The sequence below is a fragment of the Oncorhynchus keta genome, chromosome 8, assembly GCF_023373465.1.
Source record: "Oncorhynchus keta strain PuntledgeMale-10-30-2019 chromosome 8, Oket_V2, whole genome shotgun sequence".
NCBI lineage: Eukaryota > Metazoa > Chordata > Actinopteri > Salmoniformes > Salmonidae > Oncorhynchus > Oncorhynchus keta.
The window spans coordinates 34,988,899-35,060,411 of record NC_068428.1 but is presented as its reverse complement, the minus strand read 5'-3'; the positions used below and the strand labels follow the sequence as shown (position 1 = coordinate 35,060,411).

At 46.5% G+C, this 71,513-nt stretch overlaps 1 pseudogene; it reads left to right on the top strand.

The window, feature by feature from the left end:
* Positions 1-40,259: 40,259 nt before the first annotated feature.
* On the top strand, positions 40,260-63,640 carry LOC127931427 (potassium channel subfamily K member 10-like; annotated as a pseudogene).
* Positions 63,641-71,513: the final 7,873 nt, after the last annotated feature.

Genomic DNA, 71,513 nt, shown 5'->3' with positions numbered 1-71,513 from the left:
CTGTGTGTGGAGCTGTGATACTGTGTGTGGAGCTGTGTGTGGAGCTGTGTGTGGAGCTGTGTGTGGAGCTTTGGAGCCGTGGAGCTGTGTGTGGAACTGTGGAGCTGTGTGTGGAGCTGTGGGGAACTGTGGAGCTGTGTGTGGAACTGAGGAGCTGGGTGTGGAGCTGTGGAACTGTGTGTGGAGCTGTGGAGCTGTGTGGAGCTGTGGAGCTATGTGTGGAGCTGTGGAGCTGTGTGTGGAGCTGTGTGTGGAACTGTGGAGCTGTGTGTTGAGCTGTCTGTGAAGCTTTGGAGCTGTGTGTGGAGCTGTGTGTAACTGTGGAGCTGTGTGTGGAACTGTGGAGCTGTGTGGAGCTGTGGAGCCGTGGAGCTGTGTGTGGAACTGTGGAGCTGTGTGTGGAGCTGTGTGGGAACTGTGGAGCTGTGTGGAACTGAGGAGCTGGGTGTGGAGCTGTGTGTGGAGCTGTGGAGCTGTGTGTGGAGCTGAGTGGAGCTATGTGTGGAGCTGTGTGTGGAGCTGTGTGTGGAGCTGTGTGGGGAACTGTGGAGCTGTGTGTGGAACTGTGGAGCTGTGTGTGGAGCTGTGTGTGGAACTGTGTAGCTGTGTGTGGAGCTGTGTGTGAAGCTGTGGAACTGTTTGTGGAGCTGTGTGGAACTGTGGAGCTGTGTGTTGAGCTGTGTGTGAAACTGTGGAGCTGTGTTTGGAGCTGTGTGTGAATCTGTGCAACTGTGTGTGGAGCTGTGGAGCTGTGTTTGCAGCTGTGTGGAACTGTGGAGCTGTGTGTGGAACTGTTTGTGGAGCTGTGTGTGGTGCTGTGGAACTGTTTGTGGAGCTGTGTGTGAAGCTGTGGAACTGTGCGTGAAGCTGTGGAGCTTGTGTGGAGCTGTGGAACTGTGTGTGGAGCTGTGTGTGGAACTGTGGAGCTGTGGAACTGTGGAGCTGTGTGTGGAGCTTTGTGTGGAGCTGTGGAGCTGTGTGGAGCTGTGGAGTTGTGTGGAGCTGTGTGTGATCTGTGTGTGTAGCTGTGGAGTTGTGTGTGGAGCTGTGTGTGGAGCTGTGTGCAGCTGTGTGTGGAACTGTGGAGCTGTGTGTGGAACTGTGGAACTGTGTGGAGCTGTGTGTGGAACTGTGGAGCTTTGTTTGGAGCTGTGTTTGGAGCTGTGGAGCTGTGCGGAGCTGTGTGTGGAACTGTGGATCTGTGTGTGGAGCTGTGTGTGGAGCTGTGTGTGGAGTTGCTGTGGAGCTGTGTTTGGAGCTGTGTGTGAAGCTGTGGAACTGTGTGTGGAGCTGTGGAGCTGTGTGTGGAGCTGTGTGGAGCTGTGGAGCTGTGTGGGGAACTGTGGAGCTGTGTGGAACTGAGGAGCTGGGTGTGGAACTGTGGAGCTGTGTGTGGAGCTGTGGAGCTGTGTGGAACTGTGGAGCTGTGTGTGGAGCTGTGTGGAACTGTGGAGACGTGTGTGGGCAGTCTGTGCTGTGGAGCTGTGTGTGGAGCTGTGTGGAACTGTGGAGCTGTGTGTTGACCTGTGGAGCTGTGTGTTGAGCTGTGTGAGCTGTGGAGCTGTTTGTGGAGCTGTGTGTGGAGCTGTGTGTGGAGCTGTGAAACTGTTTGTGGAGCTGTGTGTGGAGCTGTGGAGCTGTATTTGGAGATGTGTGGAAGCTGGAGTGTGGAGCTGTGTGTGGAACTGGAGCTGGGTGTGGAGCTGTGTGTGGAGCTGTGTGTGGAGCTGTGTGGAGCTGTGTGGAGCTGTGTGTGGAGCTGTGGAGCTGTGTGTGGAGCTGTGTGGAGCTGTGTGTGGAGCTGTGGAAGCTGTGGAGCTGTGTGGAGCTGTGTGGAGCTGGAACTGTGGAGCTGTGTGTGGAGCTGTGTGTGTGGAGCTGTGTGTGGAGCTGTAACTGTGGAGCTGTGTGTGGAACTGTGGAGCTGTGTGTGGAGCTGTGGAGCCGTGGAGCTGTGTGTGGAACTGTGGAGCTGTGTGTGGAGCTGTGTGTGGGAACTGTGGAGCTGTGTGAACTGAGGAGCTGTGTGTGGAGCTGTGGAACTGTGTGTGGAGTGTGGAGCTATGTGTGGAGCTGTGGAAGCTGTGTGTGGAGCTGTGAACTGTGTGTGAGCTATGTGTGGAGCTGTGGAGCTGTGTGTGGAGCTGTTGTGGAGCTGTGTGAACTGGAGCTGGGTGTGGAGCTGTGTGTGGCGCTGTGGAGCTGTGTGTGGAGCTGTGAGTGGAGCTGTGGAGTGTGGAGCTGTGTGTGGAGCTATGTGTGGAGCTGTGTGTGGAGCTATGTGTGGAGCTGTGTGGAGCTGTGTGTGGAGCTATATGTGGAGCTATGTGTGGAGCTATGCGTGGAGCTGTTTGTGGAGCTGTGTGTGGAGCTGTGTGTGGAGCTGTTTGTGGAGCTGTGGAACTGTGTGGAGCTGTTTGTGGAGCTGTGTGGAGCTGTGTGTGGAGCTATGTGTGGAGCTGTGTGTGGAGCTGTGTGTGGAGCTGTGGAGCTGTGGGGAACTGTGGAGCTGTGTGTGGAGCTGTGGAGCTGTGTGGGGAACTGTGGAGCTGTGTGTGGAACTGTGGAGCTGTGTGTGGAACTGTGGATCTGTGTGTGGAGCTGTCTGTGAAGCTGTGGAGCTGTGTGGAGCTGTGTGGAACTGTGGAGCTGTGTGGAACTGTGGAGCTGTGGAGCTGTGTGTGGAGCTGTGTGTGGAGCTGTGTGTGGAGCTGTGTGTGGAGCTGTAGAGCTGTGTGTGGAACTGTGGAGCTGTTAGTGGAGCTGTGGAACTGTGTGTGTAGCTGTGAAACTGTTTGTGGAGCTGTGAAACTGTGTGTGGAGCTGTGTGTGGAGCTGTGTGTGGAGCCATGTAGCTGTGTGTGGAACTGTGGAGCTGTGTGTGGAGCTGTGGAGCTGTGTGGGGAACTGTGGAGCTGTGTGTGGAACTGAGGAGCTGGGTGTGGAGCTGTGTGTGGAGCTGTGTGTGGAACTGTGGAGCTGTGTGTGGAGCTGTGGAGCTGTGTGTGGAACTGTGGAGCTGTGTGTGGAGCTGTGGAGCTGTGTGGGGAACTGTGGAGCTGTGTGTGGAACTGTGGAGCTGTGTGTGGAACTGTGGAGCTGTGTGTGGAGCTGTCTGTGAAGCTGTGGAGCTGTGTGTGTAGCTGTGTGGAACTGTGGAGCTGTGTGTGGAACTGTGGAGCTGTGTGTTGAGCTGTGTGTGAAGCTGTGGAGCTGTGTGTGGAGCTGTGTGTGGAGCTGTGTGTGGAGCTGTAGAGCTGTGTGTGGAACTGTGGAGCTGTTAGTGGAGCTGTGTGTGGAACTGTGTGTGGAGCTGTGTGTGGAGCTGTGGAGCTGTATTTGGAAATGTGGAACTGTGTGTGGAGCTGTGGAACTGTGTGTGGAGCTGTTTGTGGAGCTGTGGAGCTGTGGAACTGTGTGTGGAGCTGTGTGTGGAACTGTGGAGCTGTGTGGAGCTGTGTGTGGAACTGTGGAGCTGTGTGTGGAACTGAGGAGCTGGGTGTGGAGCTGTGGAACTGTGTGTGGAGCTGTGGAGCTATGTGTGGAGCTTTGGAACTGTGTGTGGAGCTGTGGAGCTGTGTGTGGAGCTGTGGAACTGCTATGTGTGGAGCTGTGTGTGGAGCTGTGTGTGGAACTTTGGAGCTGTGTGTTGAGCTGTCTGTGAAGCTTTGGAGCTGTGTGTGGAGCTGTGTGTAACTGTGGAGCTGTGTGTGGAACTGTGGAGCTGTGTGTGGAGCTGTGGAGCCGTGGAGCTGTGTGTGGAACTGTGGAGCTGTGTGTGGAGCTGTGTGGGGAACTGTGGAGCTGTGTGTGGAACTGAGGAGCTGGGTGTGGAGCTGTGTGTGGAGCTGTGGAGCTGTGTGTGGAGCTATGTGTGGAACTGTGGAGCTGTGTGTTGAGCTGTCTGTGAAGATTTGGAGCTGTGTGTGGAGCTGTGTGTGGAGCTGTGGAGCTGTGTGTGGAGCTATGTGTGGAACTGTGGAGCTGTGTGTTGAGCTGTCTGGAAGCTTTGGAGCTGTGTGGAGCTGTGTGTAACTGTGGAGCTGCGTGTGGAGCTGTGTGTGGAGCTGTGTGGAGCTGTGTTTGGAGCTGTGTGTGAACTGTGGAGCTGTGTGTGAAGCTGTGGAGCTGTGTGTGGAGCTGTGTGTGGAGTTTTGGACTGTGTTTGGAGCTGGAGCTGTGTGGAACTGTGGAGCTGTGTGTGGAGCTGTGGAGCTGTGTGGGGAACTGTGGAGCTGTGTGTGGAACTGAGGAGCTGGGTGTGGAACTGTGGAGCTGTGTGTGGAGCTGTGGAGCTGTGTGTGGAACTGTGGAGCTGTGTGTGGAGCTGTGTGTGGAACTGTGGAGCTGTGTGTGGAGCTGTCTGTGAAGCTGTGGAGCTGTGTGTGTGTAGCTGTGTGGAACTGTGGAGCTGTGTGTTGAACTGTGGAGCTGTGTGTTGAGCTGTGTGGAAGCTGTGGAGCTGTTTGTGGAGCTGTGTGGAAGCTGTGTGTGGAGCTGTGGAGCTGTGTGTGGAGCTGTGGAGCTGTATTTGGAGATGTGGAACTGTGTGTGGAGCTGTGGAGCTGTGGAGCTGTGGAGCTGTGGAGCTGTGTGGAGCTGTGTGTTAGAGCTGTGTGTGGAGCTGTGTGTGGAGCTGTGGAGCTGTGTGTGGAGCTGTGGAGCTGTGTGTGGAGCTGTGGAGCTGTGTGTGGAGCTGTGTGTGGAGCTGTGTGTGGAGCTGTGTGGAACTGTGGAGCTTGGAGCTGTGTGTGGAGCCGTGGAGCTGTGTGTGCAACTGTGGAGCTGTGTGTGGAGCTGTGGAGCTGTGTGGGGAACTGTGGAGCTGTGTGTGGAACTGAGGAGCTGGGTGGAGCTGTGTGTGGAGCTGTGGAGCTGTGTGTGGAGCTGTGAGTGGAGCTGTGTGTGGAACTGTGGAGCTGTGTGGAGCTGTCTGTGGAGCTGTGTGTGGAGCTATGTGTGGAGCTGTGTGGAACTGTGGAGCTGTGTGTGGAGCTGGGTGGAAGCTGTGTGTGGAGCTATGTGTGGAACTGTGGAGCTGTGTTGAGCTGTGTGTGGAGCTGTGGATCTGTGTGTGGAACTGTGGAGCTGTGTGTGGAGCTGTGTGGAGCTGTGTGTGGAGCTGTGGAACTGTGGAGCTGTGTTTGGAGCTGTGTGTGGAGCTGTGTGTGGAGCTGTAGAGCTGTGTGGAACTGTGGAGCTGTTAGTGAAGCTGTGGGTGGAACTGTGTGTGGAGTTGTGAAACTGTTTGTGGAGCTGTGAAACTGTGTGTGGAGCTGTGTGTGGAGCTGTGTGTGGAGCTGTGTGGAGCCGTGGAGCTGTGTGGAACTGTGGAGCTGTGTGTGGAGCTGTGGAGCTGTGTGGGGAACTGTGGAGCTGTGTGTGGAACTGAGGAGCTGGGTGTGGAGCTGTGTGTGGAGCTGTGTGTGGAGCTGTGTGTGGAGCCGTGGAGCTGTGTGTGGAACTGTGGAGCTGTGTGTGGAGCTGTGGAGCTGTGTGTGGAACTGTGGAGCTGTGTGTGGAACTGTGGAGCTGTGTGTGGAGCTGTCTGTGAAGCTGTGGAGCTGTGTGTGTAGCTGTGTGGAACTGTGGAGCTGTGGAACTGTGGAGCTGTGTGTTGAGCTGTCTGTGAAGCTTTGGAGCTGTGTGTGGAGCTGTGTGTAACTGTGGAGCTGTGTGTGGAACTGTGGAGCTGTGTGGAGCTGTGGAGCCGTGGAGCTGTGTGTGGAACTGTGGAGCTGTGTGTGGAGCTGTGTGGGAACTGTGGAGCTGTGTGGAACTGAGGAGCTGGGTGTGGAGCTGTGGAACTGTGTGTGGAGCTGTGGAGCTGTGTGTGGAGCTGTGGAGCTATGTGTGGAGCTGTGGAGCTGTGTGTGGAGCTGTGTGGAACTGTGGAGCTGTGTGTTGAGCTGTCTGAAGCTTTGGAGCTGTGTGTGGAGCTGTGTGTGTGTGGAGCTGTGTGTGGAACTGTGGAGCTGTGTGGAGCTGGAGCCGTGGAGCTGTGTGTGGAACTGTGGAGCTGTGTGTGGAGCTGTGTGGGGAACTGTGGAGCTGTGTGTGGAACTGAGGAGCTGGGTGTGGAGCTGTGTGTGGAGCTGTGGAGCTGTGTGTGGAGCTGTGAGTGGAGCTATGTGTGGAGCTGTGGAGCTGTGTGTGGAGCTGTGTGGGGAACTGTGGAGCTGTGTGTGGAACTGTGGAGCTGTGTGTGGAGCTGTGTGTGGAACTGTGGAGCTGTGTGGAGCTGTGTGTGAAGCTGTGGAACTGTGTGTGGAGCTGTGTGGAACTGTGGAGCTGTGTGTTGAGCTGTGTGTGAAACTGTGGAGCTGTGTTTGGAGCTGTGTGTGAATCTGTGCAACTGTGTGTGGAGCTGTGGAGCTGTGTGTGCAGCTGTGTGTGGAACTGTGGAGCTGTGTGTGGGAACTGTTTGTGGAGCTGTGTGTGGTGCTGTGGAGCTGTTTGTGGAGCTGTGTGTGAAGCTGTGGAACTGTGTGTGAAGCTGTGGAGCTTTGTGTGGAGCTGTGGAACTGTGTGTGGAGCTGTGTGTGGAACTGTGGAGCTGTGTGTGGAACTGTGGAGCTGTGTGTGGAGCTGTGTGGAGCTGTGGAGCTGTGTGTGGAGCTGTGGAGCTGTGTGTGGAGCTGTGGATCTGTGTGTGGAGCTGTGGAGCTGTGTGTGGAGCTGTGTGGAGCTGTGTGTGGAGCTGTGGAGCTGTGTGTGGAGCTGTGGAGCTGTGGAGCTGTGTGTGGAACTGTGGAGCTGTGTGTGGAGCTGTGTGGGGGGAACTGTGGAGCTGTGTGTGGAACTGAGGAGCTGTGGAGCTGTGTGTGGAGCTGTGGAGCTGTGTGTGGAGCTGTGTGGAACTGTGGAGCTGTGTGTGGAGCTGTCTGTGAGATTTGGGGAACTGTGGAGCTGTGTGTGGAACTGTGGAGCTGTGTGTGGAACTGTGGAGCTGTGTGTGGAGCTGTGTGTGTGGAGCTGTGTGGAACTGTGGAGCTGTGTGTTGAGCTGTGTGTGAACTGTGGAGCTGTGGTTTGAGGAGCTGGGTGTGGAGCTGTGTGTGGAGCTGTGGAGCTGTGTGTGGAGCTATGTGTGGAACTGTGGAGCTGTGTGTTGGAGCTGTGTGTGGTGCTGTGGAACTGTTTGTGGAGCTGTGTGTGAAGCTGTGGAACTGTGCTGTGGAGCTGCGTGTGGAGCTGTGTGTGGAGCTGTGTGTGGAACTGTGGAGCTGTGTGTGGAACTGTGGAGCTGTGTGTGTGTGGAGCTGTCTGTGGAGCTGTGTGTGGAGCTGTGTGTGGAGCTGTGTGTGGAGCTGTGGAGCTGTGTGTGGAGCTGTGTGTGGGAGCTGTGTGGTGTGTGGAGCTGTGTGTGGAGCTGTGGAGCTGTGTGTGGAGCTGTGGAGCTGTGTGTGGAGCTGTGGAGCTGTGTGTGGAGCTGTGGAGCTGTGTGTGGAGCTGTGGAGCTGTGTGTGGAACTGTGGAGCTGTGTGTGGAGCTGTGGAGCTGTGTGTGGAACTGTGGAGCTGTGTGTGGAGCCGTGGAGCTGTGTGGAACTGTGGAGCTGTGTGTGGAGCTGTGGGGAACTGTGGAGCTGTGTGGAACTGGAGCTGTGTGTGGAGCTGTGTGTGGAGCTGTGGAGCTGTGTGTGGAGCTATGTGTGGAACTGTGGAGCTGTGTTGAGCTGTCTGTGAAGCTTTGGAGCTGTGTGTGGAGCTGTGTGTAACTGTGGAGCTGTGTGTGGAGCTGTGTGTGGAACTGTGGAGCTGTGTGTGGAACTGTGGAGCTGTGTGTGGAGCTGTGTGTGGAACTGTGGAGCTGTGTGGAGCTGTGTGTGGAGCTGTGGAGCTGTGTGTGGAACTGTGGAGCTGTGGAGCTGTGGAGCTGTCTGTGGAACTGTGGAGCTGTGTTTGGAGCTGTGAATCTGTGGAGCTGTGTGTGGAGCTGTGGAGCTGTGGAGCTGTGTGTGGAGCTGTGTGTACTGTGGAACTGTGGAGCTGTGTGTGGAACTGTCTGTGAGCTGTGGTTTGGAGTGTGGAGCTGTGGGAGCTGTGGAGCTGTGGATCTGTGGAGCTGCGTGTGGAGCTGTGTGTGGAGTTGTGTGTGGAGCTGTGTTTGGAGCTGTGTGTGAATCTGTGGAACTGTGTGGAGCTGTGGAGCTGTGTGTGGAGCTGTGTGTGGAGCTTTGGAGCTGTGTGTGGAGCCGTGGAGCTGTGTGTGGAACTGTGGAGCTGTGTGTGGAGCTGTGGAGCTGTGTGGGGAACTGTGGAGCTGTGTGGAACTGAGGAGCTGGGTGTGGAACTGTGGAGCTGTGTGTGGAGCTGTGGAGCTGTGTGTGGAACTGTGGAGCTGTGTGTGGAGCTGTGTGTGGAACTGTGGAGCTGTGTGGAGCTGTCTGTGAAGCTGTGGAGCTGTGTGGAGCTGTGTGGAACTGTGGAGCTGTGTGTTGACCTGTGGAGCTGTGTGTTGAGCTGTGTGTGAAGCTGTGGAGCTGTTTGTGGAGCTGTGTGTGGAACTGTGGAGCTGTGTTTGTGGAGCTGTGTGTGGAGCTGTGGAGCTGTATTTGGAGATGTGGAACTGTGTGTGGAGCTGTGTGTGGAGCTGTGGAGCTGTGGAGCTGTGTGTGGAGCTGTGAGCTGTGGAGCTGTGTGTGGAGCTGTGTGTGGAGCTGTGGAGCTGTGTGTGGAGCTGTGGAGCTGTGTGTGGAGCTGTGGAGCTGTGGAACTGTGTGTGGAGCTGTGGATACTGTGTGTGGAGCTGTGTGTGGAGCTGTGTGTGGAGCTGTGTGTGGAGCTGTGGAGCTGGAGCCGTGGAGCTGTGTGTGGAACTGTGGAGCTGTGTGTGGAGCTGTGTGGGGAACTGTGGAGCTGTGTGTGGAACTGTGGAGCTGTGTGTGGAGCTGTGGAACTGTGTGTGGAGCTGTGGAGCTGTGTGTGCTGTGGAGCTGTGTGGAGCTGTGGAGCTGTGTGTGGAGCTGTGTGTGGAACTGTGGAGCTGTGTGTGAGCTGTCTGTGAAGCTTTGGAGCTGTGTGTGGAGCTGTGTGAGCTGTGTGGAACTGTGGAGCTGTGTGTGGAGCTGTGTGTGGAGCTGTGTGTGGAACTGGAGCTGTGTGTGGAACTGTGGAGCTGGGTGTGGAGCTGTGTGTGGAGCTGTGGAGCTGTGTGTGGAGCTGTGGAGCTGTGTGTGTGGAGCTGTGTGTGGAGCTGTGTGGGGAACTGTGGAGCTGTGTGTGGAACTGTGGAGCTGTGTGTGGAGCTGTGTGAACTGTGGAGCTGTGTGTGGAGCTGTGTGTGAAGCTGTGGAACTGTGTGTGGAGCTGTGTGGAGCTGTGGAGCTGTGTGGAGCTGTGTGTGGAACTGTGGAGCTGTGTTTGGAGCTGTGTGTGGAACTGTGCAACTGTGTGTGGAGCTGTGGAGCTGTGTGGAGCTGTGTGTGGAACTGTGGAGCTGTGTGTGGAACTGTTTGTGGAGCTGTGTGTGGAGTGGAACTGTTTGTGGAGCTGTGTGGAAGCTGTGGAGCTGTGTGTGGAAGCTGTGGAGCTGTGGAGCTGTGTGGAACTGTGGTGTGGAGTGTGGAGCTGTGGAGCTGTGTGTGGAGCTGTGGAGCTGTGTGCTGGAACTGTGTGTGGAGCTGTGTGTGGAGCTGTGTGTGGAGCTGTGTGTGGAACTGTGGAGCTGTGTGTGGAAGCTGTGGAGCTGTGTGGGGAACTGTGGAGCTGTGTGTGGAGCTGTGTGTGGAGCTGTGGAACTGTGTGTGGAGCTGTGGAGCTGTGTGTGGAGCTGTGTGTGGAGCTGTGGAGCTGTTTGTGGAGCTGTGTGTGGAACTGTGGAGCTGTGTGTTGAGCTGTCTGTGAAGCTTTGGAGCTGTGTGTGGAGCTGTGTGTAACTGTGGAGCTGTGTGTGGAACTGTGGAGCTGTGTGTGGAGCTGTGGAGCTGTGGAGCTGTGTGTGGAACTGTGGAGCTGTGTGTGGAGCTGTGGAGCTGTGTGTGGAACTGAGGAGCTGGGTGTGGAGCTGTGTGTGGAGCTGTGGAGCTGTGTGTGGAGCTGTTTGTGGAGCTGTGTGGAGCTGTGTGTGGAGCTGTGTTTGGAGCTGTGTGGGGAACTGTGGAGCTGTGTGTGGAACTGTGGAGCTGTGTGTGGAGCTGTGTGGAACTGTGGAGCTGTGTGTGGAGCTGTGTGGAACTGTGGAGCTGTGTGTGGAGCTGTGAACTGTGGAGCTGTGTGTTGAGCTGTGTGGAACTGTGGAGCTGTGTTTGGAGTGTGTGAATCTGTGGAACTGTGTGTGGAGCTGTGTGTTGAGCTGTGTGTGGAACTGTGGAGCTGTGTGTGGAACTGTGGAGCTGTGTGTGGTGCTGTGGAACTGTTTGTGGAGCTGTGTGTGAAGCTGTGGAAAGCTGTGGAGCTTTGTGTGGAGCTGGAACTGTGTGGAGCTGTGTGTGGAGCTGTGGAGCTGTGTGTGGAACTGTGGAGCTGTGTGTGGAATGTTTGTGGAGCTGTGGAGCTGTGTGTGGAGCTGTGGAGCTGTGTGTGGAGCTGTGTGTGGAGCTGTGTGTGAGCTGTGGAGCTGTGTGTGGAGCTGTGTGTGGAGCTGTGGAGCTGTGCGTGGAGCTGTGTGTGGAACTGTGGAGCTGTGTGTGGAGCTGTGTGTGGAGCTGTGTGTGGAGCTGTGTGTGGAGCTGTGTGTGTAACTGTGTGTGGAGCTGTGGAGCTGTGTGTGGAGCTGTATGTGGAGCTGTGTGTGGTGCTGTGTGTGGAACTGTTTGTGGAGCTGTGTGTGAATCTGTGGAACTGTGTGTGGAGTGGAGCTGTGTGTGGAGCTGTTTGTGGAGCTGTCTGTGACGCTGTGGAGCTGTGTGTGGAGCTGTGGAGCTGTGTGTGGAACTGTGGAGCTGTGTGTGGAGCTGTGTGTGGAGCTGTGTGTGGAGCTGTGTGTGGAACTGTGGAGCTGTGTGTGGAGCTGTCTGTGAAGCTGTGGAGCTGTGTGTGTAGCTGTGTGGAACTGTGGAGCTGTGTGTTGACCTGTGGAGCTGTGTGTTGAGCTGTGTGTGAAGCTGTGGAGCTGTTTGTGGAGCTGTGTGTGGAACTGTGTGTGGAGCTGTGAAACTGTTTGTGGAGCTGTGTGTGGAGCTGTGGAGCTGTGGATGTGGAACTGTGGAGCTGTGTGTGGAGCTGTGTTGTGGAGCTGTGGAGCTGTGTGTGGAGCTGTGATACTGTGGAGCTGTGTGTGGAGCTGTGTGTGGAGCTGTGGAGCTGTGTGTGGAGCTGTGGTGCTGTGCTGTGGAGCTGTGTGTGGAGCTGTGGAGCTGTGTGTGGAGCTGTGTGTGTGTGTGGAGCTGTGTGTGGAGCTGTGGAGCTGTGTGTGGAGTGAGCTGTGTGTGGAGCTGTGTGTGGAGCTGTGTGTGGAACTGTGGAGCTGTGTGTGGAGCTGTGTAGTGTGTGTGGAACTGTGTGTGGAGCTGTGTGTGGAACTGTGGAGCTGTGTTTGGAGCTGTGTGTGGAGCTGTGTGTGGAACTGTGGAGCTGTGTGTTGAGCTGTCTGTGAAGCTTTGGAGCTGTGGAGCTGTGTGTGGAGCTGTGTGTGGAACTGTGGAGCTGTGTGTGGAGCTGTGGAGCTGTGTGGAACTGTGGAGCTGTGTGTGGAACTGTGGAGCTGTGTGTGGAGCTGTGGAGCTGTGGAGCTGTGTGGAGCTGTGAGTGGAGCTGTGTGTGGAGCTGTGTGTGGAGCTGTGTGTGGAGCTGTGTGGGGAACTGTGGAGCTGTGTGTGGAACTGTGGAGCTGTGTGGAGCTGTGTGTGGAACTGTGGAGCTGTGTGTGGAGCTGTGTGTGAAGCTGTGTTTGTGGAGCTGTGTGTGGAACTGTGGAGCTGTGTGTTGAGCTGTGTGTGAACTGTGGAGCTGTGTTTGGAGCTGTGTGTGTGCAACTGTGGAGCTGTGGAGCTGTGGTGCAGCTGTGTGTGGAACTGTGGAGCTGTGTGTGGAACTGTTTGTGGAGCTGTGTGTGGTGCTGTGGAACTGTGGAGCTGTGTGTGAAGCTGTGGAACTGTGTGTGAAGCTGTGGAGCTGTGTGTGGAGCTGTGGAACTGTGTGTGGAGCTGTGGAGCTGTGGAGCTGTGTGTGGAGCTGTGGAGCTGTGGAGCTGTGGAACTGTGTGTGGAGCTGTGTGTGGAGCTGTGTGGAGCTGTGTGTGGAGCTGTGTGTGGAACTGTGGAGCTGTGTGTGGAGCTGTGGAGCTGTGTGTGAACTGAGGAGCTGTGTGGAGCTGTGGAGCTGTGTGCTGTGGAGCTGTGTGTGGAGCTGTGGAGCTATGTGTGGAGCTGTGGAGCTGTGTGTGGAGCTGTGGAACTGTGGAGCTGTGTGTGGAGCTGTGTGTGGAGCTTTGGAGCTGTGGAGTGTGGAACTGTGGAGCTGTGTGTGGAACTGTGGAGCTGTGTGTGGAGCTGTGGAGCTGTGTGGAACTGTGGAGCTGTGTGTGGAGCTGTGTGTGGAACTGTGGAGCTGTGTGTGGGAGGAGCTGTGTGGAGCTGTGTGTGGAGCTGTGGAGCTGTGTGTGGAGCTGTGAGTGGAGCTATGTGTGGAGCTGTGTGTGGAGCTGTGGAGCTGTGGGGAACTGTGGAGCTGTGTGGAACTGTTTGTGGAGCTGTGTGTGGAACTGTGGAGCTGTGTGTGGAGCTGTGTGTGAAGCTGTGGAACTGTTTGTGAGCTGTGTGGAACTGTGGAGCTGTGTGTTGAGCTGTGTGTGAAACTGTGGAGCTGTGTTTGGAGCTGTGTGAAGCTGTGCAACTGTGTGTGGAGCTGTGGAGCTGTGTTTGCAGCTGTGTGTGGAACTGTGGAGCTGTGTGTGGAACTGTTTGTGGAGCTGTGTGGTGCTGTGGAACTGTGGAGCTGTGTGTGGAAGCTGTGGAACTGTGTGAAGCTGTGGAGCTGTGTGTGGAGCTGTGGAGCTGTGTGTGGAGCTGTGGAACTGTGGAGCTGTGTGTGGAACTGTGGAGCTGTGTGTGGAGCTTGTGTGGAGCTGTGGAGCTGTGTGTGGAGCTGTGGTGTGTGTGGAGCTGTGTGGATCTGTGTGGAGCTGTGGAGCTGTGTGTGGAGCTGTGTGTGGAGCTGTGGAGCTGTGTGGAACTGTGGAGCTGTGTGTGGAACTGTGGACTGTGTGGAGCTGTGTGTGGAACTGGAGTTTGTGGAGCTGTGTTTGGAGCTGTGGAGCTTTGGAGCTGTGTGGAACTGTGGCCTGTGTGGAGCTGTGTGTGGAGCTGTGTGGAGCTGTGTGTGGAGCTGTGTGGAGCTGTGTGTGAATCTGTGGAGCTGTGTGGAGCTGTGGAGCTGTGTGTGGAGCTGTGTGTGGAGCTGTGTGGAGCTGTGGAGCTGTGTGTGGAACTGTGGAGCTGTGTGTGGAACTGTGGAGCTGTGTGGGAACTGTGGAGCTGTGTGTGAAGCTGTGGAGCTGTGTGTGGAGCTGTGTGTGGAACTGTGGAGCTGTGTGTGGAGCTGTGTGAAACTGTGGAGCTGTGTGTGAGCTGTGTGGAACTGTGGAGCTGTGTGTGACCTGTGGAGCTGTGTGGAGCTGTGTGTGCAGCTGTGTGTGTGGAGCTGTGTGGAACTGTGGAGCTGTGAAACTGTTTGTGGAGCTGTGTGTGGAGCTGTGGAGCTGTGTGTGGAACTGTGGAACTGTGTGTGGAGCTGTGTGTGGAGCTGTGGAGCTGTGTGTGGAGCTGGAGCTTGTGTGGAGCTGTGGAAGCTGTGTGTGGAGCTGTGTGTGGAACTGTGGAGCTGTGTGTGGAACTGTGGAGCTGTGTGTGGAGCTGTGTTGTGGAGCTGTGGAGCTGTGGAGCTGTGGAGCTGTGTGTGGAGCTGTGTGTGGAGCTGTGGCTGGAGCTGTGTGTGGAGCTGTGGAGCTGTGTGTGGAGCTGTGTGTGGAGCTGTGGAGCTGTGTGTTGAGGAGCTGTGTGTGGAGCTGTGGAGCTGTGTGTGGAGCTGTGTGTGGAACTGTGGAGCTGTGTGTGGAACTGTGGAGCTGTGTGTGGAGCTGTTTGTGGAGCTGTGTGTGAGCTGCTGTGGAACTGTGGAGCTGTTTGTGGAGCTGTGTGGACGCTGTGGAGCTGTGTGTGGAGCTGTGGACTGGTGGAACTGTGGAGCTGTGTGTGGAGCTGTGGAGCTGTGTGTGGAACTGTGGAGCTGTGTGTGGAGCTGTTGTGTGGAGCTGTGTGTGGAACTGTGTGTGAGCTGTTGTGGAGCTGTGTGGAACTGTGGAGCTGTGTGAAACTGTGGAGCTGTGTGGAGCTGTGTGTGGAACTGTGGAGCTGTGTGTGGAGCTGTGTGTGAAGCTGTGGAACTGTGTGTGGAGCTGTGTGTGGAACTGTGGAGCTGTGTGTTGAGCTGTGTGTGAAACTGTGGAGCTGTGTTTGGAGCTGTGTGTGAATCTGTGCAACTGTGTGTGGAGCTGTGGAGCTGTGTGTGCAGCTGTGTGTGGAGCTGTGGAGCTGTGTGTGGAACTGTTTGTGGAGCTGTGTGTGGTGCTGTGGAACTGTGTGTGGAGCTGTGTGTGAAGCTGTGGAAATGTGTGTGGAGCTGTGGAGCTTTGTGTGGAGCTGTGGAACTGTGTGTGGAGCTGTGTGTGGAACTGTGGAGCTGTGTGTGGAACTGTGGAGCTGTGTGTGGAGCTTTGTGTGGAGCTGTGGAGCTGTGTGTGGAGCTGTGGAGTTGTGTGTGGAGCTGTGTGTGGAACTGTGTGCTGTGGCTGTGTGTGGAGCTGTGTGTGGAGCTGTGTGTGGAGCTGTGTGTGGAACTGTGGAGCTGTGGTGTGGAGCTGTGTGGAACTGTGGAGCTGTGTGTGAACTGTGGAGCTGTGTGGAACTGAGGAGCCGTGGAGCTGTGTGTGGAGCTGTGCTGTGAGGAGTGTGTGGAGCTGTGTGTGGAGCTGTGTGTGGGCTGTGGAGCTGTGTGTGGAACTGTGGAGCTGTGTGGAGCTGTGTGTGGAACTGTGGAGCTGTGTGTTGGAGCTGTGTGTGAAGCTGTGGAACTGTGTGTGGAGCTGTGTGGAACTGTGGAGCTGTGTGTTGAGAGTGTGTGAAACTGTGGAGCTGTGTTTGGAGCTGTGTGTGAATCTGTGGAACTGTGTGTGGAGCTGTGGAGCTGTGTGTGCAGCTGTGTGGAACTGTGGAGCTGTGTGTGGAACTGTGGAGCTGTGTGTGGTGCTGTGGAACTGTGGAGCTGTGTGTGAAGCTGTGGAACTGTGTGTGAAGCTGTGGAGCTGTGGAGCTGTGGAACTGTGGCTGTGTGGAACTGTGGAGCTGTGTGTGGAACTGTGGAGCTGTGTGGAGCTGTGGAGCTGTGTGTGGAGCTGTGGAGTTGTGTGTGGAGCTGTGTGTGGATCTTTGTGGAGCTGTGGAGCTGTGTGTGGAGCTGTGTGTGGAGCTGTGTGTGGAGCTGTGTGTGGAGCTGTGGAGCTGTGTGTTGAGATGTCTGTGGAGCTGTGTGTGGAACTGTGGAGCTGTGTGTGGAGCTGTGGAGCTGTGTGTGGAGCTGTGGAGCTGTGTGTGGAGCCGTGGAGCTGTGTGTGTGGAGCCTGTGGAGCTGTGTGTGGAACTGTGGAGCTGTGTGTGGAGCTGTGGAGCTGTGTGTGGAGCCGTGGAGCTGTGTGGAACTGTGGAGCTGTGTGTGGGCTGTGGGGAACTGTGGAGCTGTGTGTGGAACTGAGGAGCTGTGTGGAGCTGTGTGTGGAGCTGTGGAGCTGTGTGTGGAGCTATGTGTGGAACTGTGGAGCTGTGTGTTGAGCTGTCTGTGAAGCTTTGGAGCTGTGTGTGGAGCTGTGTGTAACTGTGGAGCTGTGTGTGGAGCTGTGTGTGGAACTGTGGAGCTGTGTGTGGAGCTGGGTGTGAAGCTGTGTGTGGAGCTGTGTGTGGAACTGTGGAGCTGTGTGTTGAGCTGTGTGTGGAGCTGTGGAGCTGTGTGTGGAACTGTGGAGCTGTGTGTGGAACTGCGTGTGGAGCTGTGGAGCTGTGTGTGGAACTGTGGGCTGTGTTTGGAGCTGTGTGTGAATCTGTGGAACTGTGTGTGGAGCTGTGGAGCTGTGTGTGCAGTGTGTGGAGCTGTGGAGCTGTGTGGAACTGTGGAACTGTGTGTGGAGCTGTGTGTGGAACTGTGGAGCTTTGTTTGGAGCTGTGTTTGGAGCTGTGGAGCTGTGCGTGGAGCTGTGTGTGGAACTGTGGATCTGTGTGGAGCTGTGTGTGGAGCTGTGTGTGGAGTTGTGTGTGGAGCTGTGTTTGGAGCTGTGTGTGAATCTGTGGAACTGTGTGTGGAGCTGTGGAGCTGTGTGTGGAGCTGTGTGTGGAGCTTTGGAGCTGTGTGTGGAGCCGTGGAGCTGTGTGTGGAACTGTGGAGCTGTGTGTGGAGCTGTGGAGCTGTGTGGGGAACTGTGGAGCTGTGTGTGGAACTGAGGAGCTGGGTGTGGAACTGTGGAGCTGTGGAGCTGTGGAGCTGTGTGTGGAACTGTGGAGCTGTGTGTGGAGCTGTGTGTGGAACTGTGGAGATGTGTGTGGAGCAGTCTGTGAAGCTGTGGAGCTGTGTGTGTAGCTGTGTGGAACTGTGGAGCTGTGTGTTGACCTGTGGAGCTGTGTGTTGAGCTGTGTGTGAAGCTGTGGAGCTGTTTGTGGAGCTGTGTGTGGAACTGTGGAACTGTGTGGAGCTGAAACTGTGTGGAGCTGTGTGGAGCTGTGTGGAGCTGTGGAGCTGTGTGTGGAGCTGTGGAGCTGGAGTGTGGAGCTGTGTGTGGAGCTGTGTGTGGAGCTGTGTGTGGAGCTGTGGAGCTGTGTGTGGAGCTGTGTGTGGAGCTGTGGAGCTGTGTGTGGAGCTGTGGAGCTGTGGAGCTGTGTGTGGAGCTGTGGAGCTGTGTGTGGAGCTGTACTGTGTGTGGAGCTGTGTGTGGAGCTGTGTGTGGAGCTGTGTGTGGAGCTGTGGAGCTGTGTGTGGAGCTGTGGAGCTGTGTGTGTGGAGCTGTGGAGCTGTGGAGCTGTGTTTGGTGTGGAGCTGTGTGTGGAGCTGTGTGGGGAACTGTGGAGCTGTGTGTGGAACTGAGGAGCTGTGTGGAGCTGTGGAGCTGTGTGTGGAGCTGTGGAGCTGTGTGTGGAGCTGTGTGTGTGGGAGCTGTGTGTGGAGCTGTGTGTGGAACTGTGGAGCTGTGTGTTGAGCTGTCTGTGCTTTGGAGCTGTGTGTGGAGCTGTGTGGAACTGTGGAGCTGTGTGTGGAACTGTGGAGCTGTGTGTGGAGCTGTGGTGTGGAGCTGTGTGGAACTGTGGAGCTGTGTGGAGCTGTGTGGAACTGTGGAGCTGTGTGTGGTGGAGCTGTGTGTGGAGCTGTGTGTGGAGCTGTGGAGCTGTGTGGAGCTGTGTGGGAACTGTGGAGCTGTGTGGAGCTGTGTGTGGAGCTGTGGAGCTGTGTGTGGAACTGTGGAGCTGTGTGTGGAGCTGTGTGTGGAACTGTGGAGCTGTGTGTGGAGCTGTGTGTGAAGCTGTGGAACTGTGTGTGGAGCTGTGTGTGGAACTGTGGAGCTGTGTGTGAGCTGTGTGTGAAACTGTGGAGCTGTGTTTGGAGCTGTGTGTGAATCTGTGCAGCTGTGTGTGGAGCTGTGGAGCTGTGTGTGCAGCTGTGTGTGGAACTGTGGAGCTGTGTGTGGAACTGTTTGTGGAGCTGTGTGTGGTGCTGTGGAGCTGTGGAGCTGTGTGGAAGCTGTGTGTGAAGCTGTGGCGCTGTGTTGTGGAGCTGTCTGTGGAGCTGTGTGTGGAGCTGTGGAGCTGTGTGGAACTGTGGAGCTGTGTGGAGCTGTGTGTGGAGCTGTGTGTGGAACTGTGTGTGGAGCTGTGTGTGGAGCTGTGTGGAGCTGTGTTGTGTGTGGAGCTGTGTGTGGAGCTGTGTGTGGAGCTGTGTGTGGGCTGTGGAGCTGTGTGTGGAGCTGTGGAGCGTGGAGCTGTGTGGAACTGTGGAGCTGTGTGTGGAGCTGTGTGGGGAACTGTGGAGCTGTGTGGAACTGAGGAGTGTGGAGCTGTGTGTGGAGCTGTGGAGCTGTGTGTGGAGCTGTTTGTGGAGCTGTGTGTGGAGCTGTGGTGCTGCTGTTTGGAGCTGTGTGGGGAACTGTGCAGCTGTGTGTGGAACTGTGGAGCTGTGTGTGGAGCTGTGTGTGGAACTGTGGAGCTGTGTGTGGAGCTGTGTGTGAAGCTGGAACTGTGTGTGGAGCTGTGTGTGGAACTGTGGAGCTGTGTGTTGAGCTGTGTGTGAAACTGTGGAGCTGTGTTTGGAGCTGTGTGTGAATCTGTGCAACTGTGTGTGGAGCTGTGGAGCTGTGTGTGCTGTGTGGAACTGTGGAGCTGTGTGTGGAACTGTTTGTGGAGCTGTGTGTGGTGCTGTGGAACTGTTTGTGGAGCTGTGTGTGGAACTGTGGAACTGTGTGTGAAGCTGTGGAGCTTTTGTGGAGCTGTGGAGCTGTGTGTGGAGCTGTGTGTGGAACTGTGGAGCTGTGTGTGGAACTGTGGAGCTGTGTGTGGAGCTTTGTGTGGAGCTGTGGGCTGTGTGTGGAGCTGTGTGTGGAGCTGTGTGTGGATCTGTGTGTGAGCTGTGTGTGGAGCTGTGTGTGGAGCTGTGTGTGGAGCTGTGTGTGGAGCTGTGGAGCTGTGTGTGGAGCTGTCTGTGGATGTGGAGCTGTGTGTGGAACTGTGGAGCTGTGTGTGGAGCTGTGGAGCTGTGTGTGGAGCTGTGGAGCTGTGTGGAGCCTGTGGAGCTGTGTGTGGAGTGTGTGGAGCTGTGTGTGGAAAGCTGTTTGTGGAGCTGTGTGGAGCTGTGGAGCTGTGTGTGGAGCTGTGGAGCTGTGTGTGGAACTGTGGAGCTGTGTGGAGCTGTGTGTGGAACTGTGGAGCTGTGTGTGGAACTGAGGAGCTGTGTGTGGAGCTGTGTGTGGAGCTGTGGAACTGTGTGTGGAGCTGTGTGTGGAACTGTGGAGCTGTGTGTTGAGCTGTGGAAGCTTTGGAGCTGTGTGTGGAGCTGTGTGGAACTGTGGAGCTGTGTGTGGAGCTGTGGAACTGTGGAGCTGTGTGTGGAGCTGTGTGTGAAGCTGTGTGTGGAGCTGTGTGTGGAACTGTGGAGCTGTGTGTTGAGCTGTGTGTGGAGCTGTGGAGCTGTGTGTGGAACTGTGGAGCTGTGTGTGGAACTGTGGAGCTGTGTGTGGAACTGTGGAGCTGTGTTTGGAGCTGTGTGTGAATCTGTGGAACTGTGTGTGGAGCTGTGGAGCTGTGTGTGGAGCTGTGTGTGGAACTGTGGAGCTGTGTGTGGAACTGTGGTGTGTGTGGAGCTGTGTGTGGACTGTGGAGCTGTTTGGAGCTGTGTGGAGCTGTGGAGCTGTGTGGAGCTGTGTGTGGAACTGTGGATCTGTGTGTGGAGCTGTGTGTGGAGCTGTGTGTGGAGTTTGTGTGGAGCTGTGTGTGGAGCTGTGTGTGAAGCTGTGGAACTGTGTGTGGAGCTGTGCTGTGTTGGAGCTGTGTGTGGAGCTTTGGAGCTGTGTGTGGAGCCGTGGAGCTGTGTGTGGAACTGTGGAGCTGTGTGTGGAAGCTGTGCTGTGTGGGGACTGTGGAGCTGTGTGTGGAACTGAGGGAGCTGGGTGTGGAACTGTGGAGCTGTGTGTGGAGCTGTGTGGAGCTGTGTGGAACTGTGGGATGTGTGGAGCTGTGTGTGAACTGTGGAGCTGTGTGGAGCAGTCTGGAAGCTGTGGAGCTGTGTGTGGAGCTGTGTGCTGTGGAGCTGTTTGTGGAGCTGTGTGTGGAACTGTGTGTGGAGCTGTGTGTGGAGCTGTGAAACTGTGTGTGGAGCTGTGTGTGGAGCTGTGGAGCTGTGTGGAACTGTGGAACTGTGTGGAGCTGTGTGTGGAGCTGTGGAGCTGTGTGTGGAGCTGTGGAGCTGTGTGTGGAGCTGTGACTGTGTGGAGCTGTGTGTGGAGCTGTGTGTGGAGCTGTGGAGCTGTGTGTGGAGCTGTGTGGGAGCTGTGTGTGGAGCTGTGGAGCTGTGTGTGGGCTGTGGAGCTGTGTGTGGAACTGAGGAGCTGGGTGTGGAACTGTGGAGCTGTGTGTGGAGCTGTGGAGCTGTGTGTGGTGTGGAGATGTGTGGAGCTGTGTGTGGACTGTGGAGTGTGTGTGGAGCTGTGTGTGGAGCTGTGTGTGTAGCTGTGTGTGGAGCTGTGGAGCTGTTTGTGGAGCTGTGAGAACTGTGTGGCTGTGTGTGGAGCTGTGGACTGTTTGTGGAGCTGTGTGTGGAGCTGTGCTGTATTTGGAGGAACTGTGTGTGGAGCTGTGTGTGGAGCTGTGGAGCTGTGTGTGGAGCTGTGGAGCTGTGTGTGGAGCTGTGTGTGGAGCTGTGTGTGGAGCTGTGTGTGGATGGAGCTGTGTGTGTGTGGAGCTGTGTGTGGAGCTGTGTGTGGACTGTGTGTGGAGCTGTGTGTTGGCTGTGGGCTGTGTGTGCTGTGAGCTGTGTGCTGTGTGTGGAGGTGTGTGTGGAGCTGTGTTGAGCTGTGGAGCTGTGTGTGTGGAGCTGTGTGTATGGAGGTGTGTGTGGAGCTGTGTGTGGAGATGTGGGCTGTGTGTGGAGTGTGTGTGGAGGTGTGTGGAACTGTGGAGCTGTGTGTTGAGCTGTGTGATGTGTGTGGAGTGTGTGTGGAGAGTGTGGAACTGTGGAGCTGTGTGTGGAGCTGTGTGTGGAATGGAGGTGTGTGTGTGGAAGTGTGTGTGGAGGTGTGTGGAGCTGTGGAGCTGTGTGGAGCTGTGTGTGGAACTGTGGGCTGTGTGTGGAACTGTTTGTGGAGTGTGTGTGGAAGTGTGGATGTGTGTGGAGTGTGTGTGGAAACTGTGTATGGAGCTGTCTGTGGAGCTGTGGAGCTGTGTGTGGAGCTGTGTGTGGAACTGTGGAGCTGTGTGTGGAGGATGTGAGAGTGTGTGTGGAGGTGTGTGTGGAACTGTGTGTGGAGCTGTGGAGGTGTGTGGAGATGTAGGGTGTGTGTGGAGCTGTGTGTGTGGAGCTGTGTGTGGAACTGTGTGTGGAGCTGTGTGTGAGATGGAGCTGTGTGTGGAGCTGTTTGGGAGTGTGTGTGGAAGGTGTGGAACTGTTGTGGAACTGTTTGTGGTGTGTGTGGAGAGTGTGTATGGAGCTGTGTGTGTGGAACTGTGGAGTGTGTGTGGAGCTGTGTGTGGAACTGTGGAGCTGTGTGTGGAGCTGTGTGTGATGGTGGAACTGTGTGGAGGTGTGTATGGAGGTGTGTGGAGGTGTGAAACTGTGGAGCTGTGTTTGGAGCTGTGTGTGAATCTGTGCAACTGTGTGTGGAGCTGTGGAGCTGTGTGTGGAGCTGTGTGTGAACTGTGGAGCTGTGTGTGGAGCTGTGGGAGCTGTGTGTGGTGCTGTGGAGGTGTGTGTGGAGCTGTGTGTGTGTGGAGCTGTGTGTGTGTGGAGAGTGTGTGTGGAGCTGTGTGTGAACTGTGTGTGGAGCTGTGTGTGTGGAGGTGTGTGGAGCTGTGTGTGGAGGTGTGTATGAAGGTGTGTGTGGAGCTGTGTGGAGCTGGGAACTGTGTGGGCTGTGTGTGGAGAGTGTGTATGGAGGTGTGTGGAGTGTGTGTGGAGGTGTGTATGGAGTGTGTGTGGAGGTGTGTGGAGAGTGGAGTGTGTGGAGCTGTGTGAAGCTGTGTGTGGATCTGTGTGTGGAACTGTGGAGCTGTGTGTGGAGTTGTGTGTGGAGCTGTGTGTGAAGCTGTGGAGCTGTTTGTGGAACTGTTTGTGGAGCTGTGTGTGAATCTGTGGACCTGTGTGTGGAGCTGTGGAGCTGTGTGTGGAGCTGTGTGTGGAACTGTGGGGCTGTGTGTGGAACTGTTTGTGGAGCTGTGTGTGAAGCTGTGGAACTGTGTGTGGAGCTGTGGAGCTTTGTGTGGAGCTGTGGAACTGTGTGTGGAGCTGTGTGTTGAGATGTAGGGCTGTGTGTGGAGGTGTGTATGGAGTGTGTATGGAGGGTGTGATGTGGAGGTGTGTGTGGAGGTGTGTATGGAGGTGTGTGTGGAGTGTGTATGGAGCTGTGTATGGAGGTAATGTGTGGAGGTGTGTGTGTGTGGATGGGTGTGTATGGAGGTGTGTATGGAGTGTGTGTGGAGGTGTGTATGGAGGTGTGTGTGGAGGGTGTGTATGGAGGTGTGTATGGAAGTGTGTATGGAGTGTGTGTGGAGATGTAGGAGCTGTGTGTGGAGGAGGGTGTGTGGAGGTGTGTATGGAGGTGTGTATGGAGGTGTGTGTGGAGGTGTGTGTGTGGGAGGTGTGTGTGGAGGTGTGTATGGAGGTGTGTGTGTGGAGAGTGTGTATGAAGGTGTGTATGGAGGTGTGTGGAGAGTGTGTATGGAGGTGTGTGTGATGGAAGGTGTGTATGGAGGTGTGTGTGGGAGGTGTGGTGGAGGTGTGTATGGAGGTGTGTGTGGAGTGTGTGTGGAGGTGTGTATGGAGGTGTGTGTGGAGGTGTGTATGGAGGTGTGTGTGGAGGTGTGTGTGGAGGTGGTATGGAGGTGTGTGGAGGTGTGGAGTGTGTGTGGAGGTGTGTATGGAGGTGTGTATGGAGGTGTGTGTGGAGGTGTGTGGAGGTGTGTATGGAGGTGTGTGTGGAGGTGTGTATGGAGGTGTGTGTGGAGGTGTGTATGGAGGTGTGTATGGAGGTGTGTATGGAGGTGTGTATGGAGGTGTGTGTGGAGGTGTGTATGGAGGTGTGTGTGGAGGTGTGTATGGAGTGTGTGGAGGTGTGTGTGGAGGTGTGTGTGGGAGTGTGTATGGAGTGTGTATGGAGGTGTGTATGGAGGTGTGTGGAGGTGTGTGGGAGGTGTGTGGAGAGTGTGTATGGAGGTGTGTGTGTGAGTGTGTATGGAGAGTGTGTATGGAGGTGTGTATGGAGAGGTGTGTGTGTATGGAGGAGTGTGTGAGAGTGTGTATGGAGTGTGTATGGAGGTGTGTGTGTATGGAGGTGTGTGTGGAGGTGTGTGTGGAGGTGTGTATGGAGGTGTGTGTATGGAGGTGTGTGTGGAGGTGTGTGTGGAGTGTGTGTGGAGGTGTGTGAGAGTGTGTATGGAGGTGTGTATGGAGGTGTGTATGGAGAGTGTGTGTGGAGGTGTGTATGGAGGTGTGTATGGAGGTGTGTGTGGAGGTGTGTGGAGGTGTGTGGAGTGTGTGTGGAGGTGTGTATGGATGTGGAGTGTGTATGGAGGTGTGTGTGGAGGTGTGTATGGAGGTGTGTGTGGAGTGTGTATGGAGGTGTGTATGGAGGTGTGTATGGAGGTGTGTGTGGAGGTGTGTATGGAGGTGTGTGTGGAGTGTGTGTGGAGGTGTGTATGGAGAGGTGTATGGAGGTGTGTGGAGGTGTGTGTGGAGGTGTGTGGAGAGTGTGGAGGTGTGAGGGTGTGTATGGAGGTGTGTGGAGTGTGTATGGAGGGAGTGTGTATGGAGGTGTGTGTGGAGGTGTGTGTGGAGGTGTGTATGGAGGTGTGATGGAGTGTGTGTGGAGAGGTGTGTATGGTGTGTATGGTGTGTGTATGGAGGTGTGTGGAGGTGTGTGGAGGTGTGTATGGAGGTGTGTATGGAGGTGTGTGTGGAGGTGTGTGTGGAGGTGTGTATGGAGGTGTGTAGGTGTATGTGGAGGTGTGTGTGGAGGTGTGTATGGAGGTGTGTGTGGAAGGTGTGTGTGGAGGTGTGTATGGAGGTGTGTGTGGAGGTGTGTGTGGAGGTGTGTGTGTGGAGTGTGTATGGAGGTGTGTGGAGGTGTGTGTGGAAGTGTGTGTGGAGTGTGTATGGAGGTGTGTATGGAGGTGTGTGTGGGTGTGTGTGGAGGTGTGTATGGAGGTGTGTATGGGGTGTGTATGGAGGTGTGTGTGGAGAGTGTGTGGAGGTGTGTGTGGTATGGAGTGTGTGGAGTGTGTGGAGGTGTGTATGGAGGTGTGTGTGGAGGTGTGTATGGAGGTGTGTATGGAGGTGTGTGTGTGGAGGTGTGTATGGAGGTGTGTGTGGAGAGGAGAGATGCTGCTGTGTTCATATTTGGATGCGTTAACGACCTCCTTGTTAAAGCATCCTGAACATATAAAGTGATTGTCACGTTCTGACCTTAGTTCCTTTGTTTTCTCTTTGTTTTAGTTTGCTCAGGGAGTGAGTTGGGGTGGGCAGTCAATGTTCTTTTTTCTGTAATTTGGGATTTCTGTGTTTGGCCTGGTATGGTTCTCAATCAGAGGCAGCTGTCATCATTGTCCCTGATTGAGAACCATACTTAGGTAGCCTGGTTTCACCTTTGAGTTGTGGGTGATTCTTTTCTGTTCTATGTATGGCTGCACCGTTCAGGACTGTTCGTTTTTGTCGTTTTATTGTTTTTGTTCAAGTGTTCAGTATTCACATTAAATACAATATGAACACGTACCATGCTGTGCATTGGGCTGACCTTTCTTAGGGCGAAGACGAGCGTTACAGTAATCATGCATGAAGACTGGAAAGAATAAAAACACATAGTTTTTTTCACCATGGGTTCTCCTATAATACAACCCACCAATAAATCCAGCAATCTAAGGGGTTAACACATCATCAGATTATCAATGAGCACTCTGTGGGACTGAAAATATAACCTATTGCTTTGCTTCAGTCTGTAACAACACATCATTCCACGCAGAGCATATTTTTTTAGTGTCTGCATGTGTATAAGAGACACATAGGTGAGTGAAGAGAGTTCTCACTAACCAGAAATCCAGACCATACCTATTATACAGTGCCTTGTCAAATTATTTTTATTCATTTTTTATTTATTTCACCTTTATTTAACCAGGTAGGCCAGTTGAGAACAAGTTCTCATTTACAACTGCGACCTGGCTGTCACGCGGGACTAGGTGTGTGAGGTAAGAATCAGGCCCAGAGAGCAGAGAGTTCCAAGGGAGAAGTGCACTTTAATGTGGCACCAAAATACAATGCCCAAACACAGGGCGCGAAAAATACGGACCAACCCAAAACACAGGGTACCCAGTCCGGAGCACGAACACACCCAACAACTCAACACGTAACACTAGAACAATCCCGCACAAAACAAGGGTGGGTTTACTAGCCTTAAATAAGGACACCCATCAGGAAAACATAATAGGACACGAATAAGACAAAACAAACAGAAAAGGGAAAAGGGATCGGTGGCGGCTAACAGGCAGGGGAGCCAACTTCGGCGGAAGTCGTGACACTGGCCAAGATAAAACAAAGCAGTGCGACAAAAACAACACAGAGTTACACATGGGATAAACAATTGTACAGTCAATAGCACAATATGAAAATCTGTATACAGTGTGTGCAAATGAAGTAAGGAGGTAAGGCAATAAATAGGCCAAAAGTGGCGAAGTAAATGACAATTTAGCAATTTACACAGGAGGATATGTGCAGATGAGGATGCGCAAGTAGAAATTCTGGTGTGCAAAAGAGCAGAAAAACAAAAACACATATGGGGATGAGGTAGGTAGGTAGTTGGTTGATGGATGGGCTATTTACAGATGGGATGTGTACAGCTGCAACAATCGGTAAGCTGCTCTGACAACTGACACTTCAAGTTAGTGAGGAGATATAAGTCTCCAACTTCAGTGATTTTTGCAGGTCTTTCCAGTCATTGGCAGCAGAGAACTGGAAGGAAAGTCGGCCAAAGGAGGTGTTGGGTTTGGGGATGACCAGTGAAATATACCTGCGGGAGCACATGCTACGGGTGGGTGTTGACCAGCGAGTTGAGATAAGGTGGAGCTTTACCTAGCCACAACTTATAGATGACCTGGAGCCAGTGGGTTTGGCGATGAATATGTAGCGAGGGCCAGCCAACGAGAGCATACAGGTCGCAGTGGTGGGTAGTATATGGGACTTTGTTGTCAAAATGGATGGCACTGTGATAGACTGCATCCAATTTGCTGAGTAGAGTGTTGGAGGCTATTTTGTAAATGACATCGCCGAAGTTAAGGATCTGTAGGATAGTCAGTTTTACGAGGGTATGTTTGGCAGCATGAGTGAAGAAGGCTTTGTTGCGAAATAGGAAGCCGATTCTAGATTTAACTTTGGATTGGAGATGCTTAATGTGAGTCTGGAAGGAGAGTTTGCAGTCTAGCCAGACACCTAGGTATTTATAGTTGTCCACATAATCTAAGTTGGAACTGTCCAGAGTAGTGATGCGTCATCTGCGTAGAGGTGGATCAAAGAATCACCCGCAGCAAGAGCGAAATCATTGATATATACAGAGAAATTGAATTGAATTGAACCCTGTGGAACCCCCATAGAGACCTCCAGAGGTCCGGATAACAGGCCCTCCGATTTGACACACTGAACTCTAAATGAGAAGTAGTCAATGAACCAGGCGAGGTAGTCATTAGAGAAACCAAGGCTGTTGAGATATGATAAGAATACAGTTATTGACAGAGTCTAAAGCCTTGGCTCTGTTTAGAGAAACAGAGACAGAGACAGAGACAGAGACAGAGACAGAGACAGAGACAGAAGGAGAGACAGAAAGGGTTGAGAGTAGGAGTGTGTGAGAGAGAGATGGAGAGAGAGAGAGAGAGAGAGAGAGAGGGATCTTGTATTTGTAATGTGCGTGTGAGCCAGAAACAGACTATGGGAGCCAGACAAACTGGCTGAATGAAGGGATGTTGGGTTGTGGTGTCTCAGAGAGATATTACTGGCTAAATGAAGGGATGTGGGATTGTGGTGTCTCAGAGGTATTTCTGGTTAAATGAAGGGATGTGGGATTGTGGTGTCTCAGAGGTATTTCTGGTTAAATGAAGGGATGTGGGATTGTGGTGTCTCAGGGAGATATTACTGGCTAAATGAAGGGATGAGGGGTTGTGTTGTCTCAGAGGTATTTCTGGTTAAATGAAGGGATGAGGGGTTGTGGTGTCTCAGAGAGATATTACTGGCTAAATGAAGGGATGAGGGGTTGTGGTGTCTCAGAGGTATTTCTGGTTAAATGAAGGGATGTGGGATTGTGGTGTCTCGGAGAGATATTATTGGCTAAATGAAGGGATGTGGGATTGTGGTGTCTCAGAGGTATTTCTGGTTAAATGAAGGGATGTGGGATTGTGGTGTCTCAGAGGTATTTCTGGTTAAATGAAGGGATGAGGGGTTGTGGTGTCTCAGAGAGATATTACTGGCTAAATGAAGGGATGAGGGGTTGTGGTGTCTCAGAGGTATTTCTGGTTAAATGAAGGGATGAGGGGTTGTGGTGTCTCAGAGAGATATTACTGGCTTAATGAAGGGATGTGGGATTGTGGTGTCTCAGAGAGATATTACTGGCTAAATGAAGGGATGTTGGGTTGTGGTGTCTCAGAGGTATTTCTGGTTAAATGAAGGGATGAGGGGTTGTGGTGTCTCAGAGAGATATTACTGGCTAAATGAAGGGATGAGGGGTTGTGGTGTCTCAGAGGTATTTCTGGTTAAATGAAGGGATGAGGGGTTGTGGTGTCTCAGAGAGATATTACTGGCTCAATGAAGCGATGAGGGGTTGTGGTGTCTCAGAGGTATTTCTGGTTAAATGAAGGGATGAGGGGTTGTGGTATCTCAGAGAAATATTACTGGCTTAATGAAGGGATGTGGGATTGTGGTGTCTCAGAGAGATATTACTGGCTAAATGAAGGGATGTGGGATTGTGGTGTCTCAGAGGTATTTCTGGTTAAATGAAGGGATGAGGGGTTGTGGTGTCTCAGAGAGATATTACTGGCTAAATGAAGGGATGTTGGGTTGTGGTGTCTCAGAGGTATTTCTGGTTAAATGAAGGGATGAGGGTTGTGGTGTCTCAGAGAGATATTACTGGCTAAATGAAGGGATGTGGGATTGTGGTGTCTCAGAGAGATATTACTGGCTAAATGAAGGGATGTGGGATTGTGGTGTCTCAGAGAGATATTACTGGCTAAATGAAGGGATGTGGGATTGTGGTGTCTCAGAGAGATATTACTGGCTAAATGAAGGGATGAGGGGTTGTGGTGTCTCAGAGAGATATTACTGGCTAAATGAAGGGATGAGGGGTTGTGGTGTCTCAGAGATATTACTGGCTAAATGAAGGGATGAGGGGTTGTGGTGTCTCAGAGGTATTTCTGGTTAAATGAAGGGATGAGGGGTTGTGGTGTCTCAGAGAGATATTACTGGCTAAATGAAGGGATGAGGGGTTGTGGTGTCTCAGAGAGATATTACTGGCTAAATGAAGGGATGAGGGGTTGTGGTGTCTCAGAGAGATATTACTGGCTCAATGAAGGGATGAGGGGTTGTGGTGTCTCAGAGGTATTTATGGTTAAATGAAGGGATCAGGGGTTGTGGTGTCTCAGAGAGATATTGCTGGCTAAATGAAGGGATGTGGGATTGTGGTTTCTCAGGGGTAGTTCTGGTTAACTGAAGGGATGAGGGGTTGTGGTGTCTCAGAGAGATATTACTGGCTAAATGAAGGGATGTTGGGTTGTGGTGTCTCAGGGTTATTTCTGGTTAACTGAAGGGATGAGGGGTTGTGGTGTCTCAGAGAGATATTACTGGCTAAATGAAGGGATGTTGGGTTGTGGTGTCTCAGAGGTATTTCTGGTTAAATGAAGGGATGAGGGGTTGTGGTGTCTCAGGAGATATTACTCGCTAAATGAAGGATGTGGGGTTGTGGTGTCTCAGAGGTATTTCTGGTTAAATGAAGGGATGAGGGGTTGTGGTGTCTCAGAGAGATATTGCTGGCTAAATGAAGGGATGTGGGGTTGTGGTGTCTCAGAGAGTATTTCTGGATAAATGAAGGGATGAGGGTTGTGGTGTCTCAGAGATTATAATGAAGGGATATTATTACATAGAGGTCATTCTATTATTATATTAGGGGTTATTATGTTCTTATAGAGAGTCATCATATTATTATTATTATGAGGTCATTATATTACTACATAGAGGCCACTATATTATTATATTAGAGGTCATTATATTATTACATAGAGTCATTCTATTATTATACTAGAGGTCATTATAATAGTATATCTAGAGGTCATTATATTATTATATTGAGGTCATTATATTATTATATTAGAGGTCATTATATTAAATTATTATGAGGTTGTATTATTATCAGATGAGGTATTATATTATTATATTGAAGGTCATTAGATTATTATAGTAGAGGTCATTCTATTTTTACAATTAGGTCATTCTATTATTACATAGAGTCATTGTATTATTATTATTATGAAGGTCATTATATTACTACATAGAGTCACTATATTATTATATTAGGGTCATTATATTATTATTATTAGAGGTCATTATATTACTACATAGAGGTCATTATATTATTATATTAGAGATATATAATAGTAAATTGAGGTCATTATATTATTACATAGAGGTCATTATATTATTATATTAGAGGTCATTATATTATTACATAGAGGTCATTATATTATTATATTAGAGGTCATTATGGTATTATATTAGAGTCATATTATTACATAAGGTCATTATATTATTACACAGAGAGTCATTATATTATTATATTAAAGTCATTATATTATTATTCATTAGGGGTTGTGGTGTCATTATATTACTACAAGGGTCACTATATTTTATATCTCAGGGGTCATTTCTGGTTAAATGAAGGGATATTATTATTATTATGAGGTCATTATATTACTAAATGAGGTCATTATATTATTATATTAGAGGTCATTATAATAGTAAATTAAGGTCATTATATTATTACATAGAGATCATTATATTATTATATTAAGGGATGTCATTATATTATTATATTAGAGTCATTATATTATTACATATAGGTCATTATATTATTATATTAGAGGTCATTATGGTATTATATGAAGGATCAGGGGTTATATTATTATATTAGAGGTCATTATATTATTAAATAGAAGGATTATATTATTCACAGAGGTCATTATATTATTATATTAGAGGTCATTATATTATTATTATTATGAGGTCATTATATTACTACATAGAGGTCACTATATTATTATATTAGAGGTCATTATATTATTATTATTATGAGTTCATTATATTACTACATAGAGGTCACTATATTATTATATTAGAGGTCATTATATTATTATTATTATGAGGTCATTATATTACTACATAGAGGTCATTATATTATTATATTAGAGGTCATTATAATAGTAAATTAGAGGTCATTATGGTATTATATTAGAGGTCATTATATTATTATATTAGAGGTCATTATATTATTATATTAAAGGTCATTATATTATTATTATGAGGTCATTATATTACTACATAGAGGTCACTATATTATTATATTAGAGGTCATTATATTATTATTATTATGAGGTCATTATATTATTATATTAGAGGTTATTATATTATTACATAGAGGTCATTATATTATTATATTAGAGGTCATTATATTATTATATTAGAGGTCATTATATTATTACATAGAGGTCATTATATTATTATATTAGAGGTCATTATGGTATTATATTAGAGGTCGTTATATTATTATATTAGAGGTCATTATATTATTACATAGAGGTCATTATATTATTACACAGAGGTCATTATATTATTATATTAGAGGTCATTATATTATTATTATTATGAGGTCATTATATTATTATATTAAAGGTCATTATATTATTATTATGAGGTCATTATATTACTACATAGAGGCCACTATATTATTATATTAGAGGTCATTATATTATTATTATTATGAGGTCATTATATTATTATATTAGAGGTCATTATATTATTATTATTATGAGGTCATTATATTACTACATAGAGGTCACCATATTATTATATTAGAGGTCATTATATTATTATTATTATGAGGTCATTATATTATTATATTAGAGGTCATTAGATTATTATAGTAGAGGTCATTCTATTTTTACAATTAGGTCATTCTATTATTACATAGAGGTCATTATATTATTACACAGAGGTCATTATATTATTATATTAGAGGTCATTATATTATTATTATTATGAGGTCATTATATTACTACATAGAGGCCACTATATTATTATATTAGAGGTCATTATATTATTATTATTATTATGAGGTCATTATATTATTATATTAGAGGTCATTAGATTATTATATTAGAGGTCATTCTATTTTACAATTAGGTCATTATATTATTACATATAGGTCATTATATTATTATATTAGAGGTCATTAGATTATTATATTAGAGGTCATTATATTGTATTATTAAATTAGAGGTCATTATATTATTATATTAGAGGTCATTCTATTTTTACAATGAGGTCATTAGATTATTACATAGAGGTAATTATATTATTACATAGAGATCATTATATTATTATATTATAGGTCATTATATTATTACATAGAGGTCATTATAGTATTATATTAGAGGTTATTATATTATTATATTAGAGTTCATTATATTTTTACAATGAGGTCATTAGATTATTACACAGAGGTCATTATACTATTATATTAGAGGTAATTAGATTATTACACAGAGGTCATTATATTATTATATTAGAGGTCATTATAATATTATATTAGAGGTCATTATATTACTATATATAGGTAATTCAATTATTATTTAGAGGTCATTGTATTATTATATAGAGTTAATTTACTCTATCATTCACATATTAGGATTTCTTTGTCTTTACAATGTGGGTCACTGTGTGATGACCACATCGATGTATTCATCCAGAGGAGAGGCACACACTAAGACCCTCCGTGTCAGCTTGTTATCATTAACCTGTCATTGTTCTGAGTGGTGTGCCAGGATGGCCGAGTGTGTGTGTGTGTTTGTATGTGATATAATTGAAATTTGCACACAAACACACGCACACACACACGCACACACGCACACACGCACATACACGACACACGCACGACACACACACACATGACACTCATACGACACACACACATGACACTCACACGACACACGACACACCAGACGTGTGTGTGCTCTCCCTTTGTCTGGGTGTCAGTATTAATGAGCCCAGATTTCATTTACGATGTGCGATTATTTGACTGTTCATTTGGCAAAGATTTATGACGGGCCCCATATCTGTAGCCTGCAGCACTGGTCTTTAATAATAGGAAATGAACACATTAATCACCCTGTAGCAGTCATCCACCACGGAAGGAGCCAAGCACAGGATCCAATCTGCAGTCCAAGAAAATCACCTTCTATTCATTCAGAAACCTTAGAAAGCTTATCTCACACCGAGCCAGGAAAAATTAACTGTCTTATCGAATATAATTTAATATCCTAAAAAATGTGAACAAGTGCCGTCTACAACAATGGCTATCAGGACCACAAGTCTTAAAGTAGCAGTGAGATCAAAGCTAGCTCTTATCCACACTCACAGTTGTGTTGTGTTTGGTCAATTATCACCCCCATAGCTACCACAGTAGAAACAGTGGTAAGGAACCACAAAAAATCCACAAGATTTGCCCAGGGAGGTAGAGTGAACGAAACTAAGGTGGAGTCCATTCAAAAACATGAGTCACACTGCCACCTATCTGTAGACCACGCCCTGCAGAGGGCGAGAGGCATGAAGTCAGGCTTCCCAGCCACTGCCTTTATCGAAAGATCACAGTAAGTACACAGGAAAGGAGAACTTTCAAATGCAGGTGTTTCCTTTTAGTGCTGGCAATCCATAAGACACCTATCTGGAGCAAGAAGAAAGAAAACATGCTCAGCTGAATATTGGTGGGATAATGGGGAGTTCAATCAGAGTGAGATTCCATTAAGTGAGCACGGGTGAGGTGTGCACCTAAACGGCTAGGTGTAGCAAGGAAACCTCAATCAGTAGATTTCCAGAGGTGAGGTAAGTCTCTTGCTAGGAGCAAACATCGTTAGAAATAAAGCTAAAGCCAAATCACTTCTGAAAGGTTCCCTGAATGATACAAACGACAATACTACTTACCTCACCACATTACAATACACTTATAAAAGTATTTCATATTTCATGAAACTCCCACTAAAATCCAAAAAGTATTACAGGGAGTTTGACATTATTATGCATTGCTCTACATTGTACAGTATGAGTTATGTACAGTATGAGTTATGTGCAGTATGTGTTATGTACAGTATGTGTTATGTACAGTATGAGTTATGTGCAGTGTGAGTTATATAAAGTATGTGTTATATACAGTATGTGTTATGTACAGTATGTGTTATGTACAGTATGAGTTATGTGCAGTATGAGTTATGTGCAGTGTGAGTTATATAAAGTATGTGTTATGTACAGTATGAGTGATGTACAGTATGAGTTATGTACAGTATGTGTTATGTACAGTATGAGTGATGTACAGTATGTGTTATGTACAGTATGAGTTATGTACAGTATGTGTTATGTACAGTATGAGTTATGTACAGTATTAGTTATGTGCAGTGTGAGTTATGTGCAGTGTGTTAGTTATATGTGTTATATAAGTATGTGTTATGTACAGTATGTGTTATGTACAGTATGAGTTATGTACAGTAGTATGTTATGTAATGTACAGTATGTGTTATGTGATGTACAGTATGTGTTATGTACAGTATAGTTATGTATGTACAGTATGTGTTATGTACAGTATGAGTTATGTACAGTATTAGTTATGTACAGTATGTATTATGTACAGTATGAGTTATATACAGTATGTGTTATATACAGTATGTATTATGTACAGTATGTAGTTATATACAGTATGTGTTATGTACAGTATGTGCAGTATGTGTTATGTACAGTATGTGTTATGTACAGTATGTTTTATGTACAGTATGTGTTATGTACAGTATGTATTATGTACAGTATGTGTTATGTACAGTATGTTATTATGTACAGTATGTGTTATGTACAGTATATATGTACAGTATGTGTTATGTGTTATGTACAGTATGTATTATGTACAGTATGTGTTATGTACAGTATGTGTTATGTACAGTAGTATGAGTTATGTACAGTATGTGTTATGTACAGTATGTGTTATGTACAGTATGAGTTATGTACATTATGTGTTATGTACAGTATGTATTATGTACAGTATGTGTTATGTACAGTATGTGTTATGTACAGTATGTATTATGTACAGTATGTGTTATGTATAGTATGTGTTATGTACAGTATGAGTTATGTACAGTATGTGTTATGTACAGTATGTGTTATGTACAGTATGTGTTATGTATTATGTGTTATGTGTTATGTACAGTATGTGTTATGTACAGTATGAGTTATGTACAGTATGTGTTATGTACAGTATGAGTTATGTACAGTATGAGTTATGTACAGTATGTGTTATGTACAGTAGTATGTACAGTTATGTACAGTATGAGTTATGTACAGTATGTGTTATGTACAGTATGTGTTAAGTACCGTATGTATTATGTACAGTATGAGTTATGAATGTACACTTTAAACACCAAAACAGGAGCACCAGATATTGCCATATTGTCCCAATAACAAGTCTTTCCTCCAAATAGCCATTTCTAGTTTTTCCTTACACCTTTTAATGAATTGCAAAATATTTGCCAACAATGTTTATCCCAAATGCTACAAAACATTAATGCCGTAAGTCCATATTTAGGATTGCATGTATGCCTACGCTTTCTACTGTCAGTAAGGATCTGGTTGGTCATTACCAGTCAATGTGCTGGGATGTGTTTTCTCCTCCCTTGGGGAATTTTGGGCTAGAAGCCAGCCAGCTCATTAAGGGTCCTTTGGAGTATTTTAATTGTTAATCCTAAACAAAGGCTGTTGGTCTCTGTGGCCACTTTTGTTGTGGGCCACGTCTCAACTTTGCATGTGCGTGTGCGTGTGCATGTGTGTGTGTCGCTCTGCACCACCTCACCCCTCTTCAATAAATATCTGAAGTGGAAGTGGAGGGACTGATAGCATTATCCAAAGTCCACTCATTTAGAGGAAGTCTGTGTGGTGTATAGAGTATTATAAACTGGGTGGTTCAAGCCCTGAATGCTGATTGGTTGAAAGCCGTGGTATATCAGACCGCACACCACAGGTACGATAAAACATGTATTTTTACTGCTCTAATTACGTTGGTAACCAGTTTATAATAGCAATAAGACACCTCGGGGGTTTGTGGTACGCGTAGTGTTGTGCATAAGAACAGCCCTTAGCCGTGGTATATTGGCCATATACCATACCTCCTCGGGCCTTCCTGCTTATATATACCCACTGTTAAAGAACTGTGCAAAACAATGTAGCTCGAAGTACTCTCATTAATTGCTGTGTGGATCTGTATATTTTAAGGCTTTTATAATAGCAGAAGTAGGGTTTGCAGTGTCCACCTACCTAACTAGGCATAGCTTTAGGGAAGAGCTCATAGGCCTATTAAAATCCTTATTCATTTCATTTCACAACATAGCATACATTCACAACTTTAAATAGATTGTTAAACCATGCGATGATCATTATAAAACTGTGTTATAAAACTGTCTTAACCTCAACAGTTCACCTTTCACACAATCAATCATGTTTAGCACTGCGTGTTAAAAGACTTGTCAAAATATTTGACTTGAGGATGTTTCATCGTAATGTTGTAGTTGGGAGCTATTATTAACAAGGTGCATTTAAGATATATACTTAATAGGTCATAATGGTTTTCTACCTCTGGCATGTTCATCATTGGCATAAATTCTGGTACATGAAAACTACGTTAGTGTTTGTCACCTCAGTAGCCTGAATGTTATTGGAGAGCCTCCTGCTGGCTATGTTGAGGCAGCACGATCTACTGTCCAGCAGCTAGACAGCACCACCTATTGGCCATATGACAGTATTACTTCACAATGACATCTATTGGTGTTGTACTATACATCAGCCTAGAGCGCAACATAAACAATCTGTTAAAAACACAGAGAACTTTTTAATAACTAAAGCAGAAAAAATAACTAAATAAAAGCACCAAGGTTTGTATTTGTATTTATTATGGATCCTATTAGTTCCTGCCAAGGCAGCAGCTAATCTTCTTGGGGTCCAGCAAAATTAAGACAGTTATACAATTTTTAAACATTACAATACATTCACAACAGATTTCACAACACACCGTGTGCCTTCAGGCCTCTAATCCTATACCACATATCTACAATTCAAAATACATGTGTACATGTGTGTATAGTACGTACATGTTATCGTATGTGTGTATGCATGTGTCTGTGCCTATGTTTGTAATGCTTCTCTTAGGAAGGTATCTCAATCTGCCTACATGCTGCCGTTTTCTTACAGTCTGGCGACTCCAGACCCATATTTGTGCACATTTCACAGTGCTTGCTGCCTTTATTCAGGCTTCAGAATGAAGTGGCACTCTGATTATGTTGCCCTGCTGACACCAGTGAGAGCCAATCAAATGCTTAAACCCCAGTGCCAGTCTCTTCAGGGCAAGAGGGCAAAGATGCTGCTTGGCTCACTGGCCATGTCAGTGGCACATGCCCTAATTAGGTAAATGGGGAGCATAGTGTCACTGTCCTGCCATGTTGGGTCTGTTTGAGTGAGTGTAAGTTAATAACATAGGGTTGTGAGGATGTGAGGATTGTAATTTTGTGTCTTGTTCAAATTTTGTAATATTTTAATTGTTGCTAAGTGGTTGATAAGTGCATTGCTGAGTGTGAATTTGAACTGGGTTCAATGAGAAATGATTTGACAAATTGGGGACAGTGGGGTAAGTTTATCTATTTTGACATTCAGCATCACTCCATCAAGGGAAATATAGTATTCTTTAACAAAGATTTCTACATATAAACTCAGCAAAAAAGTAAAGTCCCTTTTTCAGGACCCTGTCTTTCAAAGATAATTCATGAAAATCCAAATAACTTCACAGATCTTCATTGTAAAGGGTTTAAACACTGTTTCCCATGCTTGTTCAATGAACCATACACAATTAATGAACATGCGCCTGTGGAACGGTCGTTAAGACACTAACAGCTTACAGACGGTAGGCAATTAAGGTCACAGTTAAGAACACTTAGGACACTAGAGAGGCCTTTCTACTGACTCTGAAAACACAAAAAAAATGATGCCCAGGGACCCTGCTCATCTGTGTGAACGTGCCTTAGCCATGCTGGAAGGAGGCATGAGGATTGCAGATGTGGCGAGGGCAATAAATTGCTATGTCCGTACTATGAGACGCCTAAGACAGCGCTACAGGGAGACAGGACGGACAGCTGATCGTCCTCGCAGTGGCAGACCACATGTATCAACACCTGCACAGGTTCGGTACATCCGAACATCACACCTGCGGGACAGGTACAGGATGGCAACAACAACTGCCCGAGTTACACCAGGAACGCACAATCCCTCCATCAGGGCTCAGACTGTCCACAATAGGCTGAGAGAGGCTGGACTGAGGGCTTGTAGGCCTGTTGTAAAGGCAGGTCCTCACCAGACATCACCGGCAACAACGTTGCCTATGGGCACAAACCCACAATATCAACGCTGTGCGTTACAGCGAAGACATCCTCCTCCCTCATGTGGTACCCTTCCTGACATGACCCTGCAGCATGACAATGCCACCAGCCATACTGCTTGTTCTGTGTGTGATTTCCTGCAAGGCAGGAATGTCAGTGTTCTGCCATGGCCAGTGAAGAACCCGGATCTCAATCCCATTGACACGTCTGGGACCTGTTGGATCGGAGGGTGAGGGCTAGGGCCATTCCCCCCAGAAATGTCCAGGACCTGGCAGGTGCCTTGGTGGAAGAGTGGGGTAACATCTCACAGCAAGAACTGGCAAATCTAGTGCAGTCCATGAGGAGGAGATGCACTGCAGTACCTAATGCAGCTGGTGGCCACACCAGATACTGACTGTAACTTTTGATTTTGTTCAGGGACACATTATTCCATTTCTGTTAGTCACATGTCTGTGGAACTTGTTCAGTTTGTCTCAGTTGTTGAATTGTGTTATGTTCATACAAATAATTACACATGTTAAGTTTGCTGAAAATAAATGCAGTGAGAGGACGTTTATTTTTTGCTGAGTTTGTTTCAGGATGTTGTGTATCCCTTGAAATAATCAGAATTCATGTAAACATAACAGTTTTGGAAAACATAGCTTGCCCCAAAATAGTAGTCTCTTGGCACAACTTCCCTGAGTATGGGATAAATTGACCAACCTTAAGCTGCCTACAGAATTAAATATTACCACTACCTTTTTAAAACCATGTTTATCTTTATTTCCCAAACCGTCTTTTAATAATATTAAACACATTTTAACACAGGCTTAACACCTAACAAACACTTTGTATTTTTAATATAGGCCTGACCTTGTTATCTTATATCCCATCGATAATGACTTACATTACCCCTGGGAAGAAAACACTTGCTCAACTTGACATTGGCTCAACCATTTGCTTAACTTACCCCAAGGCAAAAAAGTTTGACTATACTTCATGCTAGGTTCAGGGCCTCATATTGAACCTTATAGAGACCCCAACTGATGTATATAACAATCTTAATAGTGGTGTGTGTGAGCTCAACTTTTTCCAATTCTCAAAAACTCTACATTACGCTGATTATACATCAATCTATACTACGACATGTTGGCTTCCTACTTTATCTCTACTTTATCTTGGTCAGTTCTCGTAGGCATAACTCTTGGAGGGAGACCATCATTCACATTCAGACCATAATATTGTGTATCTCTCAGGATGGCCAGAAGATGGCATGCTCACCTGCTCTCCTCTCCCACTGGAAGACATTGTGATGGCATGGACTTGGAGATGGTTCCTGCACTCTCTTTCTGAGAGCATTCCCAAAGTTTGTCAGAAATCAACAACACCACCTCTCAATGTCAGCCAATGAACATGACTACAACTCTACAGGACCAAACTAAAGCCCCTTACTGCAGGTGTAAGATCAGTAGTCATGGAGTCATGGAGGTAAATCAGAACTGGACTTCATGAGAATGTAATCCATGAATCATGACACATTCATCTCAGGTAAGTGTACACCTCCAGGAATTATTTATCATAACGGTACAGCTTTACCTGAAATTCAGAGGTTATTTTTGATCACCACAGATTCATTCAAACATTATTGAGCTGAGTTGAATAAATCATACATTGATAGATGCACCTGCTGGGCAGAACTTTGCACTTTGACCACAAGGAATCTATTTTCTTCTCATCATCATCACCATCATCATCGTCATCATCACAATCATCATCGTCATCATCATCATCAACCATCATCACCATTATCATCATCCTCATTACCATCATCATCATCATCATCACCATCATTATTATGATGACATTGTGAGTAGACTATGAACGATGGCAAATAGCCTACTCTATTAGGCCAATAACCCAACAATATGTAACTTTCGTTATGCTTGTGTGCCTCCACTACACATCAACTATGCAAACCGTCCTTTTAGGAACATTGAAAAACAAAATAGTAGCCTATTTTTTGGATAAAAATATAAATTGACTTCTAATCTTTCATGGACATATGACTCATGCCAATGCTTTGTCTGACCCCAAAATACTGTAAGTTGTACGCCAAAAATATTTATGTAACAACTCAAAATGAGAAGTGGGCAGAGATACCCATTGGTGATTGATTTCTTCTGCATGTTTGGATACTGTAATGATGTGTACAGAAACACAGGGAGTTATGATAAAGCTTTGCCGCAGGGACCACTGTATCCACTATCTGCTACCACCACCTGGTATATTCAATACCTGGGGTCTGCCGCATTCAACCTCATTCATAAGGGGAGCTTTTGTCCGTGAGCTCCATGCTCGACACAGCCTATTCAAGCGTCGTTTTTTTTGGAAAGGTTGGCTAACAAGACAAGCTGTTTTAATAATCAATGCCTTGCCCATCTACAATGCTAGCAAACCTGACTTATCCATGTTGAACTTGGATGGCATATGCCTCCCGGGGTTGGAGTGCTGCCGTAAGAACACCTCTTGGCGCACTAGCATTAAAAAGAGCGGGAGAGAGACGCACGCGCCATCACCCAATTAGCTTAGTCCTTTTCTGAACAGTCTACATTTGTTACAGCGGTAGAGACAGCAATTCTTGAACATGTAATCGTGAAGTTCGTCAACGCTGTAGGAGCCCGGTCTCTTCCTACGTGTTGTAGTTGTTTACAATACAAAAGGACTGGCGTGGAATGTGGTGCAACGAGCAATATGGAGTGAGCGCCGCGCTGGTGTACCTAGAGTAGAGGCTGCTGCGGGGAGAGTGGAGCTTGTAATGAGCTTTTTACCCGGGTGTACACCTCGTTCCACTGACGAGCAAAATAATACACGGATTATGTGTTTTTACTCTCTACCGTTCTCCATTCTCTCTCGGTTAAAAACAAAGGATTCAATAGAAAGGGCGTTGAAAGATTTCACATAAAGACAAGGTTTTTTTGTTGTTGTTTCCAGTCAGTTGTTTTCGCCAAGGGTCGGTCCATTGTGGCAAACCGAAAATCAAGATGAAATTTCCCACAGAGAACCCAAGAAAACCCGGGCACTCCAACCCTTCGCCAGGTTTGTATTGGAACGTTTGTTGGTAATCAATATAAGCAGAACGATTGAGTTTAAAGCATCCAAGATTACCCTAAGTCTACTATAGGCTATTTGTTTAATTAAACATACTTGAAATAGCCTAACCTTTATATAATTGGACTATAGGTGGAACTTTAACTGTATTGATAACCATAAAACTGCTGTTGGCTGACATACTTCAATTTATGACAGCAGTGAATGTGTACAGGAGGAGCATGTGTTGCATGACCACTATCCAACGAGGAATGGCGCATAGCCTACCACAATTGTCTTACTCATTATGATTACATTTCATCTAGGCCTGGCACCAGGATGACATGCCTGAGGGGGCATTTTAATCAGCAAGTATCGCTTTAGTCCTAATAAAACAAGGTAGTGTTCCTACTGCTGTTCGAATGTACAAAAATGTATTTGAAATGTAGCCATACACATCAACAACCGTTTCATATAATAACACACGAAATATATGCGCCCCATTAAGACACACGTTTATCCGAAATGCAGCCTGAGCTGCCATAGGCCAACACACAATTTGCGCCTACCAACAAGCACAGAACAGCTCGACACGATGAGCACCACTAACTTATGAAAGATTCTTACAGGCTTCATAGCTTAATTTCTGTCCAATTTGTTTCACTACGCAATGGACGTAACCTAAGGTAAGCCAACCAGGTGCGCATTATTTTCTGTGGGAGAGTTTCAGATAAACTAACTAATTCAAACCTACTCATTATTCTATACCCTTATCTGATGTTAAATGCCCAACATGACAGTAGCCACTTTGAATCTGCCACAAATGAAAGTAAATTCCCATTCAGAGAGCAACACACGTTTGTTTTACTATCCTTGTGGGGACCACTAAATGTATTACCATTCAAAAATCCTCCCTTAAATTCTGACCATCAACCTAACCCTACCCCTAATTGTAACCCGAACCCTCTAAACATAACCCCTAAGCCTAAAATGGCCCTTTTCCAAGTGGGGACCGTCTGAAATGTCCCCGCTTGTCCAAATCGTCCTTTTCTGACTTCTGGTACCCACAAGGATAGTAAAGCCAAACCGCACACACGCTATAGCAAGAGAGCAGGGAGGAGGGCAAAAAAATGTCTGTGTGTTGTTTTCATGGTATTGACATCAGTTTTACAGTAGCCTATCACATAACGACTGTGTAATGCAAATGAATGATAACCGATTGAACATTTTCACTACTTATTTTAGTAGGCTACACAAATTGTATTGGTCATATAGTACTGCGACATAAAAATGTGGGCCTATCTGAAATGCTGCCACATACACAACTGTAATGTTGTACATAAGAATGCATGCCATTTTGAAGAGAAGCCCCATGAAGACTGGTAGCCCAAGATGTGCTCATTATAACAGCACCATCAATTGGGACATGAAGAATCACGGATAAATCTAGTGTGGATTGAAGCAAAAAGCATAGGACTAACGTAACTAAACATTACATAAAAAAATTGGAATGAATAATTCCGGCATGGGCCATAAATGTTGTCACTTACCATGTAGAAGAGTTGCAGCCTACTCGATAATGTTTTGAAGTTTCTGATTCAATTCTCCTTCCTGGTGAAATGTACTTGTCAGATTACTCTCAAATGCTAGCTGGACAAGCTGAGCTTTTCATTGATATAACATGCTGTGTCTGTGTTTACTGAATACATTCTTCATAGTGTGGAATAGGGCTGGGTGATATGGCCCAAATATTATATCATGATATTTTTTAAAAAATGGCAGATTTGGCAGATTTGATGGTATTTTATGTTTTTGAGTAGTGCATTACCCTAGGGTGGCAACACATACATTCTAAGTAATTTCAATGGGTCTTTCTGCATTCTGATTGTTTTATACTGTTCAATTGTACTTCAACCCTCCAAAAGTCATAATTTTCATAAATTTCTGCATTTGAGATCATTTCCACACTGCCACATAGTGCTGCACAATATGGGCAAGCAATCTGGGCCTTGTTTTAAGGACATTACATCAAAGTTGGATCAGCCTGTTGTGTGGTTTTCCACTTTAATTTTGAGTGTGATTCCAAATCCAGACCTCCATGGGTTGATACATTTGATTTCCATTGATAATTATTGTGTGATTTTGTTGTCAGCACATTCAACTATGTAAAGAAAAAATCATTTATTAAGAATATTTCATTCATTCAGATCTAGGATGTGTTATTTTATTGTTCCCTTTATTTTTTTGGGCAGTGTATAATAGTGGGCACTTTTAATACAGTGTTTGACATGACAACGAATGAAGATGCCAGGGAGGAGTTATTGTGACAGGGTAGGAACTGAAGTGTTGATAGGTGTTTCCTACGGGATCCTATAATCTTTGGCTACATTGAATGTTTTCTCTTAGTTAGCTACATGAAGTAACATATTCTTGCTTTTGCGTTTACCTCTAATTTAGAAGATACTGTTTCACAAACATGCTGATTTAGGTCTACACCATCACTGGTATTATCAGGCTTGTATAGCTAATTACGCATGCTCTTACTCAGTACATTTATTAGCTAGCTAGCGGTTAGCGTAAGCGGCTAACAAGATTTAGGAACGTCTTGCTAAGAACAGACACACTAGCGGTTTGCAGATGTAAGAAACACAAGCTAATAGTGTAATTATAGAATGCTAGTAGATTTATATTAAAAGCAAAGTGTCAACTGTATCGTTGTCATCAACATTGTTGCATATGCTGCATTGACCGTGCAGATTGGACGCAAGTGTTGTGGTCGAGGAAAAACAAAAGCGCTCCTTGAGTGACAGGAGCTGGGGCTAGGTCTGTGTGGAAAGTGGCATGGGGGAGAGAGAGAAACTATAAAATTGGATGTTACACACTGCGTATCACATTTAACAAACCAAATGTTCAAATACTGTTATAGAAGGTAAAGTAAAAACCCAAACCAGTCCATGCATCAATACCGGGATACCTCCCAGCCCTAGTGGAATTGGAATTTTCACACATTACTGTAGATGCCCCAAATGTTAATCCATATTTCAGTGCCAACAGCACAGTCGACATTGACTATTTCCTTCGCTAAATCGTAATGACATATATCCCCCAGCACAGCACATTTACACTTCCTCTCGCTTCCATCATCATGCTTAGCCACTTTGCTTTCAACTCCGTATTTCTACAGAGTTTTAGTCATGAGTCTCCGTCGTTTCCTTGGATCTGGTGTGCTCGTGCCTTACTGGCATGCCTCGCTGAGCTTTTCGAATCCAGCACCACATTGCAGTTTTTCAACACACCCATATGAACTGCGGAAAAGTTTGACACCGGTGTGCAGATCCGTAGCTTCTGATAGCAGTAACTTGTTAGAAGGGTCAAGGAGCAATACATTTAAAGATTGGCTTACATCTGTGCCATATGCACGAGTAGATTTGATTTCACTGAGCATCTCTGTGATGTTCACTTAATATCAGAATGACTGACACCGTGGAAAGATGGCCAGTCCATCTCCATCTCAATAATTATTTTCAGTTTTTCCCCAGTGTACTGTGCAGCCACTGGGTTTCCTGTAGAAAGTGTACAGGGAGCAACACACGTTGAAAATGTTCTAGGTTCCCCCACCTCTGCTCGCAGGTTGCTCAGTGAGCTTGGCATTGGTCTCGACATGATGGTCCTCGATTCTTTTCTAATTATATGCCTGGCCCCTCCACCCCATAGAGTAGGCCCTGGTTTCATCCCACTCGGAGCCACATGTTGGCTATGGCTCTGATCCCAACCCCAAAATGACCGAGGTCGTCTGTTCTTTTTTTTTTAAGGACCTTACTACTGAATAGTGTCTGTTCCAGGTGTGTAGGAGTCAAAATAAGAATAGTGGAAGAGATGGAGACCTGCACACTGTCAAACAAAAATTATAGATCCAAAACTGAGTCCTGAGTGCAGAATAAATATCTTTACTGAAACATCAGGGTGCCCCAAAAAAATCATTGTGTTTTGTTTTCAACTTACGCACTAACATTTCGGCCTCAGTGTAAATCTTGGCACCACAGGAGGCTACTGAGGGGAAGATGGCTCATAATAATGGGCGTAATGAAGGCGAATGGAATGGCATCAAACACATGGAAACCATCTGTTTGATGTATTTGATGCCATTCCACTTATTTCCGCTCCAGCCATTACCACGAGCCCGTCCTCTCCAATTAAGGTGCCACCAACCTTCTGTGGTCGGCACAAACACCTGGCTTCTATTTCAAGGATAATTGCACATGTCACATGATCAAGCAAGAAAACACATCAGAAAATCGATGAATCAGTACCTAGTACAATAGAATGCATGATCTAGATTATATACAAAAGCGGACAGAGAAATATAATCAATTATTGCTTTTAAACATACCATGTGAACGTTTCCTCAGAATGATCCCAACCCTAATTAGGAGACCTCTCAATCATCATTCTCACGCTTGGACATTGTTAATTGTCAATGAACAATATCAAAGCTAAGGATGGCTGGGCTTGGTTAAAATCCTGGATGGGAGACCAAATGGATAGTTGTAGGTAAATCAACTCTCCAGTAGGACGTGCTGTCCAGTTCTCTTTTTTTCTGATGGTGGATATAACGTTGCAGATCTGACATTGTTTCAAAGGTAAAAATTCAACATAGCCAAACCTTGTGTAAAATATGTTGAACATTGGTTACCATGATGACATAATTCTATGTTGAAATGTCACCCTTCAAAAACAGTTTACGTTGATGACTTTTTACAAATCCAATGTATTTTCCATGTTGATTCCACATCACAATATGTTGACAAATTACATTGAAACAACGTTGATTCAACCAGTTTGTTACCCAGTCGGAAGAGGAACCATGTTTCCTATTGGCATTTTATGTATAAATATATGTGAACATAATTTAGTCACTCACCAAGGTCTATGCCCTTGTTTATGTTCTATTTGAGGGAACTGACAATGGCCACACTCTAGTCAGTTGAGGTGAAGGCTAAACGGTTAATATAATGCCATTAAAGACACCTTGGTGTGTTACAGTTGCTGCAGTATAGGGCTCCATTGAGAGATGGGATAAAAACACATGACCTCATCGGAGCTCAAGCTCTGCATGGATAGTTCCCGCCAATCTTGCATGTATGGCACGTCCATGCGGCTGCCCTCTTCTCGTGCACGGTCACATGTTTACCCAGCCGCCTCTCCAACCACCAGTGAAGCAAGTGATTTACCTGTCTAGCTGTTATCATCAGTATGACCTTCTGGGAGAAATGTCAGCCGTGATTTATGGGCTACATGCAGCCAAGTGTTGCACATACAATTATTCTCCTTTTGTGGCAGGCAGAGTTTAGCGTTGCTCATCAAAATTCATTGAACCTGCAAGACCACTGTAGTGAATGTTTTTCCTTACAGTGACATTATTAAATGGTTACATAAATCACCAGCACTAATTCCATTGGTTTTCATCACCAAATGGACTGCGGAAAACTTTTAAGCATAATCTTACATAATGTGATGATGACAACGAGCATCTTGAAGGTATGACGATGAGGCTCATGAAAAAGAAGCAATGCAGCTGGAAAAAAAACATTTCAATGCTTTGGCTATGAATTGTGAATGTTTATAACTACAAATCCATATCACAAGAGGACAAACAGAAAATTAACCCCCGGTTTTCTTTTCAAATATTATTCAGACAGTACAGTATTAGGACATCATCTACCAACCCATAATTTTTTCATATAGAAGGCTCACTTTTTAATCCATAATAACATAGCATTCTCAGCCTGCTTGAGGCTACGAGCCATGCCAGTCCAGATCCTGTGAATCCACTGGCTGAAATAGCGCTCTGAGATGCCTGCTTTTAACCGTAATGGGTTTTCTGAAAGCCCACAGAACACTTTGAGATTCGCTCTCTGTCTCTCTGTCTCTCTCGCTCTCTCTACCATCTCAAAACCTCAAGCATCAAGACACACTCCACTACTGTTTCATTGTCATACTCCTGGGACTGATAGACTGAAGCCCAAACTGCCCAGGATATCAAGCCCAGTTCCATATGGTATTCTTACAAGGTTATTCACCTATTCCTGACATGCATACGGTAGTGTATTCCACCCCTTCCTTTCATAGATTTTTGGATTGTCCAGTGTGTGATTACAAATTGAAATTTACCCACAGTGCAGCTCCTAACAATAGTGTTTCATCATTTTATTCTCTGCAGTGGCAGCCCAGACCAATCTGTTCCCCCAAAAGAAGGTCCAGCCAGGCATGATGAGTTCCAGCCTGGTGCAGGCCAGTGTGGCCACCATGCAGAACCCCATGGGCTGCACTGTTCCCCGACTCTCTCCGTCAAGGCCCGCCAGCATGGTGGCCAGCATGGAGGCGGTGGGTGAGGACGGCTCGCCCCTGTTTACCGTCATGAAGTGGAAGACGGTGGTGGCGGTGTTCGTGGTTGTGGTGGCCTATCTGGTCGGGGGAGGTCTGGTGTTCCGGGCCCTGGAGCAGCCCTTCGAGAGCAACCAGAAGGTGACCATCACTGCGGAGAAGGCAGCGTTCCTACAGAAACACCCCTGTGTCTCACCGACGGAGCTGGAGGCGCTCATCAAGGTAAGGAAAGACCGCAGCAGCCACTAGGCCAGTCTGCAGTCGATACTGGAGCTCTCCTGTCTCCAGTTGTCTGGGGTCCCTAGTGGGGACTCAGGTCTCCTGAAACCTGAACTCTGTATTGATCCAAAGCTAGCCAAGCCCCACACAAACACTATACACTAAACACCGCCAGCCATCCTGGAATAAGATGGGAACCACACTAAACAGGCTAGTGTAATAACATAACTATAGAGTCTAGCTGTGTCACACTGAATTCAAAGCGACCACTGACCACCATACTGTGGGCGTGACTCTGCATTATGATTGATAAATGCCGTATGTGTGCAATTTTGGCCAATATGCCCAGAAGCCTGCGTGCCAGCATGTGGAGTAATTCAGACCTTGGCTGCCACCACCAAACTCTCCTCGCTGTGATGCCTAATGACACTCGTTATTTTAGTGCCTCACGGGGAACGTGGTTGGCATAATAACTGCTCAGAGACACGACTGAGGAGAAGTGGTAGAATAGTGATCAGAATGACAATCTGACAATTCCTACATCTAGGTAGATGTGTAATGGCGGTGGTTCACTGAACCATGCATGATTGATAAGAATTGTAAGTCTGAATCCTAAAGATCTGTGTTAGTTCCCCAAGCTAATGCCTAAGCTTTAGTTTAGCAGGCTAACACAGTCTTGTGGCGCACTGTAGACTCCGGTTCGAATCTCGTCCGTCACAGATGTGTGGCATTATTTAATCTGTATCATAGGATAGCAATGATAGATGTCCATACAACCAGGAATACATTATGTAACTCATTAGCAATACTGACTTCCCTTTCTTTCATCAGGTCTATCTACAGCTAATAAGAAAGTTGGCAGATACCCCTATCATGCAATTGTATGCTATTTACATGAAGTCATTCTAAAGATTTCCTCTTTTAGATTAATCTTGATCCATTTGACTTGGAAGGGTATGCCTGCCTGTTCTTATTAAGAGTCCTACTCCCTTTTAGTTGATAGAATCATATAATAATATAAGCCATTTAGCAAACACTTTTATCCAAATCAACTTACTGTCACGCGTGCATACGTATGGGTGGTCCCGGGAATCAAACCCGCTATTCTGGCATTACAAGCACCATGCCCTACTAACTGAGCTACAAAGGTCCAGAGGACATTGAGACAAACCTCTCGGACCCAGCTCACGACAGCTTCCAGAAAACAACAGCTTCTTCAATCCAATGTTTCTCCTCCTGGAAAATGAAAACCGTGAAGAAGTGAATCTGGTGAGGAGAAGCCAAATAAACAGAGCTTTATTTGACTTATACTGCAGCGCTCTCACTTCTGCAAGCGCCAGCAGGGTTTTCAGGGCTGAACGCTTCCAGATCCTCGTAAAACAGTGTTTGAATCAGCCAGATATTGACCCCTCAGCTGTAAAACACTGGATAATACAGGACAGGATAATGCAGGACAATGCAGGCCATTGTGCCACTGGTGTATGGAAACAAATTGCCAGGTAGAGAGTCCAAGAGGAGTTTATCCTGGCCGGTTCACTGATACACGGTGAAACACAAAGATGCCAGTGTGAACTGTAATCATTAATGACTTGGATACTCTTCGCTCGCTATTACTCAAGGATCTGGGGTTTGTGCAATGAAGGGAAGTGAGAGAGTTTGTAATTGTTTTTGTTTGAACTGTTTAACTGTGAAATGAGGTGGATGTTTATCTTAGTTACAGTAGAACTCAGTAGGGAAACGGGCTAAAGCAGAGGGCTGTCACATTTCGGATGAATTCCTCTCTGGAAAATGGTGCTAGGGGATGGAGGGATGCCAACGCAGTTGCCATGCCTCACTGCATGCTCTGGCCCTGTATTGCTTAGAATGCAGAATGGATATTTTACTGCAGAGTTTACACCGGCAACTCAGCACTAATTGACATGTTTCAGTGTATATAGAGCATCTGCAACCCAAAATACGTTGTCCCTTAAAAATATACACTACCGGTCAAAATAGTTTTCTTTATTTTGACTATTTCCTACATTGTAGAATAATAGTGAAGACATCAAAACTATGACATAACACATGGAATCATGTAGTAAAACAAGTGTTAAATCAATAAAAAAATAGTTTTTATATTCTTCAAATAGCTATCCTTTGCCTTGATGACAGCTTTGCACACTCTTGGCATTCTCTCAACCAGCTTCATGAGGTAGTCACCTGGAATGCATTTCAATTAACAGGTGTGCCGCCTTAAGTTAATTTGTGGAATGTATTTCCCCCTTAATGCGTTTGAGCCAATCAGTTGTGTTGTGTCAAGGTATGGGTGTTATACAGAAGATAGCCCTATTTGGTAAAATATTATGGCTAGAACAGCTCAAATAATCAAAGAGAAACGACAGTCCATCACATTAAGACATGAAGGTCAGTCAATACGGAACATTTCAAGAACTTTAAAAGATTCTTCAAGTGCAGTCGCAAAAAACATCAAGTGCTATGATGAAACTGGCTCTCATGAGTTCGCCACAGGAATGGAAGATCCAGATTTACCTCTGCTGCAGAGGACAAGTTCATTAGAGTTACCAGCCTCAGAAATTGCAGCCCAAATAAATGGTTCACGGAGTTTAAGTAACAGACACATCTCAACATGAACTGTTCAGAGGAGACTGTGTGAATCAGGCCTTCATAATTTGATTACTGCAAAGAAACCACTACTAAAGGACACCAATAAGAAGATGAGACTTGCTTGGACCAAGGAACACGAGCAATGGACATTAGACCTGTGGAAATCTTTCCTTTTGGTCTGGAGTCCGAATTTGAGATTTTTGGTTCCAACCGCCATGTCTTTGTGAGACGCAGTGTGGGTTAACAGATGATCTCCACATGTGCATTTCCCACTGTAAAGCATGGAGGAGATGGTGTGGGGTGCTTTACTGGTGACACTGTCTGTGATTTAATTTGAATTCAAGGCACACTTATCCAGCATGGCTACCACAGCATTCTGCAGCGATACGCCATCCCATCTTGTTTTGGCTTAGTGGGACTATCATTTGTTTTTCCACAGGACAATGACCCAACACACCTCCAGGCTTTGTAAGGGCTATTTGACCAAGAATGAGAATGATGGAGTGCTGCATCAGATGACCTGGTCTCCAATTGAGATGGTTTGGGTTGAGTCGGACCACACAGAGAAGGAAAAGCAGCCAACAAGACTATTGGAAAAGCATTTCATGTGAAGCTGGTTGAGAGAATGTCAAGAGTGCAAAGGGATAGCTATTTGAAGAATCTCAAATATGAAATATATTTAGATTTGTTTAACACTTTTTTTGGTTACTACATTATGTTTTTACTATGTTATTTCATAGTGTTGATGTCTTCACTATTATTCTATGTAGAAAATAGTTTTAAAAAACTGAAAAACCCTCGAATGAGTAGGTGTTCTAAAACTTTTGACCAGTAGTGTATATTTTACATTTCTACACTGATATTAGCTGACATAGGAGTGTTAGGCATAGATGTACTTTGTTTCCTGAGTGGATTTTTGTGACTCGTATGCGGCAGCATGCAAGGTATTTTGTCATCTAAAAGCTAAAATGGGATTTCAAATTGAACCATCATCTTTGGAGTGCTTAACGTTTAAAAAGTGTCTTCAGGCATGTTCTTCGTTGGTAAAAGCAACAGTGTCTCCTCTAATATATGCATAGATAATTGCCTAACTTTTCAGCCCAGGGAGGTTAAATTATGCCCCAAGTCTTAAAAGCATCTGCTGTTGAATGAATTATTCATTAGGGGCTATTGTTCTGGAGGACCCAGGATGTATGGAAGTGGGCTGGGAGAATGTCAACTGTTTCTCCGGGTCTCTGCTCTGGGGGGTTTACTGCTGCTTGGGATTGAACAGATTACTCATTACAGTATCTTATCCCTCAAAGTCCAGTAATGTGCCACATCATGTTACGAGTGTAGCTTGATTTACTACAGTACCCACAATACTCTGGTGACTAGGTCTTTCCATCACACTGAATCTAGAGGATCATTAGACCTTCATATTTTCTGAAGCCATTTGGTTACTTTGCCTTTTATTCTGACTCATTGTTTGGGTACTGTATATTGCCAGATCATATTGTTGTCAACAACTAAACCAGCATCGTCAAACATGAGGCAGGGTGCAGGCTGGTGTGTATGGTGTGTCATTCGATCCCTTCCATCCCACGGAGGTCCTACCCTGGCGTGTCACTCCATCCCACGGAGGTCCTACCCTGGCGTGTCACTCCATCCCACGGAGGTCCTACCCTGGCGTGTCACTCCATCCCACGGAGGTCCTACCCTGGCGTGTCCTCCATCCCACGGAGGTCCTACCCTGGCGTGTCGCTCCATCCCACGGAGGTCCTACCCTGGTGCCTTTTATTAATTACAATCACAGCCATAGTGTTGGGTATCACCCCACCGCTCTTCATCTATGCACACAGCATCGTAAACATCCTCCTCCAATCCAACGTGAAAGGTGATTACTCTGGCAGAGAAAAGGGCATATGATAAACAGTGTTGGGACGCGTGCCAAGCTGCTTCTCTAGTTTCTTAGCCCAGAGGTAGAGCCTACAGGACAGGCAGCGCATGGCAGGGCCAGGAAGAGCAGAGTTTGGGCCAGACTACTGGGGGGAGAGATATATCTCCCCTGTACTCTGTGTCAGTTCTGTGGCGAACACAGTGACAACCTTCTCCTGTGGAATCTCTACAGCACTTTTTCTCTCACTGTTTATGTGGCTAGGGAGTGACTTTGAGCTTACATCCACTACAGAATCTAGTCCCCCTATATCAACTCATGACTAGTACTAGTCTCTTGCTGCAATGCACAAGTGGCAATAACAAAATGTTACAATATAACCAAGTTATCTTGGCAAGTTTCACACATTACTGCATGTGGTGTCTGTGCATCCCGACAATAAGATACATGCATGTGGCATACATATGTTAACTGAGAAGGCAGCTCAACAAACATACAAGGTTCAGCAGAAGAATGTCTACACAAGCACATTAGGAGAGAATGAGTGTTATTTGCCTTAATTAAAAATGTTTAAACCCCTACCAAAAATGTTCATTAATTATAGTCCACATAGTAATTCACATTTCCTGTTTCTGCATGATTATATTGCTGCTACAGCAAACTGGCTCAAATGAAGTTCCTACATCTGTATGACTAGGAAGTTACAGAAGCAATGCAGACCATGTGGTTGAACAGAGGCTAAAGAAGGACCTCACAACCCACTCTGCCTTAACACAGATCTTTCAGGCATGTTTTACTCCTATCAGATCCTACATACCCTATGTTTTAAATGCATACAGATATAGGATCTTAAATCGACCAGTTTCTCACTGCAGGAAAATAAGCCTGCAGCAACAGGAAATGTGAATTATTGTGTGGATTATAATTAATGGAGTTTTTTGTGGAGGATTATACATTTTTAGTTAGGGCAAATCAAGTCTGACATTTTTTAAAGTGGAAATTACAAACTTTAGAAACCTTTTTCAAACCTTGAATACACTAAGTTTGCATTTCCTGGTGTGCAGGATTAAGATCCTGTATCTGTATTTCAGAGTGCAGATCCCTGATGGCGATGGCTGCTTCTAATGGAGATGACATTGATCTCTTTGGAACTCATTCAAGGTGTCCTGAAGCAAAACCCATTCTGATAGAAGCGCTGACTCACCTTTCATTATCCAGGCATGCTGCTGCTCTGCCCAGTGCCGGGTCTTCACCAGTCCTCTGATACAGGCAGGGGTTTCATTTAGATGTCATTAATAATCTGTGGAAAGGATGGGGCTCAGGGAAAGGATCACAGCTGCTATTCTTGCTTTCCAACCAAGGTGCATGAATTGAGGAGCAAACTGAAGTGAACAGGAAATTCAGCAACTCTTGGAGGACAGTGGAAGTTGATTTAAAAGCAACCTGAAATGCGATAACAATAAATAATAATTTTTATCCTCCAAGACTTGCTGAATTTCCTCTTCACTTCAAATAGGCTGGAGCTTTTTTGTATTCATTATTTTACTAGATAAGTTGATTGAGAAACCATTCTCATGCAAAGCAACAACCTGTTACATGAGAGCCATTGAATGAATAGTAAAGTCTTACCACAGTAAATAAAAAGGTATTTTGTGCTTCAAAGTTTAGCGTGTCCAAAGATCTTAGTCAGATTTGTTTCATTATATAGTGATGATCCAAACAAAGCCTGGGGCAGATGTACAGTAACTGCTCATCAGACATAAGCTATGATTAGACTGTCAGTTTGGAAAAACGAGCTGATTGCATGTGTAGCCAACCAGAGTTCAAAACCAGGTCTCCTGCGCATCACAATACTGTGTTAGCCCGCTGTAGCTACGGTAACAAAATTCTTCAGGTCTTAGGCAAGGTTAGTCATCACTCAAGCATGGTTTGAAAATCCACCTTCATTACACAAGCCGCTATCAGCATGGTCAGTGATGATCAGATACAATCAGGTCCCTCTGTCCTCTCCCGTTTTCCTCTTTCTGTCCCCTACCTCTGGACTGTCATGGTGTCTCCTGCTCTGTTCTTGTTTACTTGGCCTTCAACCATTTCCACCTATCCCACCAACCATCCCTCACACCCTGAGCTACTTCCTGTTGCGCGACACGCCGATGTTCCATCTGGCATGCCGGCTTCCTGACGTGTAGACTGGAAGACTGGCACAGAGTGTGAGGGTTGCTCAGGACATCGTGGGCATCATGTGCCCCGCCCGCCCCACGTGCCCTGTGCCCTCTCTCTCTCTGTGTGTGGCACTGTCCTGATGATTCACCGTGCAGAGTCGTCGTCAGCGCTAAGCTACACAGCAGTCATATGTTACGCAACTGGCTCCTTTAGGAAATCACATGGGAAGGTTTGACAGATCCTTATGCGAAAGCCCCCCTGAGAATTCAGCTATTCAACATGCAAATTATGTTATGGTTTAGCAATCAACACATGCTTTTACAGTTGTAGGATAACTGAAAGAGAAACTCTCAAGAGACTCTGTACCACCAAACAATGCTGCCATTTTGAACATAATACCATCATCTTTATCCACATTAAGTTGTCTAATTCCTTTTAAACTGGTGAATGTATTTTGCGTTTGTGTGTCCAGCACTCTGTAGATGCTGTGAATGCTGGTGTCAGCCCGATAGGAGACACATCCTATAACTCCAGTCACTGGGACCTGGGCAGTGCCTTCTTCTTCGCCGGAACAGTCATCACAACCATAGGTAATAGCATCAAATCAAATGTTATTGGGCGCATACACATATTTATCTAAATGCTCATCTTGTTGGACACATACCTGCTCTGTTTATTTCCATTGAGGCCTATGTGATCAATCACATCTGTAGTTACATTACCTGTTATTCTTGACCATTATTCAACCTGTTTAAGAAAGGCAATAGATTGTTCTGGATCCCCTTATTCACACTGAGGCTGTTGTTCATTGACCAATGTTCCTTTTTTTAAGTTAAACTTTTCTTGTGGGGTAGGAAGTGAAGTGCTCTATTGAAAACAATGCAGAAAACTTCCTAAAGTGTTATCTGTAGATAAAAGCCTTGGTAACACTTTATTTGGATAGTTCATATTAAATCAAAGTTTATTTGTCAGGTGCGCCGAATACAACAGGTGTAGAGGCTCCGGACTGTGACAGTAGCATGACTGATTACCGATTGTTATGAAAACTTAAAATCGTCCCTAATTAATCGGCCATTCCGATTAATCAGTCGACCTCTAGTATGTACGTACAGTCACTGTGGGGACGACGTCCTTGATGCACTTATTGATAAAGCCAGTGACTGATGTGATGTACTCCTCAATGCCATCGGAAGACTCCCAGAACATGTTCCAGTCTGTGATAGCAAAACAGTCCTGTAGTTTATCATCTGCTTCATCTGACCACTTTTTTATAGACCGAATCACTGGTGCTTCCTGCTGTAATTTTTGCTTGTAAGCAGGAATCAGGAGGATAGAGTTGTGGATAGAGTTGTGGTCGGATTTACAAAATGGAGGGTGAGGGAGAGCTTTGTATGCGTCTCTATGTGGAGTACAGGTGATCTAGAATCTTGCCGGTGCAGCGTATATCCGCTGCAAAACAATAGTATTACATTTGTGATACTCACAAGAATGGTATTGTCAACGTCACTGATTTGAAAAGACAGGATAATTTATTAGCTACCCCCGTAGCTGTGAATAAGGTCCATACCAGCAAACTGCCTCTCAGGGGTTTTGATATGAGATCAATGTGGGATTGGTGTGTGAGTATGAGGCTCCTGTCAGATGAAATAAAGTGAGCTGCTCTGCTCCTGGAAGTCATGCTACTGTCAGAGTGAGGAATGGTGTCCATTATCTCCTTGACAATGGTGGAAAGCTGATGTAGCTAAACCAGATGTTTCACATTTGTGGTTCGCTACTGCTTTGTTGGTTTGTTTTTCATTTTCAACAGGATTAGGAATGATTAGGAATGATTTATGAGGATGTTTGGAGTAGTTATCAGGCAGTGTTGGTGTAATTCAAGTCAAGTGCATTGGTTGATGAAACATTCTAACATTTTACCTGAGGTAGTGCCATTTACATTGGACCGTATGGGCCAGTTTCCGGGAACCAGAATGTCTACTTCCCGGAATAAAAACTACACTTAATGGAGAATATGCATTGGAAAGTTCATTTCTGTCCAGAAAATGGAATGGGCGTAGTCAGGGTCCAGGAAACTGTCTCTGTGTTGCTCTGCCGCTGTGTTATAGGTGTGGAATCATAACATTGTCTTCAACAGAACCATTGAACAACAAAACATTGAAGGCCTTTAGTTTGATGGAGGGGTGGAAGGAGGCCTTCAGTTTGATGGAAGGGCGGAAGGAGGCCTTCAGTTTGATGGAAGGGCAGAAGGAGGACTTTAGTTTGATGGAGGGGTGGAAGGAGGCCTTCAGTTTGATGGAGGGGCGGAAGGAGGCCTTCAGTTTGATGGAGGGGCGGAAGGCCTTTAGTTTGATGGGGGGCAGGAGGCCTTTAGTTTGATGGGGTGCAGAAGGCCTTTAGTTTGATGGGGTGCAGAAGGCCTTTAGTTTGATGGGGGCAGAAGGCCTTTAGTTTGATGGGGGGCAGAAGGCCTTTAGTTTGATGGAGGGGCAGAAGGCCTTTAGTTTGATGGAGGGGCAGGGAGGCCTTTAGTTTGATGGGGGGCAGGGAGGCCTTTAGTTTGATGGAGGGGCAGAAGGAGGCCTTTAGTTTGATGGGGGGCAGAAGGAGGCCTTTAGTTTGATGGAGGGGCAGAAGGAGGCCTTTAGTTTGATGGAGGGGCGGAAGGAGGCCTTTAGTTTGATGGAGGGGCAGAAGGAGGCCTTTAGGGTTGATGGAGGGGCGGAAGGAGGCCTTTAGTTTGATGGGGGGGCAGAAGACCTTTAGTTTGATGGAGGGGTGGAAGGAGGCCTTCAGTTTGATGGAAGGGCGGAAGGAGGCCTTCAGTTTGATGGAAGGGCGGAAGGAGGCCTTTAGTTTGATGGGGGGCAGAAGGAGGCCTTTAGTTTGATGGAGGGGCGGAAGGCCTTTAGTTTGATGGAGGGGCGGGAGGCCTTTAGTTTGATGGGGGCAGAAGGCCTTTAGTTTGATGGGGTGCAGAAGGCCTTTAGTTTGATGGGGGGCAGAAGGCCTTTAGTTTGATGGAGGGGCAGAAGGCCTTTAGTTTGATGGGGGGCAGAAGGCCTTTAGTTTGATGGAGGGGCAGAAGGAGGCCTTTAGTTTGATGGAGGGGCAGAAGGAGGCCTTTAGTTTGATGGGGGGCAGAAGGAGGCCTTTAGTTTGATGGAGGGGCGGAAGGAGGCCTTTAGTTTGATGGAGGGGCAGAAGGAGGCCTTTAGTTTGATGGAGGGGCAGAAGGAGGCCTTTAGGGTTGATGGAGGGGGCGGAAGGAGGCCTTTAGTTTGATGGGGGGGGCAGAAGACCTTTAGTTTGATGGAGGGCGGAAGGAGGCCTTTAGTTTGATGGAGGGGCAGAAGGAGGCCTTTAGTTTGATGGAGGGGCAGGGAGGCCTTTAGTTTGATGGAGGGGCAGAAGGAGGCCTTTAGTTTGATGGGGGCAGAAGACCTTTAGTTTGATGGAGGGGCAGGAGGCCTTTAGTTTGATGGAGGGCGGAAGGAGGCCTTTAGTTTGATGGGGGCAGAAGGCCTTTAGTTTGATGGGGGGGCAGAAGACCTTTAGTTTGATGGAGGGGCGGAAGGAGGCCTTTAGTTTGATGGAGGGGCAGAAGGAGGCCTTTAGTTTGATGGAGGGGCAGAAGGAGGCCTTTAGTTTGATGGGGGGCAGAAGGAGGCCTTTAGTTTGATGGAGGGGCGGAAGGAGGCCTTTAGTTTGATGGAGGGGCGGAAGGAGGCCTTTAGTTTGATGGAGGGGCAGAAGGAGGCCTTTAGGTTGATGGAGGGGCGGAAGGAGGCCTTTAGTTTGATGGGGGGGCAGAAGACCTTTAGTTTGATGGAGGGGTGGAAGGAGGCCTTCAGTTTGATGGAAGGGCGGAAGGAGGCCTTCAGTTTGATGGAAGAAGGCGTTTGAATGCAGAAGGCCTTTAGTTTGATGGGGGGCAGAAGGGCCTTTAGTTTGATGGGGGGCAGAAGGCCTTTAGTTTGATGGGGGCAGGAGGCCTTTAGTTTGATGGGGGGCGGAAGGCCTTTAGTTTGATGGGGGCAGAAGGCCTTTAGTTTGATGGGGGCAGAAGGCCTTTAGTTTGATGGGGGCGGGAGGCCTTTAGTTTGATGGAGGGGCAGAAGGAGGCCTTTGGTTTGATGGGGGGGCAGAAGGAGGCCTTTAGTTTGATGGAGGGGCGGAAGGAGGCCTTTAGTTTGATGGAGGGGCAGAAGGAGGCCTTTAGTTTGATGGAGGGGCAGAAGGAGGCCTTTAGGGTTGATGGAGGGGCGGAAGGAGGCCTTTAGTTTGATGGGGGGGCAGGAGGCCTTTAGTTTGATGGGGGGCGGAAGGAGGTCTTTAGTTTGATGGAGGGGCAGAAGGAGGCCTTTAGTTTGATGGAGGGGCAGAAGGAGGCCTTTAGTTTGATGGAGGGGCAGAAGGAGGCCTTTAGTTTGATGGAGGGGCAGAAGGAGGCCTTTAGTTTGATGGGGGGGCAGAAGACCTTTAGTTTGATGGAGGGGCGGAAGGAGGCCTTTAGTTTGATGGAGGAGGCTTTAGTTTGAAGAAGTCCTTTAGTTTGATGGAGGGGAAGAAGGAGGCCTTTAGTTTGATGGAGGGGCGGAAGGAGGCCTTTCACTTTCATTTCAGTGGCATGTCTCTAATTAAATCAGAAGAGTTGGTCTAGCCTATACCCCCTTCTGTGATTCCAAGTGGAAACTGACTGCAAGCGGTGGACAAAGGGAAGAAGCTTAGCTAGCAGACAGCCCATGTTGGCCTTTTGTAGATAGCAGTGTGTGTATAAGTCTATGGGGAAGAGGAGATGGATTTGGTATTGCACAAACCCACTTTGGTTGTCTGCCATTGATAAGATATAAAGGTTTAGGGCTTTTCACATCTGAAAAACATCCTCTTCTCCTTCTCTGTTCCTTACACAGGGTACGGTAACATTGCCCCAAGCACGGAGGGCGGGAAGATTTTCTGTATCTTGTATGCAATATTCGGCATCCCTCTGTTTGGGTTTCTGCTAGCCGGTGTGGGGGACCAGCTAGGGACCATTTTTGTGAAAAGCATCGCGAAGGTGGAGAAAATGTTCAGAGTAAGTTCACAGCATACAGTAATCCACAGCATGAACAATATGAATAATGATGATGCTATTTTGATGTACTATAAGAATTATTATTGATTATCAAAATAACTTTTAAATGTGAGATGGTGATAGGCTAGAGACCTCAAACTCAACTCTGGACCTCCAAGCCAGTTCCACTGCATTGTCTAATTGCTCCGCTGGGACACCAGGTGGGTGCAATTCATTATCAGGTAGAACAGAACCAGCAGGCTCCGGACCACGTAGGGTAAAGGTTGAATACCCCTGGACTAGAGATTAGAGAGATTTCCAAATTGAAAGTGAAATTTTGCACATACTGAGTGAGGTATTATCCTCTGTTAATGATGTATGGGGTCTACATTATTGCTTGTTAATGAGCAGGGGGCGATGGCTGTCATGCTTTACTCTGATTGGCCCAACAGCTCCGATCTGTCCTGTGGGGTTTTATAGTGTTGCAGTCTAACAGGAATACCTGGGGGGTATTCATTACGCCTCGCAACGGAAACCCTTCACTGTTTAAGAACCAAATGGAAAGAAATGGGTAGGGACCTACCTGAATTTGTGCAATAGAAACTCGTATTCATTGCAAAACATTTTGAACAGGCTAAACGTTTTGCAACAATCTGCATAATGAATATACCCCTGGGGTGAAAGCTGTACTGAGTGAGCTATGCCTCTGTGACAGCCCACAGCCTCAACCACCGTTATGACTCATTTGATCTAATCAGGCATCTTATGCATCTTTAGCTCATCACTAGGCGGTGTCAGAGTGGATAAATAGATGCCACCTTGTTAGTCACAAATGTCATCACTAGAACTCAGTAGGGATGCCACCACAGAACGACAACACACTGTGTGCCTTCTGGTAAAATGACCTCCATCGCCTCCACTGTGTGTGTGCGCCTGTTTGTGTGTGTGTGTGCGCCTGTTTGTGTGTGTGTCCTCTTCTCCTCCCCCAGCACAAACAGAACCAAATCAGCCAGACAAAGATCCGAGTGGCCTCCACGTTACTCTTCATCCTGGCGGGCTGCATCCTCTTCGTCACCATCCCTGCAGTCATCTTCAAACACATAGAAGGCTGGACAGGACTGGAGGCCATTTACTTTGTTGTCATCACTCTGACAACTATTGGAATAGGAGACTATGTGGCAGGTGAGAGCTAGCGTATTTCTGTACTGTAAGGTTTAGGCAGTGAAAGTGCCATAAACAGATCTTTATCTGATAATGATCTCTAAATTGTTGCCATTTTGAGTCAGACATCACGGTATAAGCTTTATACTAAGACATCATAAAGGCTCATAGAGTACATGCTTAAAACAACTAATAAAGCATTTAAATGAAAGTGTTACCCGCACACTGTTCTTGCTCTGACGAAGGCCTTGTGGTCGATACGTAAAACTTATTAAAGAGCAGTGATGCTATCAAGAGCAGTGTGCGGGTTTCTTCTTTTTTATCATCTTATTCAACTATTACCATGCACTGGTGAAAAAGATCAGATCAGATGTGCTCGTGCCTTTTTTGAATATATGACCACATTTATCATTCTAACAACTGTTTGTACCCATTCATTTAGCTTTAATAAACTCTATTATGGTTGGAGGAGGTGTCTGTCATTTCTTCCTGCTGTGCCATTTCTATTGTGGCTATATATTTATCATTCATGGAGGGGTCTTAGTGAACGTGGAGAGGGTTCATAATGTGAAAAGCAATTGTCTATTGCCTTAGTGAAATTGATGTCCATTACCAGGCTGTCATAGCTCGGTCTCTCTGACAGAGCTGCTGCCGCGACCGTACTTATAATTTATTTTCCAATCGCTCTTTGACACACAAACGCTTATCTTCAGAAAATTAGCTTTGGTCGTTTCTGTTCTCTGGATTTATGACTGTAACTACCAACTGGATACCACGAAAAAGGGATCAAAAATAAATAATAAAATATGTTCCAAAATAATCTGACTATCAGGGTTGTTTTCATTAGGCACCAAACGGAAGAAAATGAACTGAAACATGGAGGGACTGCATATCCAATAAGAAACACACATTTTTGGTTTCAGTTAAAAAATATTTTGATATGGTTGGCACTCCTGAACATGACCCAGGTCTCATCATGCTGACCGTTTCATTGTTTGTTTACATCCTACAGGAGGGGACCGGAGGGTGGAGTATCGTAATTGGTATAGACCACTGGTGTGGTTCTGGATCCTGGTGGGTTTGGCTTATTTCGCTGCTGTGCTGAGTATGATCGGTGACTGGCTGAGGGTTCTGTCCAAGAAGACAAAAGAGGAGGTAAGATGATATGACTACGGTATACTACTATGGTATAGAACTGCAATGTTGTAGTTGAATACTACATGGGCTTATGTATTAAAACATTTTCACCCAACTTTTAACCTAAATCCAATGACAATGTGAAATGTTTTGTGGATTTCACGTTGAATTCACATTGGTTGACAACTCAACCAAATGTTGAGACGTTGAACTAACGTATGTGCCCAGTGGGTAATTACTTTCACCAATTCTGTAAACTATTCCTTTAAAGGTAATAGTCGGTTAATTTGGATGGCCATGCGTTATAGTATTTCATGGTGTGAAATGACCTTGGTTTTATCTTGACATGCACAAGGTCGGTGAGATCAAGGCCCACGCGGCTGAGTGGAAGGCCAACGTGCGCGCCGAGTTCGGGAGACGCGGCGCCGCCTGAGCGTGGAGGTCAGTGACAAGCTCCAGCGGGCCGCCACCATCCGTAGCATGGAGCGCCGTCAGCTGGGCCTGGACCAGCGGGCCGTCTCCATGGACATGCTCTCCCCGGAACGCCGTGCCGTCTTCAACAGCCTGGACACCAACCCCTACAAGACCTCGTCCCAGGAGAGCATTGATACCAAGATCAACAACCTGCGTCTGAGAGGGGCCGAGTGTGATCCACACCGGTCTGACAATGTGGCCGCCTCGGAGGACAACATCTTTAATCGCTTGGGCTCTGTCACCAAGCTGGCCAGGAGGAGCAAGAACCGCGAGCTGAAGAAAAACATCCCAGATGAACTACGATGCAGGCCCTATAGTACTCCGCCCATGGAGATAGGGGAGAGGAAGGAGGAAGAGGAGCAAGATGAGGGATTAGACAAAGAGTTCAACACCAGCCTGTCCAATCTGCCGCTGTTCGTGGAAGTGTGCAAGCCCCAGAACGGTTTTACAGTACCATTCATACCACTACAGACCAAAGATAAAGAAACTGAGGAGGAGACATTTCAACTTGAAGAAAAGGAGCTGCATATCCAGATGGATCCTTAAGACTGTTGGCTGTTTCTCCTGAGAATATTACGTTTTAAACATCACTACCGTATGTGCCTTACATCTCTCTCACTCCTCTGTGCTTGATATTGGGGGAACAGTTGTCCCTGTGTGCTATGTAATGTTATTCAATATTCACTGTGCCGTAATAACCTGAAGTTAAGACATGGGCATCATCAGTTTCTACAATCACGTGGTAAAATATTGAGATTTGGTGTTCTTGTGGTACAGAACAACCAAAATGATGGTCATGTTTATTTTGAGAGAAGAGAAGATAGCTGCTAATCAGAAGAGTCAATGATAAAGTAAATAAAATGCAGTAGCAGACTGCTATGATGTCTCTTTGGGGAGGGTCGGACCTATATGCACATAGTGGACTTTGATAGTCCTAAATACTATCTGAGGTCATTTTAGGACCAAAGAACTGAGCTGCTGAGAGAAGAACAAACATTGTGAAAGACTGGAGAGTAACTCAGATTTGGTCATTTGGTCTCATTCCATCACAATACATAAACTCTATGAAAAATGGATAAAAAAAGGAATAAACACAGCCACATTGTGTGTGCATGTTACATGAGCTAAGCTGTTTAATGTCTAAGTGTATGACTACGCTACCAACTTCATGAACTTTCTTTAAAACTTGAATCTCAGGGCTTGTGGTCCTAATGTTGTCGTTGAAATGTGACTAAAGGATGCTGCATTCACACTTTGTAAAAGAGGAGCTTTGGCTGCACTTAGAATGGCTTTCAGAAGATGACAGTTTATGACAATGGAGCAGAAGATTAGCCACAATGCAAGGAAGGAGAAAATGCCCTAATTGCACAGACAGGATACTGTCAAATTTGGGACACAGAGGTTCTTTGGCGGTAACATGTATGATTAAAAGAATCCAAGGATTTGCTTGAATACAGTGTGTTACTCTGAGATGACATCTTTGTTATACATAGTGTACCATTTTACATTGATGTGTTCTATAAAGAACATTGTGTTCTGACAGATGCGGGATAATGACACTGAAAACATGCACGAATCAACTTTGCATTTCAATTGTGGTTTACTAATAGTATTATAATAATCTAATTACAAACCCTTTAAGATGCATGGGTTAAATAACATTACCTCTATGTATATCTCGCTCAATTTCTCACCCGCGCGCACGTGCACACTTCACACACGCATATACACACCTAAATTTGAATTCCTTGTGTTTGCATTGCTATGGGTGCAGAATTAGCATGGTGTGAATGCAGCAAAGGACTCTCAATGCTATAACGCTACAAAGAAATGCATATTAAAAAAGACATGCAACACAAAAGCATGCTATTTTGCAAAAATATTAATGCTATATGGAAGTGATTGTATACCACCACTTGCTTCAGAAGAGGACGTTTAGCATAGCATTTTTAACTGCCCATGTTGATCTAGCATGGGCTACACCTGCTCACTATTTGGACGTTGTTCACAGTATTACTTGTGCCACCATTACATTAAATGTAGTGAGTGCCTTTTGGAAATAAATATCACTGAATGAAGTGCTATTGGGAGTTGCTTGTTTTTTCCTTCGAGCGTAGAGTTATTGTGTTGTCAACATCACTATTTCTCAGTCTACCTTATCAGAGGTTTTCATCGAGCTGGAAAAAGGAAGTATCCAGCCGTGTATCGCTTTCACTCTCATTGGCAATGACCTTGTTGGAACACAAACAAACAATCCCCTCTTGAGGCCATCTGTGCCAGCCCCTCATAACACCCCTGTTTAATCTTCAGGGCTGTTTCCTGCTATGAAACCATGTATAGATAATTTTGATATAAAACCCTCTTTTATACTGATCAATATCTCCCATCCCAGTTAGGTGTTGCTGTTCATCTTAGAGGATGTACAGTCTTTGTAGAATAGTGAATTTGAGGGTAATAACAGCACTAGCAAAGAGTTAAACATCAGACAACAGCAGAGGAAAGCTAAATTATGTAGCAACTACAAAGAGTGTACTCTTGGTCTCGCATGAAAGTTGTTGTGAAGCTGTGGAGAAAGATGGCAGATTGCAGCAGGAGCTTTGGTGTTTTATTTCGAATGGAACATGGAAACTACAGAGTGCATGCAAATCAATTGCAGGTTAATTGGAGAGGATGGGTGCCAATGTAGTGCAAGATTGTGCTGCGTGGCTGTCTCTATCTATCAGGCTGGTATACAGGGACACCTCCATAACAAACAGAGATCTAGTGCCAGTGTTGGCAGCTATGTGCGTTATTGAGCCATGAAAAGCTCAAAGAAGCCGGAACCTGTCAGTGTTATTGACATTAATGACCTCCATTGTTGCCTGAGTTTGAACGAACTGCACTGTAGATGGAGATGGGTTATTGTCTTGCCTGATAATGGTCAGGTAAATCAACTCATACAGCTTGACTGAGCAAAATATGATGCATTTATAAGTTATATTCTTCAAAAATCAATAGGTATATATCATGAATTTGAATTACAATAAAGGGCTGTAACTATCTCAGGAGTTCTTCAGGGCATAAGGTTGAAATGAACAGGCCTTTGGGGCATAAGGTTAAAATTAGCAGGCCTTTGGGGAATAAGGTTGAAATTAGCATATTTCCAAGATGTGATGGGAGTTTTAGTACCCACTTAGTGGGTACCCACAGACAGATCACACACTGGCAGTTCTTATAGGCACACATCCTCCTACATTATGTCTATCCTCATCAACAGCTACAGAGCAGTGGTAACAACACCACTGATTCAAGAAGATCACATATATTGAGCTTTCTTCCTGTGAGGTTGCTAGAAATAGGCTTACAGATTATAGCAGGGGACTTGGGTGAGACATTCAATTAACAGTGATTGCTCCTGTGTATTTTGATGTAAACCTGGCTAGGGTAAAATCATGTAATGGAAAGAAACAATAAAAGCAGGTGTGATATTTTATCCACTTTTTTTAACGCTGTTAAACATCAAACCAATCAGATTTTCTATTATATTAAATTCACATAGAAAATGGGTTATAGATCTATCATTCTACTTGAAAGCAAGTCTAAGACGCTGTAGGTCTGTTCTATGTGCACTATTTCTATGCTTCCCATTCATAAGTTATTGTTTTTGCGTCTTTACTTTCAGTTTTGTACTCCAGCTTCAGACAGCCTGAAACAATATATATTTCTGCATAGTGCAATTTTAAAGGTCATAGATCCTAGCCAATCTCCGACATGGAATATAAATCACATGGCTGTACAAATATTACCTCGCTTCTTTACGTGTCTGTCATTGCCAAGTCTGCAGCCACAGTGAGGAACATAGCTGGGTTCAGGTTATAGGTCACAGCACCAATTCACTTCTAACCCACCCGGGAGATGTGTTGTTGAATAAACCACCAACTATATTCACAGCCAACTAAACACAAATCTCTACATGCAAGCACATCAGATATAATATTTAGGATCATTGAAAGTGTTGGTGAACTTTACCGCTCCTGCTACCTAAAACTATCATTCCACAGGCTCACTGGCCACACTGTCAGTCTATCTGTGACTAATATTAATGTCCCACAGGTCAGCGACTTCCTGGGTGTTCACCGGAGTTCCACACAGAGGTATTGCCTTGGCAGTGTGGCTATGAGGACAGAGGGAATATCACTGAACAGTGAACACACACACACACACACACACACACACACACACACACACACACACACACACACACACACACACACACACACACACACACACACACACACACATACAGATGCTTACAAACTTGTGCATGCATAAGCTCCCGTGTACACACACACACACACACACACACACACACACACACACACACACACACACACACACACACACACACACACACACAAAAGCATATGTTTTACTATCCTTGTTGGGACCTCAAATTCCATTCAAATTTCAATTTTCCCTAAACACTAACCCAAAGGAACTTTGATGTGAAACACGGTCCATTCTGACTTCTGCTCCCTCACCCTTCACATCCTCAACCCTCAGTCACTCAGCCAGTGCCAGCCAGTACCAGTCATGTAGACTGAAGACCGGCTGTTATGCCTCAGTGCCATATGGTCACCTCAGGCCTCCTCCTTCAGCGATGTATCAAAGTGATGAATGAATCCTGATGTTTAGCAGCTTGGACTGAGGTGATTTCCTTCTATCAACTCCCAGGATATCTGTCAGTAGGGGAACGGCCATAGAATCACAATTGCTTTTCGCCAGTCACGACTTACGAGTGTAGCCAACTCTGACAGTGTTATGTTAGCACTGCTGCAGAAAAAAGGAGTGGTCCTGTGAGGGACAGAACTGGGAAGAATGTACAAGGATCAGAGACTCGAGAGTCACATTGACTTGGCTGATTTGGCCCTGAGCTTGATCTGTGCTTTATCTCAGCACTTTGTGTTCTATTCTACAACGCCACCCTCTAACAGGGACACACACACCTCACACACCTCACACACCTCACACACCTCGCTCACATGAAGACACACATGTACAGGATTTAGAGTCCTTGACAAGGTGCGCCAAAGAAATCACGCAATGTGTGATGCGGCAAGGTGTGTGGTTGCCATGGAAACCGGTATCCGTGTAAATCTCAGCCAATTGGGCTGAGTGAGTTTCTGCCTTTCCATGATAAGCCGACAAACTCACCATTCGCCCACGCAAACGCTTTCTACACCACAGTTATTTTTTTACAGGGATTTTCAATAGTTAACATGTTAGATGAATGCACCACATGAGAAAATCAATATACTGCATTAAGTGTAATATCTGTATTGAGGCTGACTCTTGCCTTGCCACACCTCTGTCTCAGAGGACAAGATGTTTTCTTGTCCTGTAAAGTGTCTAGCCAGGCCTCTCCACCATGGCAGGGTCGCACTCCCCTTCTTCACAACTATTTTGTCACATATACTGAAATTAGACAAACTATTTGAGTTTTAGCAACCAGGAAATGGTGCAGCGATTTCTGCATGGGTCAATTTAAAGGTTACAGATCCCAGGCAATCTCTGACATGAAATATAAACCATATAGCTGTACAAATATTACCCTGTTTCATTACATGCCTGTCATTGTCTTGTCTGCAGCCACAGTGAGGAACACAGCTGGGCAGCCTTCTGCAACAGACATAACAAGAGGAGGAAAATAATAGGTTAAGAAAAAAGGGTTGCTTCCCCTTCTTCTGGGTCTCCCCCCTTCTTCTGGGTCTCTCCCCTTCTTCTGGGTCTCCCCCCTTCTTCTGGGTCTCCCCTCTTCTTCTGGGTCTCCCCCCTTCTTCTAGGTCTCCCCCTTCTTCTGGGTCTCCCCCCTTCTTCTGGGTCTCCCCCCTTCTTCTGAGTCTCCCCCCTTCTTCTGGGTCTCCCCCCTTCTTCTGGGTCTCCCCCTTCTTCTGGGTCTCCCCCTTCTTCTGGGTCTCCCCCTTCTTCTGGGTCTCCCCCCTTCTTCTGGGTCTCCCCCCTTCTTCTGGGTCTCCCCCCTTCTTCTGGGTCTCCCCCTTCTTCTGGGTCTCCCCCTTCTTCTGGGTCTCCCCCTTCTTCTGGGTCTCCCCCGTCTTCTGGGTCTCCCCCTTCTTCTGGGTCTCCCCCTTCTTCTGGGTCTCCCCCTTCTTCTGGGTCTCCCCTTCTTTGCATGGCTCCTCCTTCTTCACTCCTATAGAGGATCAATACTTCTGTAATGACAGATAAATGTTCCATGTTTATAATAGCACCATACAGCAACCCTTATATCAGATTATTCAGAACACTTATTGCTGTCCTTTATAAAATAAATTACAATAACTTTGATTAGAGTGTACAGACGCAGACATACAGATGCAGATACTGATGCTAAACGCAATCCCTAATGCATACACGTGTAGCGCATGGAGATGTCCTCAGCCTTAAGTAGAGTATTCTTTATTATCCACGGGGGCAATTAATTTTGCAGCACGTAGTAAAAACACATTGAACACATATCAAAACAAGGCATACAGCAACATGTACACAACTAGCAGTAATACTACAGGTCATTGAGGAAGATGATAGCAGAACAATAGTTTAAGCCTATTGTTTTTAAACGTGGGAGCCTGTATATAAGCTCTGAGGAAGCAACATAAATTAATCAAAGAAGAGATGTTGAGAGTCCCTCGGAATGGATTGTTCCTTCCTGCACAGTGTGACTAGTGTCTGACACAGGTGAGAAAGGCCAGTTGTGTTCCTTCCTGCACAGTGTGACTAGTGTCTGACTAGTGTCTGACACAGGTGAGAAAGGCCAGTTGTGTTCCTTCCTGCACAGTGTGACTAGTGTCTGACACAGGTGAGAAAGGCCAGTTGTGTTCCTTCCTGCACAGTGTGACTGAGAAAGGCCAGTTGTGTTCCTTCCTGCACAGTGTGACTAGTGTCTGACACAGGTGAGAAAGGCCAGTTGTGTTCCTTCCTGCACAGTGTGACTAGTGTCTGACACAGGTGAGAAAGGCCAGTTGTGTTCCTTCCTGCACAGTGTGACTAGTGTCTGACACAGGTGAGAAAGGCCAGTTGTGTTCCTTCCTGCACAGTGTGACTAGTGTCTGACACAGGTGAGAAAGGCCAGTTGTGTTCCTTCCTGCACAGTGTGACTAGTGTCTGACACAGGTGAGAAAGGCCAGTTGTGTTCCTTCCTGCTACCTAGTTTTACAATGTTACCCAGCCTGCTCTTACTCTTTACATTGAGATGACCAAAACAGCAGATCATATTAAATGTTAAAATGAATTAAATTAACGACCTGTAAAATATTGTCATCATCTACCGGGAAGGATCTTCTATCAGGAAGAAACACTGATTTCACTTTGCACAGATAGCATCCGCATTGGCCTCAAAACTCAGTTTGCTGTCAAGGAAAGTGGCAACATATTTGAATCGATCAACGGTCTCCACTGGCTCACCATCTATCACAGTCTGTATCTGTGGCAGTCAATAGCCATATCCTTGGTTTTCTTGACATTAAGATCTACGTTGGAACGGTCAAGCCATCCAAAAAACTCCTCCACCACTGGGTCATGGCTCGCCTCCTCATCCTGTAAAAACTCCTCCACCACTGGGTCATGGCTCGCATCCTCATCCTGTAAAAAACTCCTCCACCACTGGGTCATGGCTCGCCTCCTCATCCTGTAAAAAACTCCTCCACCACTGGGTCATGGCTCGCATCCTCATCCTGTAAAAAACTCTTCCACCACTGGGTCATGCCTCGCCTCCTCATCCTGTAAAAAACTCCTCCACCACTGGGTCATGGCTCGCCTCCTCATCCTGTAAAAAACCCCTCCACCACTGGGTCATGGCTCGCATCCTCATCCTGTAAAAAACTCCTCCACCACTGGGTCATGCCTCGCCTCCTCATCCTGTAAAAAACTCCTCCACCACTGGGTCATGGCTCGCCTCCTCATCCTGTAAAAAACTCCTCCACCACTGGGTCATGGCTCACCTCCTCATCCTGTAAAAAACTCCTCCACCACTGGGTCATGGCTCGCCTCCTCATCCTGTAAAAAACTCCTCCACCACTGGGTCATGGCTCGCCTCCTCATCCTGTAAAAAACTCATGATAACCGAGTTGTCTGCAAACTTCATGATATGTCTTGTTGTGATTACTCTGCGGTACAAACAACAGTGGGGAAAGGACGCACCCTTGTGGTGAACCAGTTGAGGAGAATAGTGGGCTGGATAGGGAACCATTGACTCTCAGCCTTAAAGTTCTATTGGTTCAAAAGTCAATCAACCATCTGATTTTGTTAGATCAAAATTGGACAAAAGCCTTTCTGCTGAGACGTGATTGTATATAATTAAAAGCTGAAGAGAAGTTAACAAATAGTATTCTGGCATGGGTCTTACTTCTCTCAAGATGGTTAAGGACAGTTAAAAAGAGTGATAGTTGCAACTTCCTAGCAACGGTCATCAAAATTGTTAAAAAGATTTTTAAATACAATTCTAATAAATTCAACAGCGGGACAAAGGATGAAGATACTCTTAGAATTATTATAAATCATCAGATATTGACTGAATTATATCACATCAAACATTTTACTGGCACAGACTAACAATGAATGGAATTCATGGATTTTGGTGGGAATTCAGATATTCAATTTGTCAAATGTCACTTTTTCTTAGATTTGTTTTATTTATTTCGTCACATGCACAGGGTACAGTGACATGTAGTTGCAGGGTACAGTGAAATGTAGTTGCAGGGTACAGTGAAATGTAGTTGCAGGGTACAGTGAAATGTAGTTGCAGCGTACAGTGAAATGTAGTTGCAGGGTACAGTGAAATGTAGTTGCAGGGTACAATTACATGTAGTTGCAGGGTACAGGGAAATGTAGTTGCAGGGTACAGTGAAATGTAGTTGCAGGGTACAGTGAAATGTAGTTGCAGGGTACAGTTACATGTAGTTGCAGGGTACAGTGAAATGTAGTTTCAGGGTACAGTGAAATGTAGTTTCAGTGTACAGTGAAATGTAGTTTCAGGGTACAGTGAAATGTAGTTTCAGGGTACAGTGAAATGTAGTTGCAGTGTACAGTGAAATGTAGTTGCAGGGTACAGTGAAATGTAGTTGCAGGGTACAGTGAAATGTAGTTTCAGTGTACAGTGAAATGTAGTTTCAGGGTACAGTGAAATGTAGTTGCAGGGTACAGTGAAATGTAGTTGCAGGTACAGTGAAATGTAGTTGCAGGGTACAGTGAAATGTAGTTTCAGGGTACAGTGAAATGTAGTTTCAGGGTACAATTACATGTAGTTGCAGGGTACAGTGAAATGTAGTTGCAGGGTACAGTGAAATGTAGTTTCAGGGTACAGTGAAATGTAGTTGCAGGGTACAGTGAAATGTAGTTTCAGGGTACAAGTGAAATGTAGTTTCAGCGTACAGTGAAATGTAGTTGCAGGGTACAGTGACATGTAGTTGCAGTGTACAATGAAATGTAGTTGCAGGGTACAGTGAAATGTAGTTGCAGCGTACAGTGAAATGTAGTTTCAGAGTACAGTGACATGTAGTTGCAGGGTACAGTGACAAGTCGTTTCAGGGTACAGTGAAATGTAGTTGCAGCGTACAGTGAAATGTAGTTGCAGGGTACAGTGAAATGTAGTTGCAGTGTACAGTGAAATTCTTCATCTCTGAGCTCTAACAGTGCAAGTGTGAATGAAACAATAACAAATAAATACAAATCTAGTAATAATAACAACGTATACTGCAGATGTTTTCAAATGATATATATCAATGTCCACTGGGGTGTGGTCAGGGTCATTGTCCGTTGAGAGGGGATAAAATATCGGTGGCTGAGGTCCCTGATGATCTTCTTGGCCTTCATGCACCTAATGGTGGGTTCGGCTGAGTGTACCACACTCTGTAGCGCCTTGCAGTCAGCGGCAGTGGAGTTGCTGTACTAGGCTGTGATGCAGTCTGATAGTATGCT